Source organism: Mirounga angustirostris, unplaced genomic scaffold (genome assembly GCF_029215605.1).
Source record: "Mirounga angustirostris isolate CCGP_5_RB_7025 unplaced genomic scaffold, mMirAng1.0.hap1 SCAF_8, whole genome shotgun sequence".
NCBI lineage: Eukaryota > Metazoa > Chordata > Mammalia > Carnivora > Phocidae > Mirounga > Mirounga angustirostris.
Window position 1 is genome coordinate 2224749 of NW_026991716.1, and position 65252 is coordinate 2290000.

General features: G+C 44.9%; 11 non-coding genes across 11 annotated transcripts; 7 read left to right on the top strand and 4 right to left on the bottom strand.

The window, feature by feature from the left end:
* The first annotated feature begins 727 nt into the window (after positions 1-727).
* Positions 728-834, top strand: TRNAL-CAA (transfer RNA leucine (anticodon CAA)). The gene is made up of 2 exons: positions 728-765; positions 789-834. It is a non-coding gene; the product is annotated as a tRNA-Leu (tRNA).
* An 8762-nt stretch (positions 835-9596) lies between these two features.
* On the bottom strand, positions 9597-9685 carry TRNAR-UCU (transfer RNA arginine (anticodon UCU)). Its single transcript is given in 2 exon segments — positions 9597-9632; positions 9649-9685. It is a non-coding gene; the product is annotated as a tRNA-Arg (tRNA).
* An 8929-nt stretch (positions 9686-18614) lies between these two features.
* Positions 18615-18696, top strand: TRNAS-AGA (transfer RNA serine (anticodon AGA)). Its single transcript has one exon. It is a non-coding gene; the product is annotated as a tRNA-Ser (tRNA).
* Positions 18697-25514: 6818 nt separating this feature from the next.
* Positions 25515-25586, top strand: TRNAQ-CUG (transfer RNA glutamine (anticodon CUG)). Its single transcript has one exon. It is a non-coding gene; the product is annotated as a tRNA-Gln (tRNA).
* A 6750-nt stretch (positions 25587-32336) lies between these two features.
* TRNAS-UGA (transfer RNA serine (anticodon UGA)) lies at positions 32337-32418 on the bottom strand. Its single transcript has one exon. It is a non-coding gene; the product is annotated as a tRNA-Ser (tRNA).
* Positions 32419-35218: 2800 nt separating this feature from the next.
* TRNAS-AGA (transfer RNA serine (anticodon AGA)) lies at positions 35219-35300 on the top strand. The gene has a single exon. It is a non-coding gene; the product is annotated as a tRNA-Ser (tRNA).
* A 4440-nt stretch (positions 35301-39740) lies between these two features.
* Positions 39741-39822, top strand: TRNAS-AGA (transfer RNA serine (anticodon AGA)). Its single transcript has one exon. It is a non-coding gene; the product is annotated as a tRNA-Ser (tRNA).
* Positions 39823-45121: 5299 nt separating this feature from the next.
* Positions 45122-45193, top strand: TRNAM-CAU (transfer RNA methionine (anticodon CAU)). The gene has a single exon. It is a non-coding gene; the product is annotated as a tRNA-Met (tRNA).
* Positions 45194-46856: 1663 nt separating this feature from the next.
* On the bottom strand, positions 46857-46938 carry TRNAS-AGA (transfer RNA serine (anticodon AGA)). The gene has a single exon. It is a non-coding gene; the product is annotated as a tRNA-Ser (tRNA).
* A 7728-nt stretch (positions 46939-54666) lies between these two features.
* Positions 54667-54738, bottom strand: TRNAQ-CUG (transfer RNA glutamine (anticodon CUG)). The gene has a single exon. It is a non-coding gene; the product is annotated as a tRNA-Gln (tRNA).
* A 7785-nt stretch (positions 54739-62523) lies between these two features.
* TRNAS-UGA (transfer RNA serine (anticodon UGA)) lies at positions 62524-62605 on the top strand. The gene has a single exon. It is a non-coding gene; the product is annotated as a tRNA-Ser (tRNA).
* Positions 62606-65252: the final 2647 nt, after the last annotated feature.

Sequence of the window (65252 nt, forward strand, 5' to 3'; positions counted from 1 at the left end):
GAGCCCCAACTCGTTCCAAGACACGAACGGCCGGCAGTTGGGGAAATAGTGCTCGTGGTTCATGAAACATTTTTTGAGCACCTGCAGAGAGAGAGCATGGGGACAAAATGCCACCCCAAAGGCGGCCGCAGCGCCTACTTCCTGGGGGAGCTGTACGCGCCCTGCCCTGTCTGACCCAGGACTACCTACTCGTGAGCCAGGCATTATTTCATCATTTAAGACGTTCTTCACTGGGTTTTCTATTCGTGAAGACAAATGCAGCTCTGGCCAAGTGCGAAGAAAATAATGCATAAACTTCATGCGGTACCCACGATGCCAACTGCCACGAAATAATGTACAAGTGTTATTACGTAAATCACAGAATTTCAGGAATTACAAACGCTGTGACAAACGTACACCCGGGGGAGAAAACATTTAGTCGTCTTGACTTCACCTGAAAGATAAGCCAGCCCGCCAGCTTCCTCTTGCAAGGGCAGTTCCAGTACTTTCGACCGGTTGGTAAGGGGCGCGTGTAAGCCGCTCTCCCCGCCCCCTCCTGGCCTGCGTGCGCTCCGAACCTCACAGCCCGGCTCGCGCTCGGCGCGCCTCCCCCTGCGCCACGGCGTCAGCCTCGGGCTCCGCGCAGGCCCGCTCCGAGCGCGCAGTTGGCCGCAGGTGCTCCCGGCCGAGCCGAGCTCCCGCCGGCGGCGCATCACAGCCCCGGGGTGCAGTGCACCCCCGCGGGTGCGTCAGGATGGCCGAGTGGTCTAAGGCGCCAGACTCAAGCGCCCGCTTTCCGCGCTCGGGGCTTCTGGTCTCCGCATGGAGGCGTGGGTTCGAATCCCACTTCTGACACGCTGGCATTTTCATCCTTGCCGTGTTCAAATTCTGCAACTTTTTAAAATTAAGTCACAACTTCCTTTTTAGGCAGCAACACCGAAGCTTATCCTTCCTCCCTATTACTACCCGCACTTCACCCTTCTCAAGCCGGTGCTGGTTAGAAGTCTTTCTCCTTTGCCTGCCCTCCCTCCCTCCCTCCTTTCTCTCTTCCTTCGGTATTTGTGATGTTCATAAATATCTATATGGAATAGTAGCAATGTGTCAGTATTAAAATGTAGGTCTTACAATATAGATGAATACTGTTTCCAGTATTTTACCTGTTCTGTGAGAGTAAGTGACAGGTGTTTCGAGCATTCCTCCGCCCTTCTCCTGCGTGTCCCTCCCTCTCCATTGTCCTCGCCTGGTCCTCTTTTTTTTTTTTTTTTTCCTACCGACCTCCCTCTTCCCCTTCTTGCACACTTTCTCCCCATCACTTCTCTCTGCCAGCCTGAGGGCGTGGGCTGTGGAGTGAAGAGTTTGGATGTGATCTATTCTGTGTCACGAAATCGTCGAGAGGCAAAAGGGTTAGAACAGTGGTTCTCAACCGGGGGTGACTTTGCACCCCGTCCTACCCTCCACGGACGCTTGGCAATGTCTGGAGATAAATCTGATTCTGTATTTGTGTCTATTTAAATGCGTGCATATAAAGATACAGTAAGATTCATTTAAAAAACAGTGTACAAATGATTTAAAAAGGCTGAGACAGTCATTTTTAATTGATTTATTTACAGGAAAATGACATACAAGTCCTGGTATGAAAATATGTGCAAAAGAGCAAAATTAGAAATGTTTTTCTGCAAAATTACCAAGTTATTTGTGCCAAGTTAACCAAAGTTCTTTTTTAATTGCCAAAACATTCTGTTACCTCTTTGTACTCCTGGTATATTTTTCAACAATTTTGAGAAAATTTACTTATTTTTAAGTTTCTGATAATCACTGTTATTACTGCTGTGGTTTTTACATGTTATCTATTTAACATGCCTTGTTTTTACAAAATTATGACTTGTGTTCATGTTTTGTCCCTCATGACAATTCATCTTGACTTGATTTTCCCAAGTATAGACCCTAAATTCAGAATAGTAAAAACCATGAAGATGTCTTTTACACCAGAATTCTTTAGGTTTCCTAGAATGGCTTCCAAATAACACAAAGATTTGTTCTTCCACTTTATAAAAAGGAAGAATAATAGAAATAATTAGGTTGGCTTTGATATTTTTCAGACTTTAACTCAGAAATGTTGTGAGAATTATTTTATTTGCCAAGTTTAGGATTTAAAAAAAAAGACTGAAACTCAAAAGAGAACAATCTTCCTGGGTTAATTATGTATAAACATATTAGTTTGCTAGGGTTGCTGTAACAAAGCAAACTGGGTGGCTTAAAAACAGAAGTTTATTTCACAGTTCTGGGGGAGGCTTCCAAAATCAAGATGTTGGCAGGGTTGGTTCCTTCTGTGGGCTGTGAGGGAAAGATCTGTTCCAGATTTTCCTCCTTGGCTCGTAGAAACCATGAGAATAACATGGTTATTTCTCTCTATCTCTTCATATTATCTTCCCTCTATGCATATATGTCTCTGTGTCCAAATTTCCCCCTTTAGGATTAGGGGTCATCCTAATGACCTGATCTTAACCTAATTAATTACACCTGCAACGACCCTATTTCCAAATAAGGTCACATTCTGAGGTACTGGGGATTAGGACTTCAACATATGAATGGGGGGGCACAATTCAATTCATAACAATAAAGTAAAATAAATTAATATAAATACATTTCAATGACCTTTCACTCCTCAGCTTATAAGAAAACATATTCATGTTCAGGCATAAAGATAGGTATAAAAATTGTCTATAAAGTGACGGTCAATCAGGGACAATCACAGTATCCTTTATGATGTAAAACAGAGGTCCTGGAGATTTGCCAACATCCTCAGTGTTTATGGTATGTTTCTACTCACAGGATAATCTTTAACTCCACAAATAATTTGTTATACTACAAGAAGGGACCCTTCTAGCTTCCATTCTGCTAGTGCTGATTAACTTAATACATTAGCTGGAGCTATAGTCTTACTACTATTCCAAAGATAAGTTGACTACAATCTTAAATGAGGATTGGTAAGAAATTATTAAAGGTAAAGCCAAGGATGTTTCTGATGCTCATCTGACCTGCCTACACTGTGATCCCCTCAAAACTGTAAAGACATGAGAGTCAAGCCTCAAGACCCCTTCTTTACACATTCTAAAATTAATTTTATACCATTGTACCAAAAACAGATATAAAAATATGTACAAAAACAGTGTATATAAAAATGTGTATTTGTGCATATAAAATGTTTATAAAATGCATATAAAACAATTTTTATAGGGATCAAAGCATTCTCTTGTTGAAAAGCCACAGTTTTAGTCATAGCAAAACTGTTGTTTGACTCATCCTCCCTACCTGGTGAGATCCGCATTACTTATTTAGTGATGTATTCTCTATTACCCAGAATTGTTACTAAAGAGCTTCATGGGATATTAATGCTTACTCAAATTCTCCATTGCCCGTAACATCTTTGTTCTTCAGGTAAGACAGAAAGAATAAATGAAAATATCAAACATAAGCTTGCCAAACTTTCAGAAATTCTTAAATTTTCTTAGCCTAAAGTATTAATTTTGGCCTTAATAACAGTGAGATAAACTCCCCTGGGAGTCCATTGACTTTCTACCTACAAATCAATGACTAAATATCATGAATCTGAGAATGTTGCCTCCAGTCCCAGTCTCCACCTTCTTACAGGGTATCACAGCTAAATATCACAAGAGACGTACATAGAACACGGTCTCATATTCAGCAGGTACCAGAAATATTTCTACAACATCCTCTGAAATACCTCATCATGTTTAAATCCCATCCTGAAATCAAGAAACTGTCAGATTGGAAAAAGGAGAAGATCCAATCATTGGCTGTTTATAAAATGTGCATTTTAAATGAAAGACGCTGAGAAGCTTGGAGGCGGTATCAATGACGGGTGCCAGGCAATGCGGCACGTGATCGGTTTCACCAAGTCCCATCTACAATAACGTTTTTTATTTTTTTTTTTTAAATTTTATTTATTTATTTGAGAGAGAGAGCACATGAGAGGGGGCAGGGTCAGAGGGAGAAGCAGACTCCCTGCTGAGCAGGGAGCCCGATGCGGGGCTCGATGCGGGGCTCGATCCCGGGACTCGATCCCGGGACTCCAGGATCATGGCCTGAGCCGAAGGCAGTCGCTCAACCAACTGAGCCACCCAGGCGCCCTACTTGATTGTTTTTTAACTTCTGATCTTGTAAGTTTATCAGTGGTTATTTATTTATTTATTTATTTATTTATTTATTTATTTATTTAGAGAGGATCTGCCTTGACTATTTGCATTCCCTCACACACAATCAGACCCCTACCTATCAGAGCCAAGCCAGGATCGGACTGCTTCTTGTCAGTGGGACCTCTGTTTAGTTATCTAACTATAATTTTATATGAAATGTACTATCATGCCTCCAAACACAAAAATGATATAATTGAAAGTCAAGATCGTAAGCAGTTACTCTATTTCTTTCACTATAGTGAATTTCAGTTACTATACATTTAAAATGTAAATTAGAGGCTAGCGTATAGTAGATGCTCCTCAAAAGTTTTAGGGGCGCCTGGCTGGCTCAGTTGGTTAAGCGTCTGTCTTCAGACGCTTCAGCTCAGGTCATGATCTCAGGGTCCTGGGATTGAGCCCGGCACTGGGGGGAGGAGGGGGCGGTTTCCTGCTCAGCGGGGAACCTGCCTCTCTCTCTCTACCTCTGCCCCTCCTCCCTGCCCCTCTCCCCTGCTCTTGCTGTCTCTCTCAAAATGAATAAAAAAAAAATCTTTTTAAAAAAGGTTTTAAAGATTTGATACATTTACGTAGTATAATATGATTGCTATTGTAGTGACAAATTAGTACTTTTATCAGTTACATAATTTTCATTTCTTTTTAGTAGTTGGAAAAATTAAATTCTGGTCTCTTAGCAAGTTTGATGATTATACTATAATATTGTTTTTTATGTTTATTTGTTTTTTATGTTTGTTTTTTATGTTTATTTGTTTTTAAAAAGTGGGTTATTTCACTTTATATTGGAAACTGAAGGATTTATTTTGTGGAGTGTTTTGCCCACTTAGTCTATGGATGATGGGTCAGCAAATAGAGCCCAAAATAACCACTTTATGGTTACCTTTGTGGATTTTTTTTTTTTAGTCAGTAACAGTCCACTATTGCAGATAGAATTGGGCAAAGCCATTTCAAAACTTTTTTCTTAAATCCTTTTTTAGGTAAAACCATTTTCTCCAGCTTTATTTCTTATTCTCACAGACTTTCTCTATCCTTCCAGAGAAGCTCCTTTCTTGCCAAGAGAGAGTGGTCACTAAAACTTGTTCAGACATTTGTGGTGTCTTCTTCAAATCTGTGTAGATCTAATATTCTGCTGGTCCTCTTTATTATTATTGATCTTTTAGTTATCAGAGTCCAAACTTAGGAGACTTTCTTCATCAAAGTCTTTGTTTACATCCAAGACCAGAGTCAGTTTTGATGTCCTTCCCTTGTGCCAAGTGCCAAACCAGCCATATTCACCTCTTCGCTTCCAAATGCACAATTTTAGCTTATTTCATTTTAAATGAATTTGCACTGCTCTGAAGTAGAACTTCTGAGAGACAGGATGCCCTAAGGATGAGAGTAGGTGAGGTTTTAAGTGGGATTCTGAAAATACAAGGTATTAACACCTCACGTGTGTTAAGGAGAAAAAACAACAACAACGATTTCTCCCCAAGTGCTGAGGTGTTATAGGGACACTAGACCAAGGACCAGGGCACCTGTGCCCTGTCCAAACTGAGGGGATGCTGACTGAACTTCTTGGGAAGCCATCCTTTACCCCTTTGTGGTTTCCCGCTAAATTCTGCAGGGTCCTGCTCCTCTCCAAGAGAATCCTATTCTTTTTCCTATTTTCTGCCGTGGAAGTGTGGACTATGTGTTGCTATCCTCGCGCGTAAGCTGGGGCCATCTCTTCCACAGTGGACTCAAATCCAGTTACCTCACCCTTTCCTGCAGGAAAGTATCACCAGAACTTTCTCGCATCCATCACTTTTCCTCATAATTTTAGTTCCCAAAGGAGTGCATGAGAGTGGTGTAAGATAAAGTTATGGCCCAGAACCGTGGCATTAATAGGACCAACTCCCAAAAACCAAGCCAAGCAATTTTTTCCTCAGTGTGACCGGCCAGATTTCTTGTGGATGTCCTCTCTGTGACTGCTTATCTTTAGACCCCAGGACGTGCAGGCACATTTTCATGGCTGCCTCGTGACCGCATTTTTATTAGCACCACTCTGTGTCTAGCCATTGATCCATCTGTAGCTGCTTCGAGCTCTGAGTCAGAAGTCCTGGGTCCAGTAGCAGCTCTGCATACATGCTGTAGGGCTGAGAGTGACACTGCCAACTTGGAGACTGACAGGGTCACCTTCTCCCCCCACAGGTTCCCAAAGACAATTCAAGCCCCAATTCTCCCTGATATCTGGCTTTCTGATTCTCTTTCTTCTCCTGCTGTCATCTAAAGAGTCGAGGCCCGTGTCCTACAGAGAAACCCCATGTCTTCATTTGTGAATCGAACTGCTTGGCAAAACCAAAAAAGTGGCCATATTTGCTCCGTAGTGGTTTGTGAATGGAGTTCATCTACACATATTAACCTAAGCTGGTCAAAAGAGGATTCCATTCTAGTGAGGTCAGGGAAATTGGACTGAAAAGGCAATTTTCCCCACCCCCTGCATTATTTCCCCCACTCTTTCACACGTGTGCCCTAGAAGGACTCTCCCCATTTGGCAAGTGGAGAGCTTACCCATCAGAGGCCACCATGGGGGAACAGAGCACCCAGCAACTGCACGCCGCTGAGCTGGGGACCTTCCGGATGGACCTTCGGTAGTAATTTATAAGTATAAAGGGCCAATGTTCTTGCATATAAAAGGAAATAAAGGTGGTGAGGATACACACAGAGAGACATGAAGACAGAAAGGCGAGTTTCCAGCTGGGCGTCTAGGCAGTGGCTTTGGGTCTAGTTTCTGTCACATGTCCTGTACCTGTGCTGATCTTTGAAGATGTCAAATCTTGATGTTAATAGTTTAACATTAGCAAAGCAGCCTCTGGTATTCCTATCAGGTCTGAAAATAAAAAATGATATTATGAAATCACAAGACAATTATCTGAGACTGATAAGGTATCAATACATGAGACTGGCCTGTAAACCTTCAATTAAAAGCAGCAAATGCAGTTAGGGAGCAGGCAATCAAGGCTAACAGTTTGCAGGAAAGAATTAACAACCTTGAAACCAGGAAGTGCTCAGAGCCATCGATTATATGAGAGATTCGAACTCAATGTGGCATCACTTTACAACTCTTAGATTGCTAAGCTTATTAATGCCACAGATAGGTTTTTGTGGCTACTTAGTTTTGTTGAAAATGTTGCATCTGTCCTGGATGGCAATCTGGCACCAATCAACCCAATCAAGATATATGTATAACATGTTCTCTAACTTCTGTGTCACTTGGGCTATGTCCAAGTCCCTGAAGGGAAGTGTATGTGGATGTTTGGGCGGAGTTAAGTGTAGTGTCAGGAATTAAGAGGACACCTTCTTGGAAGCATTAAAAAAAGGTAAATTATGGTAGATGCACCCTATGAGGTATTGCTCAGCATTTAAATGACATATAAATAAGATAATGATGGTTATGGAAGAAAGTCAGAAGTAGAATGCTATGTATACAAAGTATAATTTTTGTAATATAAAAAGGATATGCACAAAATATTAGGTATTCTGTAAGAAAACATGTCATGTTTTTTGTTTTTAAGATTTTTTTTATTCATTTGAGACACAGAGAGAGAGAGCATGAGCAGGGGGTGAGACAGAGGGAAAGGGAGAAGCAGGCTCCCCGCTGAGCCAGGAGCCCAATGTGGGGCTTGATCCCAGGACCCCAGGATCAGGACCTGAGCCAAAGGCAGACGCTTAACCATCTGAGCCACTCAGGCGCCCCAGAAAACATGTCATGTTTTAATGTAATAAAAATGTAAACACTTAATACATTAGACTGATTCCCTATGAAGAAAAATGATATAGGGAATAGAATATGTAGATAAAAAGAAATCAATCATTTGATTAAGAAGGTCCTTAAACAGACCCATATATAGATCAGATAATCTAAAAATCTAAAAAAAGTACTATGAAATGTTGAAAATAATTGGTGTTCCGGGCGCCTGGGTGGCTCAGTTGGTTAAGCGACTGCCTTCGGCACAGATCATGATCCTGGAGTCCCGGGATCGAGTCCCGCATCGGGCTCCCTGCTCAGCGGGGAGTCTGCTTCTCCCTCTGACCCTCCTCCCTCTCATGCTCTCTGTCTCTCATTCTCTCTCTCTCTCAAATAAATAAATAAAATCTTTAAAAAATAATAATAGTTGGTGTTCTCTGTGGTATATTATTTTTTTAATGAAAATTCTACTTCCACCCATGATGGATTAACAGCTAGGGGAGTTGTCCTCTTGCTATACAAAAATTAGAAAACCAGAAAAAAATATATGAAATAACCATTAGATAAACAAAACATGCGCTGGCATAGAGAAAACAGAAATCATCCAGAAGTGTGTAAATTTAATATTAGACAAAAGTGGTGTTGCAGCCATAGTAAGACATTCTAATTTACTGAGAAATCTATGCAGGAATAAATAGGGGTCAGAGGCTGTGAAACCACCCCTCATTCCGTTGCCTGACTTGCTAGACATGTGATGTAGGTGGTATGAGGAGTGTGTAGTGGGTGATATTTTAAAGAAGGTTGGTCATTACACTAGCTGGTCACAGGGAAAGAGTGCATTATTGCCAAATTGTTGTACAAGTTGAGGAGGAGAAAACCCACCATACCACATGATACGCTTCAAGAAAAAGGCTTTATTGGAAGATTTATGAGCCCATGCTCAACATGCAAAGGTAGGGGTCAACCAATTCTCCCTTTATAGCACATAGAACGATGCCAGAGGCAGGCACTGCTCGAAATACCGTGGGTCTGTAGTCCTCCTGTTTCTTTCCCTTGTGGCAAATGCATAAAAAGACAGAATTTCTGAAAGGATACTTGGAACTAGGCACCAGTGGGCCGAATTAAGGAAGTAGTGTTCTAGGATGTAAAGAAGACTTATTTTTTTGGCTCTATCTCCACTTCTACAATTAAAGGCGGGAGGGAAATAATTTTTACAGATCTCACCCACCTTCCATTTACAAGCAAATTAAATTTTAGTTAAGTTTCCGGAGCTGAAACCTCTGCACTACGCAGGAGCGCTTTGGGGGCGGAGCCGGGAGGGGACGCGCGGACTTGGGCTGAGCATCGCCGGCTGGAAGACCCAGGGGGTTCCCAGGGGCCGCTGCAGGATTCTTGCAGACACGGTGTGGAAGGCCTGCCTGCGAGCCTCCACCCAAGGTCGGGGCAACAGCAAGTTGGAAATTAATTTTCATGACGAAGAAATAATTACTAGTATTTATTTCAACACTTAACCTTCGCTACGCGCGCGTCCACTCCCTTCCCCTCGGTTTGGTCTTTGAACCCCTGTAGACACTGGTGGAATTGTTTATGAAGAAGTTGAAATAAACCGAAGTGAGGAAGCGGACTGTGGCCAAAACGTCCACATCTTAGAGGAACAGAGAAGTTAGTGGAAGGGGATCCACTCCTTGACAAAACACTCACGACTCTGGCGGGACTCGAACCCGCAACCTTTGAATCTCTTTCCGCCGGCACTAGAAGTCCAATGCGCTCTCCATTGCGCCACAGAGCCCGTGGGGCGCCCGGCCTGGCTGGAGCCTTAAGGTCGTTGATTATTTATTTGGTTATCACTACAGTACATTTCTGGAAACTTACTCTGCTCCGGTCACTGCGAAAGTTCAAGAAACACAGAAACAAGACAACGCAGGGAACACACAATACCCGACGCGGGGAGTTTCTGATCCTCCCGGCGACCACTGCCCTTTGTCTCTGCGAGATAAGGACGAGTTTGATCAAGGGTCAAAAGCCACATCTCATTCATTCATCCGGCCAATGCACCGACCCGCTCGCGACCGTGGGCTTCGCGAAAATGGAATTTGGGGACCTCCCGGCAAGCGGCGTCGGAAGCCTTCCCGAACACGTGGCGAGGTCCCCCTCCTTCCCCTCCGGCTCCGGTCCGGGGCTCTCCCTCGCGGAAGGGAGGCCCTTCTCGTTCGCTTGGAACGTGCTGTTGTTGGAAGAGGTGGCTTCCGTGGGTTGTCTGCGCAGCAGACGACGGCCCTGCGACCCTCTGAGTCTGGGGTGCGCCCGGGCACCTTTGGCGATAGCCAGGCTTCCTAGCCCGGGCGTCTTCCTTGCCGCCTCTCCTCTGCGCGGCCGTGCGCCCCAGCCGCCCCGGCTCCCTCCGCGGCCGTCGGTCAGGTGGGCCCGGGTCCTGGACGGAGAGGGCCGGACGGCGGGGGCGGTCACGGCGGGGAGACCCGGGCGCGCCGGAGTCCAGGGTCTGCGGGCCCGGGACCCGCGAGCTGCGGCGGGCTGCGCCTCCGGAGGGACTTGTTCCAGGGAGAGAAGCGATCGCAGGCCGTTCCTGAGACGACTGAGGGCCATGCGACCGGACGCGCGGGGCTCGGGCCCGGTGCTGCGCGCGGAGTCCGGAAACTCCGGGGTCAGGAGCCTTAGGCGCCGGTCGGCACGAGCGCGGGCGAGCGGCCTCCCCTGCCCGGCCTCCCCGCGGCCGCGGGGCAAGAAAGCGTTGACTCTCAAACTTGCCGCACAAACCCGAGCTCGAACCGACCGTCGGCAAAAGCGCCGCGCAGAAAGGACGCGGGTTCACCGGCGCTGACGGCTGGGCTGCGCGTAAAGTTCCTGCGCCGCCGGAGCCCCGGAGCCAGACGCGGAGAGCGGTGTCGCCCCGCTTCCGAGAGTTCCGCCGACGCCTGCGGACCCGCTTCCCAGCCGGAATTCTTTCTCTTCTTTCTTTCCTTTCCTACCTTCCTTCCTTTCTCTTCCTTCCTTCCTTTCTCTTCCTTCCTTCCTTTCTCTTCCTTCCTTCCTTCCTTCCTCTTTCTTTCTTTCTTCCTCTCTCTTCCTTCCTTCCTTCATTCCTTCCTCTTCCTTCCTTCCTTCCTTCCTTCCTTCCTTCCTTCCTTCCTTCCTTCCTCTTCCTTCCTTCCTCTTTCTTTCTTTCTTCTTTCTTTCTTTCTTTCTTTCTTTCTTTCTTTCTTTCTTTCTTTCTTTCCTTTCCTACCTTCCTTCCTTCCTCTTTCGTTTTTCTTTCTTCTTTCTTTCTTTCTTTCTTTCTTCTTTCTTTCTTTCTTTCTTTCTTTCTTTCTTTCTTTCTTTCTTTCTTCTCTTCTTTCTTTCCTTTCCTACCTTCCTTCCTTTCTCTTCCTTCCTTCCTCTTTCTTTTTCTTTCTTTCTTTCTTCTTTTTCTTTCTTTCTTTCTTTCTTCTTTCTTTCTTTCTTTCTCTTCTTTCTTTCCTTTCCTACCTTCCTTCCTTCCTTCCTCTTTCTTTTTCTTTCTTTCTTTCTTCTTTTTCTTTCTTTTCTTTCTTTCTTTCTTTCTTTCTTTCTTTCTTTCTTTCTCTTCTTTCTTTTTTAGATGAAGTATCTGAGATCTTCACAAAGCACACGTCAGTGGGGAAGATCAAATCTGGCAATCCAGAGATATAACTAAGGATACTGTAGACTACTTAATTGAGATAATTAAGCCCGCATACTGTAGTTTTCGGAGGATTCCAAAGCTTTCAAGTGAAAGGAAGTCGTTTGGGGTGGACAGCGGTAAAAATGTATTTGTCATTAATTTATGTCTGCAATAAAAAAAAAAAGTTCACTTGAAAGGGCTCCTTAGGGGCGCCTGGGTGGCTCAGTTGGTTAAGCGACTGCCTTCGGCTCAGGTCATGATCCTGGAGTCCCTGGATCAAGTCCCGCATCGGGGTCCCTGCTCGGCGGGGAGTCTGCTTCTCCCTCTGACCCTCCCCCCTCTCATGTGCTCTCTCTCTCCTCTCATCCTCTCTCTCAAATAAATAAATAAAATCTTAAAAAAAAATAAAAAATGAAAGGGCTCCTTAACAAAAAATAAGATGCCTTAGGCTAGGGAGTAGTCAATTATTTCAAGCAGCTTGTTATGGCAGTTATCTGTAACAAACCCCCAAACGAGTGTCAGTAGAATGAAATATTCCTCAGTACCTTGTTCCCTCTATCTCAGTAATATTAAAAACTCTTCTGAGAACATGTTTTCAAATAATTAATTTGATGCAGAGATGATACCTAAACATTATTTTTATTATTAAGTCCTCTGGGCCATTTCTCCATCATGGGCTACTCTAATAATGCACGCACATTCTCAAAATACTGTGTAGACTTTTCCAATATGTATCATGTGGAATCCAGTCTGGTGTAGCATAAAAGACCCTGTGTTATCTAGCATTTATTTATTCACACGGCTATGATGCTCTGCCCCCACCACCCCCCATCTTCTAAACTGTGCTGTCCAATTAACTGGATTGACTACTTTGGTTTCCTAAAAACCCAGATCTCTCAGACCATAGATTTTGTGTGAAAGCATTTTGCTTTTTTCCAATAATCCCCTCTCTTCCAATTCCTGAGCCTATAAATTGTGCTTGTTGGTCCACCTCTGCCTCACTGATAATACCTTTCACACTGAGGAAGGTCCTGGATCTGGACCAGCACTATACCCCTAGTCATCCTTGTTCACGGGAATTGATATTCCTTTTTGGTGGCTCAGAAAATTGGTTTGCTGCTTCCAGACTGCTCTGATAATTGACTGAATTACAATGGACATCTTTAAGAGTGAAGTTTGGTTTTCCCCACAGTCTTGGTATACACAGACTTTATAGCCCCCTCTGCTCATGTAACATTATCAGTGATCAGTGATCCATCCTCTCCAATCTGAGCATATTGAAGGGCTGATGCTATCAGTCATATGGGATACTATTTTTACACCTTTATTCACAGACCTTCCTGACAGCAGATCCATGTACTAACTTTCCTGAATAATTGATTTTTCTCTCTAAATAAACATCTTTGATGAAACTACATCTCTTACTGGCTTACCCTTTAACAACCAGTCAGCGGGGTTGGAACCTCTGCAGGCAAACCCCAAGGATTTCAAATCTTTTAACCACCCTACAGGCTCCTTCCACAGAATGTTAGCTCTTTGGGGGGGGGGCTGGGGTTGGAGAGGGAGATGGAGAGAGAATCTTAAGCAGACTTAATGCCCAGTGAGCCCCGGGCAGGGCTCAATCCCACAATCCTGAGATCATGACCTCAAAACCCAGAGATCATAAGCCAAAATCAAGAGTTGGAGGCTTAAGCGACTGAGACACCCAGGCGCCCCCAGAATGTTAACTCTTAGTGAAAGTGCGGGGTAGGCAAGCCGATGGCCACGTGGGCTAAGGTGAGATGTGACAGGTGCCTGGTGTGTGGAGCGTCTGCACACATTTAGTTTTGTAAGAAAGAATTTCATGGCTTATCCAAGGGTTCTTGGATTAAAGAATGCACCCCTAGTAAATCAAGAACCAGTCGAGGATGGTGAGATTCGAGTTTCCTTGACCTTAGTCCATTCTCCAGGCACTGATCCTCCAGGATGTGTGGGTTCACGTCTAAGTCTGGGGAACCGCAGAAAGGCAGGCTGGAACTGAATGGCGCCTTGGGCAGCCTCTGACTGGCCAAAGCAGGTGGGAGAGGAGCAGGTTCCAAGGGCACTCACCTGCGTTACTTTCACAGCTGAATACGGAGCTGGGACTCATTAGATGGCATTCAACTGGGTTCCTAGGCCCCTGACCCCCAGCCCCCAGCCCCCGGCCCCAAGGACACCATCCCAGAGAACGAACTTTCCGAAGAGCCGGACCCAGCGACTTTCTGTCACGCACAAAGCTGAAAGGACAGGTAGAAACACGTAAGTACCAGGCAAAGTTGAGCCATATTCTAAATAAGGTTGATTCTGGGCTTAGAAATCATGCGGTTCCTAGGGGAGGGCATTGAGCCAACTTCCTCTTAATGGCTGTAAACTTAGATTCGGGGTCCGCAATGCTGGGAACAGAAGTGCCGTTGTGGGGACACAAACAAGGAGATCCGTCAAATGTTCAGATTACAAGGGAAATGTTTCCTCAAGCCCTTGTCTGTAAAACTCTCATTTGCAGTTAAATGTCACTGGCTTCTGGCTTCCTCTGGGGTGACAGGCATAATATTTCCTTCTTCATATTCTCACAAGACGTTCTTTCTTCTTGCAACCGTAGCACTAACAAACAGGTGTCTCAGCTCATCTGGAGCTTGAAAACACTCTACCCGTAATTCATTTTGCAAAACATTGTCCTACGGAATCAATCCTAACTACAGAAAAACGTTCTGTGCACAAAACCAATTACGGTATTTAAAAAATGGATAACAGTAACATAGCAGAAATAACATAGATGTCCAACAAGGGGAAATATTCCCTTGATTCCGACTTCATCTAAATGATGGAACATTAGAAAGCCACTAAAATGACATTTGAGAAGTGCCTGAAAAAAAGGGCTGATGATATAATATTCAATTAAATTAGTAAAATACAAAATTGACACAGATAAAAGCAGCCCCCACCACGTGGGATCTGACCTGGTATTCTCAGCTAGGCCTTGATGTTCTTTTGTTGAACATAAACAATTTCACAGAACACAGATGTCAGACCAGGCCTTTCAATGACCATTGATGGATCAAAATGAAAGTAAGATCACACTGCTTTCCCGTCTGAACACAAACACAAACGTGAAACACACACAAAACAGAACCAGACACACAAATAGTGTTAAGCCACAAAAGTGACCCAGCGTCTCCTCATCTTGTCCAGTAAGAATGATGACAGCTTCTTTTTTTTTTTTTTAAGATTTTATTTATTTATTTGACACAGAGAGAAGAACAGCAAAAGAGGGAACACACGCAGGGGGAGTGGGAGAGGGAGAAGCAGACTTCCCGCAGAGCAGGGAGCCGATGTGGGACTCGATCCCAGGATCCTGGGATCATGACCTGAGCCGAAGGCAGACGCTTAACGACTGAGCCACCCAGGCGCCCATGATGACAGCTTCTTGACCAACCCTAGTCTTAGCATTGCTTTGGTCTTCCTTCCTTCAGGGTAGGATTTATTAAGCTATCCAATCCTAGAATCACTCCCTCCTTCCAGACAGCATCCTATCCGGAGAAGCCCTGCTTCTTTAAATCCCCCAAATCACCTAACACAAGACTAAAACCCTCTTACTGAGATGCACCCAGGGGTCCCAACCCGTTCAACTACTTATGTATTCCTGGTGGTTTTTGTCTGGAAGATATTGGCACAATTTATGTTTTGTATGACTTCAACTATTCCCTTTTTTTTTTTTGCACTCAAAATACTGGGGCAGGGGGCCCAGCTCTCTCTCTCTTAAGCTCACCCATTCTCATATCTCAAGAGCATACTTTAAAAAAAAATTATATTTACTTATTTGACAGAGAGAGCATGCACAAGCAGAGGGAGAATCAGGCTTCCCACTGAGCAAGGAGCCCTACGAGGGACTCAGTCCCAGGACCCTGGGACCGTGACCTGAGACAAGGCAGCCGCCCAACCGACTGAGCCACCCAGGCGCCCATCAAGAGCATACCTTTTGCTTTAAAAAACTTTCCCACTTCAGGGGCACCTGGGTGGCTCAGTCATTAAGTGTCTGCCTTCAGCCCAGGGTCTTGGGATCGAGCCCCGCATGGAGCCCCGCATGGAGCCCCGCATGGAGCCCCGCATGGAGCCCGCGGGAAGCCTGCTTCTCCCTCTCCCACTCCCCCTGCTTGTGTTCCCTCTCTCACTGTCTCTCTCTGTCAAATAAATAAAATCTTAAAAAAAAAAAAAAAAACTTTCCTGAAGACATCCAAATGGCCAACAGACACATGAAAAAGTGCTCAACATCGCTCGGCATCAGGGAAATCCAAATCAAAACCTCAATGAGATACCACCTCACACCAGTCAGAATGGCTAGAATTACCAAGTCAGGAAACGACAGATGTTGGCGGGGATGCGGAGAAAGGGGAACCCTCCTACACTGTTGGTGGGAATGCAAGCTGGTGCAACCACTCTGGAAAACAGTATGGAGGTTCCTCAAAAAGTTGAAAATAGAGCTACCCTACGACCCAACAATTGAACTACTGAGTATTTACCCCAAAGATACAAAAGTAGGGATCCGAAAGGGTACGTGCACCCCGATGTTTATAGCAGCAGTGTCCACAATAGCCAAACTGTGGAAAGAGCCAAGATGTCCATCGACAGACGAATGGATAAAGAAGAGGTGGTATATATATACAATGGAATATTATGCAGCCATCAAAAGGAATGAGATCTTGCCATTTGCAACGACGTGGATGGAACTGGAGGGTATTATGTTGAGCGAAATAAGTCAAACAGGGAAAGACATGTATCATATGATCTCACTGATATGAGGAATTCTTAATTGCAGGAAACAAACTGAGGGTTGCTGGAGTGGGGGGTGGGGTGGGAGGGATGGGTTGACTGGGTGATAGACACTGGGGAGGGTATGTGCTCTGGTAAGCGCTGTGAATTGTGCAAGACTGTTGAATCTCAGATCTGTACCTCTGAAACAAATAATGCAATATATGTTAAGAAAAAAAAAGAAGAAGAAGAAGGTAGCAGGAGGGGAGGGATGAAGTGGGGAAATCGGAGGGGTAGACGAACCATGAGAGACGATGGACTCTGAAAAACAAACTGAGGGGTCTAGAGGGGAGGGGGGTGGGAGGATGGGTTAGCCTGGTGGTGGGTATTGAGGAGGGCACATTCTGCATGGAGCACTGGGTGTTATGCACAAACAATGAATCATGGAACACTACATCTAAAACTAATGATGTAATGTATGGGGATTAACATAAGAATTAAAAAAAAAGAAAAAAAAACTTTCCCACTTTTGTTATTAAAGAAAAAAAATACTGGGGGAGGGGATGAGGGGAAAAGAAGATACAGCCAAGTGTTGCTATTGTGAGTTTCTGGGAGGTAGGAGTGTGGGCTATTTGTTTTTTCCACCCCCCTCCATCCCAGGGTGAGACAGTCCTCATTACCCAAGATTCTTCTAATCAAGAAGGAGAAACATCTATTTTACTTGGCACAAGAAAGATGAATTCTCTACCTGTAGACTCAAGGACTTTGATGTTGAATGTTCCTCAATAGTCCTTGCTTTGATCGACTGTCTTTTTCAATGCCCTTCACAATTACATGGGCCTTGAGTCTGTTTCCTGACGAACTGATACCAGGTAGAGGTTTGCAGAATTCATGGAGGCTTCTTTACGTCTCTAATCTGCTGACATTTAATTAGACCTTAAGAATTATTTTGCATGTGTTCTTTGATGAACTCTTTTGGGGTTATTATGTTAATAACAAAAAGTTGAAACTTAAAAAATGTTTTAGGAAAGCTCAAGACAAAGGTCTGCCCTCAAAATATTCCAATGGGGAGAGGCAGAAAATTAAGATTTAAAATGTCATACAATCTTTTAAAGCAAATAGTGGGGAATTTTCCAGATTGCCAGTGAAGGTCCTTACTTTCCATGAGCACATTCATTCTGTTTAGAAGTGCGGGTACAGTTTATCTTCTCTGATATAAATAAAAGGAAAATATTTGGTCTTTAATTGGATCTAGCCCTCCCCCTCCCCCATTCCCAGTGATATGTGAATTGAAGAGAGCTCTATTTAAAGAACACTTTGTTACTTCTGGCTAAATATAATCTATTAAATCCAAGCATTTATCTCTGCTTTCTCAAGAGGCATATCCATCAGCTCTCACCTCTTGCCCTTGACACTTTGCTGGTCATGAAATGGGGACCCATCTCTCTGGCATCCACACTCAACCATTTTGTTCTGAATCCTTCCTGTAGAGCCTCTGGAAATTCTGCTGAAGGAAGCTGAGTTACAAACCTAAAAAGGAGAGCAGGAAACGTGTTGTGTTGGTTACAATTGAACGAAAACGGGCCCTTGCATTGGGAAAAACAAGACCAACCCAAACCAGGTAACCCATTTTTTAGGAAGCAGCTAGGAACTCACAGGAAATGAAGCTCCTGGACCGTCTATACCTATAGATTTCTCTAACCCGCACGGAACGGGAAAGCGCACTGGTATTTGCCAAGCACTTCCCTGCAAGCAATGAGATGAATACGTGCGGTGTGGCCTCGGAGCTTGGGGACACCGAGGGAGGGCGCCCAGGGAGGGCGCTTTTCGGCCTCGCGCCTCCCTCCCTGCACCGTGCACGCGAATCAGCGACAGATCTCCTTCCCCGCAGCGCATCCAGGGCAGCGTCGTGCAGCGGACGGGGGCCTGCGAGCTCTGCAAGAGGACTTGCTCCCGCCCAGGCCTAAACCCCTGCTTACCCTAACCCCCATCGCCGCCCCGGGGCCCGAGTAGATTTGCCCCCAGTTCCAGAGACCCCAGCACTGGCACGCTCCCAGGTCACCCGCAAGGGAGGCAGGTGGTAGTGGACGAATCGACGCGACCTCGTTGGAAAAGAAGATGCTTGTAGGGAGCACCCTCGTCCTCCTGCTCCGAAACGTCGGGGGCCGCGGGGGGCGTTCGCCCCCTCCCCAAGCCTTCGTGCAACCTGCGGATTTTTGCCCGACGCACTAAACACACTTTTGTCTGCACGGGAGTCTTAGGGCTAAATCTGCCACATTGCCTTCTGTACTTGGAGGAAGCGCAGCGGACGCCTGTAGTCGTGGCCGAGTGGTGAAGGCGATGGACTAGAAATCCATTGGGGTCTCCCCGCGCAGGTTCGAATCCTGCCGACTACGTCTGAGCTTTTACCAAGCTTGTCTCAGGAGGGCCCCCCCTTTAGCTCTCGCCGCAACCTGACCCTAGCACCGCGGTGGGGGGGGCGTGACTTGTTCTTGGACCCGGCAAAGCCCCACCGCCGTTGGGCTCCCCTGTGCTGCCCAGAAAAAAATGCAGTGAGTACAAGCCTTTCCTCAAAAAGGAAATTGCACCAATAGACCTGTTTCAAAACGAGACCATTTGGTGAAAGTGTCCCTCAGATAAATTGCAGAAGGTATTCCTGCCGCAAAATGAGAGCCATTTTTATTTTAATTTAGAAATTTATGGTAGAGTAAAATTGACTTTTTGAAAGAATTTGCGTATTTTCGTGTAACCAACTGCCATACTCAGGATACAGAACAGTTTTGTCAGTCCATAAACTTTCCTTGTGTTACCCTTTATAGACACCTCCCAACCCCCCACGCAATAGCTGATGACCACCTATGTTTTCTGTCCCTATGGTTTGGCCTTTTTTGAGAATGTTCTTGAAATCGAATACAACTGTTACATGGGTGGGAATGGAAAATGGCACAGCCGCTCTGGGGAATAGTTCGGCAGTTTCTTACAAAATAAAACATGAAAATACTATATGATTCACCAGCTGCACTCTACATTTCCAGAGAAATGCAAACTTAGGCTTACACAAAAACCTATATATGAACGTTCATAGCAACCTTATTTTTAATAGCCAAAAACTGAACACAACCCTAATGTCCTTCAACAGGTGCGTAAGGACACAAACAGCGGGCATCCTTGGGGACTCTACTCAGCAAGAAAGAGGAGGATGCTGATGATGAATCAACAGTCTGGAAGTTCATCAAGGACACTAATGCTGAGTGAAAGAAGTCAATCTCGGTAGGTCACATACTGTATGATTCTAATTACACAACCTTATCAAAATGACACAATTATAGAGATTAGAACAAATGAGCAGTTGCCAGAGGCTTAGGGATGATGGGCAGAGGGTGTGGGCATGACTATAATGGGAGCAGGTGGGAGACTGTGGCAGTGATGTTCTGTGTATTGGTTACATGAATCTGCATAGTATGTAACCTTTTGAGATTAGCTTCTTTCACTTGAGATAGAACCATACACAAACATTGAGCCAATATTAATTTCCTGCTTTTGATATTGTACTTTGGTTTTGTAAGAAGTAATCCACCAGAGAAATGGGTGAAGGGTACATGGAACCTCTCTGTACTATTTTTGCAACTTACTATGAATTTGTAACTATTAAAAACAAAAGTGTTTTTTAATTTTATTTTTTTATTTAAATTCAATTTAGTTAACATGCAGCATATTATTAGTTTCAGGGGTAGAGTTCAGTGATTCATCAGTTGCATGTAACACCCAGTGCTCATCACAACATGTGCCCTACTTAATGCTCATCACCAAATTACCCCATCCCCCCCCACCCCTCCAGCAACCCTCAGTTTGTTTCCTAGAGTTAAGAGTCTCTTATGGTTTGCCTCCCTCTCTGTTTTCATCTTATTTTATTTTTCCTTCCCTTCCCCTATGTTCATCTGTTTTGTTTCTTAAATTCCACATATGAGTGAAATCATTTGGTATTTGTCTTTCCCTAACTGACTTATTTCACTTAGCATAATACCCTCTAGTTCCATCCATGTCGTTGCAAATGGCAAGATTTCATTCTTTTTGATGGCTGAGTACTATTCCATTATATATAATCTTTATCCATGCAGCTGTGGATGGACCACTGGGCTCTTTCCATAGTTTGGCTATTGTGGACATTGCTACTTTAAACATTGGTGTGCATATGGCCCTTTGAATCACTATTTTTGTATCCTTTGGATAAATACCTTGAAAATAAAAGTCTTTTTACATTAAAAATATGAATAGAGGGCGCCTGGGTGGCTCAGTTGGTTAAGCGACTGCCTTCGGCTCAGGTCATGATCCTGGAGTCCTGGGATCGAGTCCCGCATCGGGCTCCCTGCTCAGCAGGGAGTCTGCTTCTCCCTCTGACCCTCCTCCCTTCTCATGCTCTCTCTCATTCTCTCTCTCGCAAATAAATAAAATCTTAAAAAAATATATATGAATAGAAACTGTATTTTAAAAAAAGATTTTATTTATTTATTTGAGAGAGAGAGATAGAGCACGAGCAGGGAGGAGAGGGAGAAGCAGGCTCCTGAGCAGGGAGCCCAATGCGGGACTTGATCCCAGGACGACCTGAGCCAAAGGTAGACACTTAACCGCCGGGGCCACCCAGGCACCCTTAAAAACTGTATTTTACCAAATAATTTCTACGTGTATATTTTGATTATCATATAATTATTCTTTTACTTATTAATATTATAAATTAAAAAGATGTATTTTATGGATTGAGTTTTGAATGTTAAATCACATTGCATTTCTGAAATAAACCGCACACAAAATTGAAATTATATGAGGTGATGGATGGTAACTAAACTGATCATGGTAATCATTTTGCAATATATACATATATCAAATTATTACATTGTATACCTTAAACTTACACAATGTTAGATGTTAATTATACCTCAGTAAGGCTGGAAAAAAATAAAAATAGAATTGCCATATGACCGAACAATTCCACTTCTGTGTATTTACCCCAAAGAATTAAAAGCATAGTCCCAAACAGATATTTGTACACTCATGTTGATAACAGCATTATTCACAAGAGCCAAAAGGTAGAAACAACTCAAGTGTCCATCAGTGGAGGGATGGCTAAACAAAATGTGCGTAATTCCTAATTGCATGTAATGAATGCTTAGGTCATTACTCTTGGGCATTTATTTTATTTGTATATATGTACATAAGAGTGTCCCTCTAAGAACACTTCTAGCCGCACAGTATGTGTGTAGTACTGATATGTACTATTTTTATCATTTATTTCAAAATAGTTTTTTTTTTTAAAGATTTTATTTATTTATTTGAGACAGAGAGAATGAGAGAGACAGAGAGCACATGAGAGGGGGGAGGGTCAGAGGGAGGAGCAGACTCCCTGCAGAGCAGGGAGCCCGATGCGGGACTCGATCCAGGGACTCGATCCAGGGACTCGATCCAGGGACTCGATCCAGGGACTCGATCCAGGGACTCGATCCCAGGACTCCAGGATCATGACCTGAGCCGAAGGCAGTCGCTTAACCAACTGAGCCACCCAGGCACCCCTCAAAATAGTTCTTAATTTCAATTGTGACCTCTCCTATGAACCATAAATTATTTAGAAGCATATTTATTAATTTTGTAAACAAAGATAAATTTGCATTTTCGTGTTTGATTTCTGGCATGATTTTATTGCTGTATCCAACCCTGTTATACTTTTGGAGCCTTGGTTTGTGGGCTGGTAAAATGTCAAATTGGAGATAATTTCATCTGTGTTTGGAAAAGGTTTGCATCCTGAAGTCAGTATGTGCACTGTTCTTTCTATATGTATATGGATTGCATTATTTGGTTTTATGGTTATTTTTCCATTTATGTTTTCTTTTTATTTTATTTTATTTATTTGACAGAGAGAGACACAGCGAGAGAGGGAACACAAGCAGAGGGAGTAGGAGAGGGAGAAGCAGGCTTCCCACCAAGCAGGGAGTCTGATGCGGGGCTCGATCCCAGGACCCTGGGATCATGACCTGAGCCGAAGGCAGACGCTTAACGACTGAGCCATCCAGGCACCCCTTCATTTATGTTTTCTATCAGTTTTTCAGAGAGGTATATTGTGTGAAAATGTCCCACTATGATTGCGGTTTTATCTGTGTCTCTTTTTACTTCCATCACTACCTGGAATTTTTTTCTCCATTTCTTAATCTTCCAGAAGCAAGACATTCTGGATAAAGCACGGTTTATGTAACAGCTATGAATTGGAGCTACAAGGTGTTACCTCCAATTGAACAATTGCAACAAGAAAGCCTAGACAAAAAATGTGTTTAACTTATACAAGCTTTAGCATATCTGTTGAGACTTTAGAGAAGTCTTGTTACTTAGAAAAACTTCTACATGTTTCCTTCCTCAAAAGAAATGAGGAAAATGTAATTCAAGTATAATTGTTCTCATGGGAAACTCAAGATTAAGGTTGAAGAGAAGTTGCAGTAGAAATTCAGATTTTCCTTCCTCTGCTTAAAATGAGCCTGGTTCTACCCCCAGGGCCTGACCCAGATTTGTCTCACTCTGGGTAGGAGACAATCAGAACTGGTTTGACCAGAATCTCAGCTTCAGACATGGGTGTGTCTTTCCCTCAGAACACACAGTGTTGAGGTTAAGGAGTCATGCAACCTGAACTTAAGGAGGCTGTTTCCTTAGCAGCTTTATCTTTGATCTTACTTGAGTGATTTCATTTAATGGTTACAAGTAGGCTACATGGTATAAAGGAAAAACCTAAATGCAGGGAATTCTTAGTCTAGGGTGCAGTCTTCAATAATTTTGTGAATTCCCTGGAATGGTTTCCCTCTCACTGGCCATGAGGTCCAACAAATTCTTTTTGACTAGTACAAGCAGCTTCTCTAGAAGGACTCAACACCTCTTTCCCCCCGGATAACCAGTGCTCACCAGTATATTAAGGATGGAAGCCCATTTGGAAGCTCTTGTGCTCAGTGGCTATGCCCTTGTTCGTCTATTATGTTCACAGCCCATATGGCTGCATCCAGTACAACTAAACTGATCGTGGTGAGCATAGAGCCTTGTTGAAACCCTAATTCTAAGTCCATTATGGAACTTAACTCTTCATCTTCCTGTTTACATCTTACCACCTTGTTGCCGCCCAAGATAAACCACTCCACCTTTTTTTTTTCCTTAAGATTTTATTCATTTATTTCAGAGAGAGCGTAAGCCATAAGCGGGGTGGGGGAGGAGAGGCAGAGGGAGAAGCAGAATCCCCGCCAAGGACCCTGGGATCCTGACCTGAACCAAAGGCAGACACTTAACTGACTGAGCCACCCAGGTATCCCACCACTCCACCTTTTATAATCAGGATCATATGCTGAACTCATATTGAGCATTTTCTACATGGAAGATCATGGACAAGCACTCTGTGCAGAGTAGCATTATCAATTCTTGTGTAAACCCACATTTCCCAGTTTTATTTGTATTTTAGCTTTCCATCTTATCCGTGCCATTAGAGTGCCAGTTACAAGCACTTCATCCAACCTATCCCTGGTGAACTTTCTTCGTGTCTGCGTTTAGGGAGCTTCCTTCCTGGTAGATGCTGATCTCCATGAGGACAGGAATCGTGCCCTTGTCTTGCTTACCTTTCCAGACTCTAGCACCTTGCACAGCACCTGACCTTCCCCAGGAATTCAATAAAACTAGTTAAATGGTTGTGTAGAAGGCACTAATCTAATGACTTTTTTCTACAATAAGAAGTTTAAAAAATATATTTCGCTGTTTAAATCTTTTTGTTTGGTTGGTTGGTTCAGTTCTAATTTCTTCTTTATCCAATTCCTTATTCCTGCTTTTCAGATGTATACATATATAGTCCTAGACCAAGAAGTGACTTTTCAGGGGACACTGGCTATCCCCAAGCCTGAGATGATAATGGCTTACTCACTAAAGGAGGAGAGGTTTCAGCTCAGTATTTTGCAAGCTCTAGTTCCACATTCCCTTTAAAATTATTTTTCTGTGGCAATGTTTTTGCACTTGTTCTTGTGAGTTACAGGGTAACACCGTCTTCCCGTGCTGGAGATCGCTCGCATTTGTGTAGGTGAGCAGAATCCAGGTTTTGGGACAAGGTCCTGGCCTGATAAAGGTTTTGCTTGGGATTGGTGTTTTGCATGGCGTGGATGTTTTGCAAGTTCCTTGTGTTTGTTTTTTTAATCACTGAGACCACTGGAAAGAGAGGTGGACTGCCTTTGGGATCTTGTTCAGCCCAGTTCTTAGGGGACTTGCGTGCGGCCACCTTCCTCGGGATGGCGGGCGCAGCGCGGTGCGCGACACGCAGACCAGGTTTCTGTCGTAGGACACCTACTGCTATCCTTGTATGAGAAGTCGTTCTGCGGTCGTGGGATGCGCTGGGAAGGCAGCCTGCACCCCCGGAGTCTCACCAACACAGTTCCGTGCCCAGAACCCTGTTCTTGGGCAAAGAGTGAGGAGGGGTGGGAGGTGGGGGGGGGGGGCAGAGGGAGAAAAAGTCTCTGCGGCGCAGCAGTGAAGAACGTTTCAGGGTACAATTTGGCAGCCTTCCCTGGGCACCTTCCTCACGAGGAAGGCGAGTGTGACCACAGGTCTAGATGGTGACCTGCAGCGTGTCCCACACGCCCCTTACCCATCGCGACACGTTCTGTCTTTCTCTGCAAGCACAACCTGCCCCAGGTCCTCTTGCAAGTTGCCTTCCGTGACTGCCAGAAAGGGACACGTTAAAGTTTGTTTTCCTCGAAGCAATATACCTGATAATTAAATAAAGTGTGTGGGCGAAAATACCACCTGGCTGAAAGTGAGCAGAACTGCAGAGAGCAGATACGAAATTTCCAAGCCTGTTCCCTGTTTACATAAGGACTCACCATATCTTCACCCAGTGTCTGAGCCTTAAATCATACAGTGGATACGAGACGTTCAGTCCAGTACTTCTCTGTATAACAAGGGCTCACTCTTTTCCTTAATGAAGAAAGCAAGGACTGGGACCACTAAGTGCCTGAGTTGGGGGTGGGGGACTTTATGGGTTCATGTGGGTGGCAAAAGATAAGGTAAAAATAAAATCTCCTAGGGTTTTTATCAAAAGACTGTCGTGCGTGGACATGAACTAAGAATTCTGACTCATAAACTCAACTAAATGCTTTCAGTAGAGTTTCGGAAACTCATCATAGACAATTGTGCGGGTTGTCCCCTCATGTGGGGTTCCATGGTGTAATGGTTAGCACTCTGGACTCTGAATCCAGCGATCCGAGTTCAAGTCTCGGTGGAACCTGCTATGTGTTTTGATCTCATTTTGGGTTTTTCCTGGGAAAGGGCTGTTCATCTAAATGACCAAAGTCAATTTTGCCCCTGGTGTCTCCTATGAGTTTCTGCAAGTCCTGACGCGTCTGAATTTGGGTGAGGAAGAAGGAATAGAATTTCATTCTGGCTTTACAGAGCTTATTTTGTAAGGAAGAAAAGAAGTAACAAAAGTAAATGCAGTAGGGAAACAGCAAAAGCCCTGCACTCTGCAGCGACTGGAAAACCAACTCAAGAGCAACAATCCACTTATATGACATTCATTTTCTGTGCACATTAGAATGAATGTTTTAGATATTTCAAACATGGGAAATAAATAATTCTATTGGTATTGGAGAATATACATACAGCTAATAGCAAATTTCTCTTCTACCCTGGCGTCTAGCTGCAGTTTCTGCCCCTTCCTCGCCCCCTATGGCCACTGAACCCAGTTTATATATATAAAATACAGACACTACACACACACAAACCAAATGTGCTTAAATTGGGTGACTCTAAGTACATGGGCATATAAGACTCATTTTTTTGCATTTCAAAAATATCTACATATTTAACCTATATTGAAGTAAAAATTAAGGGGAAATCCACAATATTTTCACTGCAATGTTCATCTGGTCATTGTGCCACTGATAGAATACCAAACAACCCTCTTTCTCATCAAAAATTAGTAATTACTGCTGTTTCTTTGCTAATTACATTATTTGTAGAAGTTTCCTTTTTTCATTTGCTCTTCTACTATTTTGCATAGGCCTTTAATTTTTTTTTAAATTTTAGTATAGTATTTGTTTTAGATGAAGTGAGTCTGTTTTTCTCCTGGCTTTGAAATTTGCAGACATTTCACTAAGGGCTGGGAAGATTCCATCCCAACAAATGGTCTCATTATGATTCCAGATGTGTATGAGATTGTTATTAGGCAATTTTGTTTTCCCTCACAACCAACACATATCACTCACTCCAAGTGTGATCACACTGCAAATTCTCCCCCCATTTGCTGGTCTTAGTCACTGTTGGCTTCTTCTCATATTGCCCCTTTGTGTAAACTGTTTAATCAAACATTTATTTCCAGATTCTCCTTCATAATAAACGAGTTGCATGAAGTTTCTGCAACTACATGTGGACACACTCCATTGTTTAAAACCAGAGATCTGTGGCTTTCTCCCTCACAGTGAGCCACTAACTGAAGAATACTGTGCACTTCTGGAGTTTTTGCAAGTACTATCCTGGGAAAATACTAATTAGGGTTTCGTTGTTACAGGATTTTTGTTTCCTTAGTGCCCGCGGTTCTTGGTCACGCCCCTTCAAAGAATAAAGAGCTAGACCAGATGAAGAGTGGTGGGCAGCTCAGCAAAGTTTATTGAGCGATAGTACAAAGCTCTTAGAGATGGAGGGACTGGAGAGGGTTGCCATTTGGGGGTTTAAATCTAAGGGTCTTTATAAGCTCTTTTGCAGAGCTCTCTTGAGCATCCTGAGTGTGGGCCCCTTGTGGATTGACTGCTAAGGTGTGCCAATCAGGGCTTTGGTCGTGCACCTGTTTACCTATCAGATTATTGTTCACATGTGGATGGTCTTTTGGGCTGACGTTTGGAGACTAACTGCCTCAGCGTGTGAGTTTGTGACCAATGTTTTAAGGTTCATTGTTTTGTTTCAGGATGTTTTGCAAAAGTCACTCCTGCAGAGGCTGTTAGACAGGATGCTATTGTGGTCTTGTCTTAAGTTGTAAAGCAGGATGGTAGTGCAGTTTTGTGTTAGCTGTCCTGGATTTTTTTGCTTTCTTGTTGGGGACCCTGGCCCTGACTACCTAAGTGTCCAATTAACTCCTAACACTATCACACCCCTTTGACCTTCAGGGTATGTGCAATCTACTCTTCATACTCATCATTCATGTATATAGATTGCTCTTCATTTGGTCAAAATTGAAGTTTGCATTATTCTCTTTTATATTCCTAGATACATGTTTTATTTTTCAGACAAAAATGCAAAAAACAGTAAAACCCTAAGTCTTTATTGCACACATTTTGTTATCAGAAAATTGAACACATGACTCAAAACCAGAAAATTTATTTTAATTTTTTTTAAAGATTTTATTAATTTATTTATCAGAGAGAGGACACAAGCAGGGGGAGGAGCAGGCTCCCTCTCTGAGCAAGGAGCTGAATGCAGGACTCGATCCCAGGACCCTGGGATCATGACCTGAGCCGAAGGCAGATGCTTAACTGATTGAGCCAACCAGGTATCCCCCAAACCAGAACATTTAAAGAAGATATGGTCAGTAGATATTTTCTCTACATCAAAAACTGGTCACCATGGTTGATTAAAACCCATAGCCATATGGATTAATCTGATTATTATGAAGAGGGGAGGAAGGATTGTGAAGATTCTTTTCCTTTTTGTTTTTTTCTGATTAAGCATGAGAAGACCCAGCCATATTTAAGAAGGAAGGCTTGAATGAAGTAGATGAGTGTATATCCAAAGCAAGTAGAAATGCAGTTTGCCCACAGTTATCAATCACTCATTGTATATTGCTGATGAAGCTTTCAAGTGTGATCAGGGTCCTTTTTGTAATGCTCTCCCATCAAGAGTGTTGCCATCTACAATGACGCCCTTGTAATGTCTGTTTCCCAGGACATTCTATGAGTAGATCATTTTATTGTCTGCAAACTAAAGAAGCCCTCCTGCGGGTCAGGGTACAGGGCTGATATAGGGATTTCTGGTATACAGGTTGTCCTAAAATGGAATTAATCATGCCAGTGATCTTTTATCCTCTCAAAGTTCGTCCATCTCACACCATGCAAGTGGCCCTATTTGAGGTTGTTTTAATGTCCCTCGTTACCCACATATTTGATGCTAATCTGTTGTGAAATGGAACTCAAAGACTTTGGTCAAAATCAATATTCCTCATTCTTATCCCAAAAGAACTTTGATATGTTGAATTTCAATTATGAAATTAAGAAGTAAACAAGAATTTCATCACAAGAGAAGTGTTGCTACAGAGGAAGAAAGAACGGGGAAGAAAGCAACTTACAGCATCCGGAAGCTGGCCTGGCATTCAAGCCACGCCATGTGATTCTCCTACTGAGCATAATCTCACAGAATACCAACATCAGACGTGGTTCCTCTGAGACCATGGGAAAGTGAGACCAACAAGTGGCATCACAACTTTGTGGAAGCTAAGCAAAGCCCAGGTCACTGCGGCCACCCACAAAACACCAAACCTCCCTCTCACTGAAACAAGTGACTGCCACTCCTCACCAAGTATAGCTGTACCTTCACTCTAGTTTACCTCCTTATAAATAAGATCAATTGAGATACCTAGTGATAGAATAGCTCTGCTTTCTGACAGTCCTAATCCAGATCAGAACCCTGCTACTTTGGACCGTCACTCAAAGCACCCAACCAAAGCCCAAATCCTAGAATAGGTTCTTTCTAACATCCTCCTCCATAAACACCTCATGATTCCTCCAGTGTGTGTTCTCCTCACCACAGTGGATAATAAGCCCACCCTGCTCAACCACAGAGATGTTCCTGATAGTCTGGCTGGAGGCATTGATGTGGTCCACATAATGTCAGAGAGTTGCAATCTGTTTTTGGAATCCAGAGCAGGCATTTGAATTAATTATGTCCCACAATTCAAAGCACGTTACCATTATTGGTCCATATACAGCTCTTTTTTTTTTTTCTTGATCGATTGATATTTCCCTTTCACAATATAACATTCTATGTCTTCGAACTCCAGTAGCAACTATTCTACTATTTACTATGTAACTTTCCCCCTCACCTCCTTCCCCCCCAGATTCTGTAACTTTTCGTTTGAATGTTTTCTTGTGAAATATGTAGCTCTGTTTGCATGTCTTTTGTTATTTTATATGAGCAGTACAGTGTTGCACACATAGTTTTTACATTTAATTTGTAACTTCTTCTCCCTGTGTCATCCTTCAGCGTGTGCATCCACCCAGTTTAATCAATCACCAAGTCCTAGAAAAACAGATTGATTAAAAATCCCACCAGTGTAGACATGACTACACTGAACGTATTCATAGATATCTTCCTATAGACTTGTGGGATATTTAGCACGAGACAGAACAATTGGATCCTGTGATATGTTTATCCTTTATTTAATTAAATGGTACCAGATTTGCTTCCAAAGTAACTCCAGAGTTTCCAATCATCACATCGCAAGCATTGACATCCCTACAACTCTATCGATACTTTGAAATTTCTGTCATTCTAACTTTTATCCATTTAAAAGAGGTCAAATGATATATATAGATTCTTTAATTATGTCTCAAAGATTACAGTGATTTTAAACACCTGTCACGGGCGCCTGGGTGGCTCAGTTGGTTAAGCGACTGCCTTCGGCTCAGGTCATGATCCTGGAGTCCTGGGATCGAGCCCCGCATAAGACTCCCTGGGGAGTCTGCCTCTCTCTCTGACCCTCCCCCCTTTTATGCTCTCTATCTCATTCTCTCTCTCAAATAAATAAATAAAATCTTTAAAAAAAAATAAACACCTGTCAGATTTTTAGACTATCCCACATATAAATTAATATCTGTAAAGACCATATCTCAATTGATTGAATTTTTTACCTCTATGATGGTCTCCCTCTAATCTCTCCCACAAAGTTAACTTTAAAAGTATCTAACATAGGGCGCCTGGGTGGCTCAGTTAGTTAAGCTCAGGTCATGATCCCAGGGTCCTTGGATCCAGCCCCATGTCAGACTCCCCATCTGCTTCTCCCTCTGCCCCCCCCACTCATGTTCTCTCTTTCTCTCTCAAATATATAAGATCTTTTTTCAAAAAGTATCTAATGTTTACATTTTTGCTAGAATTTGTTTCTGCAAAGTAGATGTCAGTATTTTTGTGTATTTAATTTTATTTTCCATATGGTATTTTGCTATATATCTCATTCTGCTCCTGAAATTTTCACTATTTTTTTTAGATTCATCTACATGGTTATGTGTGGATCTACTCCTTTTAAATGTTGCCTAATACTTTTTGCGGTAAATACACTTTCTTTGACACAAAATACATATGAGCTGGATGTAAAATCTTTGACTTACATTATGTTTTCCTAAGTATCTTGTAGGTGTTTTTCCCACTTCCTCATACCATTGAATATTATTCTAGAGGATGCTGTTTCCAGTATGATTCTTCCCCTTCGCAGTAAAGTGATTTCTTTAGTGACTCCCTAAATAATTATTTCTTTATCTGCAAAGTCACATAATTTTACAAGGAAATATCCAGTGTTTTCCCCTCTGTTTGTGGTCACCTTTTTTTCCCCACTGCCCCATCCTTGCCATCTCTTCTTCCTCACTTATAAGTTTGCATCCATATTTCTCTCTTCTTGACAAGCACTCGTAACCTTCTTAACCTACTATTTGTTTCTTCCAATCATTTGTGAAGCCCACAGAAACACTTTCATCCCCTGAAAGTGTATAGGAAGTAGGAAGTGGGGACAAAAGAATCTGCTCTGGGGTTTCTATGCAGAAGAATTAAGCATTAATTCTTTCTAAGAAATATGTGGGTTGATGCTTTGTAGCATTTTTAAAATCTCACTCCCTTCCAATATATATATGTGGCTTAATTCCAATTTCTCTCCATATCTGGGGCCAAAATAGCTCTTCCCTTTCTCTCAAATCAGTCTTAGACTCTACATCCAAATCCTGTTGACTGAAAAAGTCTTTTCCAGTATCAGGCTCTGGTGTTCAGGAGCTGAAAAGGTCTACTGTGTGGGAAACTCTTTATAAACTGTTAAGAAACTCCTGCTCAAAAATAGGCAAACGCCATGTACTGATGAGTGATACTCCCCGTGTCAAAGGTAACAAAAGCACGAAGCACTCAGGGGCAGCAGTATTCTATGCCAGGCTGAATCCAGAATCTTACACGGCACTACTCTCCTGGCCTTATCACCAGAGAATGAATCCAGAACAGTGAACCGACCCAGTGATGGAGGCAGATGGTGGCAGGAATCCCCAGCACAGGCAGAAGCCCACCGACAACTGTTGGGAGGGGGGCTGCGGAGCCCAAACCAAGCGACCTTTAAGCTCCATCCTCCTGCTTCCTAGTTCTGAGACTTCAATCATTTATGGTTGGATCTCTATGGACCTTGTGGTCTGTAAAATACAAATGTTGTAAAGATCTACAAATACTAAGACGTGTAAAGTCTTTGGAATGTGGTGTGTAGTAAAGGCTTGGAAAATAGGACCTGTTATCTGTTATTTTGGGATACTAACACATCTAACCCTGAGTCTGCTAACAATTTGACAATTTTAGGAGTGTCTCCTAAGGAACTTATGAAAACCTCAGTTCATAAGCCTGTCTGGAAGTCCTCGGTCAATACCGTCTCATTGTGCAGCATTGGAAATCAACTATCATGGGGTTCCTGCTTAACTCCTATCTTCTTGGCACAAAGTGTTCAATAAAATTACCTGTTAGTGTCACTACTTTTTATGAATCCTAACCTCCCTATGAGTGGAGAGTGGTTACGGGGAGTACCAGCGTGCTATTAAAGCCCAGGGGCTGGAGTCTGTGATCTGAGGCATCTAATGAAGTCAGGTGAACTGCCCTGCGTAGCTTCCCAATTTTGAAGGGTGACTCCCGCACTTGAGAAAGTAGCGTCTTCGGACAGGGGAAGGCGTGCGCTATCCGTATCTGCAGGTGCAGGTGGAGGATACGCGTTGGGGGAACAATCTGGGTTGTGGGAACTTGGGTTGGTTCCCGGCAAAACCGTAGTCGGCAGGATTCGAACCTGCGCGGGGAGACCCCAATGGATTTCAAGTCCATCGCCTTAACCACTCGGCCACGACTACCTGCTCGCCACCGCCCCAGAGCTGGGGTGAACCACTGGGGGACGCGCGGAATGCCGCCCGTGGTAGGTCCGGGCTCTCCGTGGAGAACGAAGGAGCGCATCTCGAGCAAATCCAGAACAGGTGGGACAGAAGACTCGAAGGGCAAGTGCCCTGGGCGCTGGGGCTCGTCCCCTGCCTGCGGCCATCCGCGGACCCCACGGTCACGCCTCGTGCTAGGGAACCTGTGGAAGGCGAGCCCGGCTGAAAGTGCGCCCTGAACGACGTCGAGGTGGCAAACGCCAGCGGGAGAGGCACGGAAATGAAGGGGTCGTGGGTAATTACCTACGGAGCTAAAATCTAAATCAGGACCCTCTTCGGTGGCGTTCAACTTGTCCTTCCAAAAGGACCGTTAAAACCGCCCTGGGGCGGAGAGGGAGGCGGGGGCCTCGTTTCCGCCCCGACTGCAACAGCCGGGGCGGGGAGGTCGGGGACCCCTCAGGGACAGGAGGGGACGCGAGGTGGCTCCCCGCCGGGGAAAGGCGCGCTCCGAGCACACGCGGTCTCCAAGGCCCCGCGCTCGGCCCCGCGCAGCACAGAGAGGAGCAAAAAGGAGGTGAAAACGCGCAAATGTTGGAATAAATCTAGCCAAATTAATAGGGCCCATTCTGGGGTCAGAGACTCTCTGGTTTACCAGACTGGGATAAGGAGGGGAGCATTCGGACCAGATCCCGTTTTATGGAAGTGTCAGAAACCCTAAAACCATGGACTTCTCTCTGCACTCTAGGAACGGAAGTGCATTCCCAGGGCATACACTAGTAGATTTAGACAGAATCTCACATACAAAAGGAATGTGACCTCCAGGGTCGAGCCCGAATATGCTCCTCTGAGAGTTAAAACTCTCTCACATCTGTTTTCCTTTAGGATAAGGTGACAGTAATGTTCCCCTCACTGTATTCTAGTCATTTTTATTTGGTCTTACTACCATGGCACTTGCTATAGACCCTCATTTAGGCTCATAAAGGGTTTGTAACACTTAACGCGGTAAATTTATTTTGAACTTTATTGTCCTTGAGCAGTTTTATCCAAATATTGTCCCCGACCAGCAGCGTGTGCACCATCGGAGGTCCCTTGAGAAATGCAAGTTCTCCGGCCGAGTTCAGATCGACAGAATCGGAACCGGGAGCATGGGAACGGGGAGATCCAGCAATTTGTTTTAGCAGGAAGCCCACCAGGGGGTTCTGATGCTCACTGAAGTTTGAGAAGTCCTCTCCTAGGGAAATATTCTTAACAAAGAAAACCATGTATTGCACAAAAATTTTTGCATTTCTCATTGTGATGGTTTAAGTAATATATTAAAAATGGATGAATGTTTAAGTATTTTTGCTTCATCTGCCACTAAAATGAGATTTGGGAGGATTCTGTAATCGTTCTGGGAAAATGTTTATGATACAATATTCACCGACATAGTAGTATGAACATGACTTCGAAGAGGCAAACTTTTTGCATGTGAAATACTGAGAGGAAGGAAGGAATACTTCAAATGTTTCTAGTGTTGGTTTCTGGGTTGTGGAGTTATGACTTAATGTTTTTGTTTACTACAGTGTGAAGTAATCAAGTCTTATAAGTGAATAGCAGAACAATGCATTTTATTGATTTATTTAATGATGTTACCCAAGAGTTGACATTTGCTTCAAATGGTTCTTGGGTTAATGTCTGTCTTGTTCAGTGCACTCCACAGTGAAAGCACTCACCTTGAACTTGTTTCTCAAATAATCAATGTCAGTCAGCAATTGGCAAAATTAATGACAAAATTTCCACCCCTTCTTGCTTTCTGACGTTTAACTGGGTTTAAAAAAAATAATTTGAGGAAAGAACACTGAGATAGAGAAGTTTCATAAGTCTAACATTTGTAATATAAATCTTCATATTTTTAAGGTTTGGGGAACTGTTTTATTTGAGGTCTGTTCCATAGTTATTCCTGCATATGGATGCAGAAAAAATAAGTTTTTTTTTTTTAAGATTTTATTTATTTATTTGACAGAGAGAGACACAGCGAGAGAGGGAACACGAGCAGGGGGAGGGGGAGAGGGAGAAGCAGGCTTCCTGCCGAGCAGGGAGCCCGATGCGGGACTCGTTCCCAGGACCCCGGGATCATGACCTGAGCCGAAGGCAGACGCTTAACCGGCTGAGCCACCCAGGCGCCCCAGAAAAAAGAAGTTTTGAAATAGGTGGGACAATCTTTCAAATCAAATGGTTGTGAGTTTTCTAAAAGACTATACGGCAAGATCTTCCACTATGTGAATTAGTCAAAACTTATTTTTTTTCTTTGTTTAATTTAAAATTTTTTATTTAAATTCAGTTGAGTTAACATATAGTGTCTTAATTAGTTTCAGAGGTAGAGTTTAGTGATTCATCAGTTGCCTAGAACACCCAGCGCTCATCACATCATGTGCCCTCTCTCCTTAATGCCCATCCTGCACTCACCCCGTGCCCCCACCCAACCGAAAGCTAACTTTGAAAATCGATGCTCACCTGGAGCAGGTGTTCAAATCGGCGCTCGCCTCGCGGTTCTGCCGCGAACGCCAGAGCCTGCGTCCGCCAGCCGGGGGTCTCCTGCGTCCCCGTCGGAAGCGGCCCAGCACGAAGCGGGGCTCCCGGGAGGCCTCCTGCTCCGGCCCCTCCCGCAGGCCGTCGGAGGAAGGCGTCCCTCCGCGCGGGGGAGGCAGTGCCACCTGGCCCGAGTGAGGTCCGAGGGCGCCTGGTGGGAGAGCCCGGGGCCTTCGCCGGAGGCTCCTTGGCCACCGAGCGCGCCGGCTCGCACGTAGTCGTGGCCGAGTGGTGAAGGCGATGGACTAGAAATCCATTGGGGTCTCCCCGCGCAGGTTCGAATCCTGCCGACTACGCGGCTCCGCTCTTGGGGACACCACCTCCGCTCTCCCCGCCGCCTGCCCGGGCCTCCCCCTCCCCCGCCCGGCTCTTCAGAGCGCGTCCACCCCGCTTTTCCAATAGGCTTTTCACAAGCCCCTCCACCACCGTCCCCAAAGGGTTTCCTTTTACGCGACGAAGCGCCCACGCTTTGTGTGGCTTTCCTCTTTGCTGCCATCAGAGCCTGCTTGCCAGGCGGCCCTTCCAAACGAATGTTGGCAGAAGGGTTTGCATCTGGAATTGCACCCGTATCTGGGCTCTTCTCCGGCGCTGGACGTCCTCGCCACGCAGAAAAGGAAATTGCAGGAAATTCTGGATCAAGGGCAGGTGAAAGCCACAACTCACAGCGATGGTCGCCAAGTCTCAAATCCGCACGGGTATTGATAGCAAAGCACCACACACAACTAAAGAAATTAGGTAAGGCCATTTTCTTCGTGAAACAGGGTTGACGACGCCTCGCTGGGTTGGCTTGTCCTGGGGTCCGGGACAGTGGTGATGAGAGGGGCTAAAACCTTATATACTTTAAGAAACTTGTATATTTCCTTTGCTACATCTGTTAGTCCTTCAGAAGCAACAGAGCATCCTAAATAAAATGCTACTTATGAGGTATCTGTGACCCCCAAGTGGAAAGTGCCACCTCTAAGTGGCAATTGCAATAAACAGGGAAAACAAAGAACTCAGAAAATTCATTAAGTTTTAAGAGAAAACGAATGTTGCCTAGCATCTGTTTCCCTTTACCGTGCTTCCTTTTTTTTTTTTTTTTTTTTTTTTTAAGGTTTTATTTATGTATTTGACGGAGTGAGAGCACAAACAGTAGAGGGAGAAGCAGGATCCCCACCAAGCAGGGAGCCCGATGAGGGGCTCGATCTCAGGAGCCCAGGATCATGACCTGAGCCGAAGGCAGACACTCAACCATCTGAGCACCCCAGGCTCCCCTCCTGTGCTTCCTTCTTCAACAAGAAAGGGAGAATATTACAAATGAAGGGCTTCTTCTCGGTGGAGAGCCTAGGGGGAGGGTTGAGAAGGGGTGGAAGTAGAGGCTCCAGTAGTCTCTGGTTAAAGGAGGCCCGAGTTCCAGTCCACTCTGTTGGACCTACCTGCGCCTTCCTTTCGGGTCCCAGACGCGCGCTCTGAGGAGCTCACGCCCACGAGCCCTCTGAAAAAGGTAAGACAATTCCAAGAACTGGTTTGACTAGAATCTCAGCTTCAGGCGTGGGTGCGCTTTGGCCTGGTAATTCATAACATTGAGGTTAATGACTCACATAGACACATTTGACAGGTGATTTTTCTTTAGCAACTCTGTGTTTCATTACAGTTTAGTAGTGGTGACGCTTATTCGTTAAAATTAGGTTATGTGACATAGAGGAGATGCCGAAACGCAGACGGTTCTCAGCCTGGCGTCTGTGGTCTCCCAACAGTGTTTGTGAGTCCCCTGACGTGCTCTCTACAGTTGTCAGTTTTGTGTCGGGGCATCTCTCCATGAGAGGGTGAATAAGTGTTATTTTACACACCATGAGATTTTGAACCAAAAATAATAATTTCTTTCTTAATAACTTCATGACCACTGAATGAAAAGAAGAGTTTGCTCACTTTATTTTGTTGTTTAGGAAAACACAGAAAATGACTATGAGGAGATATGTAGGCTCCAAACAAATTCTGTCTAACTAATAATAGGTTTGCCTGACACGAGCCCAACACGTGTCTTCCCAGTGACAAAGTCACACTCACCACTACGCCAGGGAAGAAAGCTTTATTGGAAATCACGATGCTCACTGCCATGTATACTTATGATGTTCACAGACCAAAACAGGCACAAATCCACCTAAAACAAACAACTTTCCAGGACTTGCCCAGTCCATATTGCTAAAGGTATTGACAAACATATTCTTTTTTTCCCCCCTGTTATTTTACACTATCATGTTGAGAAGAAACAGGCTCTACTTTGAGGATCTAGTTCCACAAGCTGCCTCTTGTATATAAAAACACATGGACCAGCAATTTCTTCCAACCAGCATCTTCAAATCCCATTCACCTAAAAATGACAGGTTTAAATTTTATTTATGCCTTCCACTTCATCTCTGCCATTATACTTTCAGGGTTTTTTTTTTTTTTAATATTAACATTGTATTTTTTAAGAAATCTCTGCACACAACGTGGGGCTCAAACTCACAACCCTGAGATCAAGAGTCACACACTCTACTGACTGAGCCAGCCAGGCAAGCACCCACACACTTTCAGTCTTTAGCAGTTTATTCTAACTCTTCCTGGGTGGGTTTTATTAATTGCATGTGTATAGAGTATCCCTCATAGTGGGCACAGATCACAAGAGCAGGGACATGTTCTTTGTCTTAACTTCGTGTTACTATACCCCAGTCAATAAGATTAAATTCATTCAGAAATGGAGTTTTATGACATGATGAATCATATGAAAGAGCCTCTTTAACCAAAATTGTTCCATGGTGTAATGGTTAGCGCTCTGGCCTCTGAACCCAGCCATTTGAGTTCAAAGACTCATGGTTTATTTCAGTTTGTTTTTCTGTTGTTGGGTTTGTTTGTTTGTTTGTTTGTTTTTTGTCTACATGGGCTGTACTAGGCAATTTCATCCCTGACATCTCTCAGCACTTAATATGTATGTCTGGGAGGCTTCAGACAGCCTCATCATGTTTCATAGGGAAGGAAAAAAGGGTCAAAAGTAAATACTTCCACTTAGAACAACATCAAAAAGAATAAAATACTCGGGAATAAGTTTAACAAAAGAAGTGCAAAACTTATATTCTGAAAACTACAGAACACTGTTGAAATAGATGAAGATAGATAATGATATCTCATATTTGTGGACTGCATCTTAACATTGTTATGATGCCTATTCTCCCCTAAATTGATCTTCCCTATCAGAACGCTAGCTGACTTATTTGTAGAAACTGATGAGGTGATTCTAAAATTCACATGGAATTTCAAGGGACCCAGAATATCCAGAACAATCTTGAAAAAAGAAGAAAAAGGAAGACTCACTTCCCAACCTCAAAACTAATTACGAGGCAGTGATAATCAAGACAGTGAGATCAATGGGATAGAACCGAGAGTCCAGAAGTAAAGCCATATGTCTACGGCGAACTGGTTTTTTTATTAGAAGTGCCAAGACTATTCAGTGGGGAAAGAAGAGTCTCTTCAACAAGTGGTGCCGGGAAAACTAGATAACCACATGCAAAAGAATGAAATTGGACCCTTACCTCACACAATTTACACAAATTAACTAAAATGGGACAAAGATATAAGGTCTAATATTATAAAACTTTTAGAAGGAACACTGGGGAAATCATGACCTCAGATTTGGCAGTGGATTCTTAGATACGACACCAAAGGCACAAGAAACAAAAAAGACTTCATCAAAATTAGACTTCATCAAGATTAAAAGCTTTTGTGCCTCAAAAGACACTATCAAGAAAATAAAAGACAACCAAAAGAATAGGAGAAAATATTTGCAAATCACATATCTGATAAGGGGCTTGCATCTAGAATTTATAAAGAACTTTTACAACTCAAGGGAGAGACAAATAACCCATTAAAAATGAGCAAAAGACAGGAATAGACAGTTCTCTAAGAAAGATGTAAAAATTGCCAATAAGCACAGGAGAAAACGCTTGCCATCATTAGTCATTTGGGAAATGCAAATCAAACCACAATGAGATACCACCTCACACCCATTAGGATAGCTTTAATGAAAATGCCATATAATAACAAGTGTTGGGGAGGATATGGAGAAACCAGAACCATCATACATTGCTGGGGGGAATGAAAATGGTGCATTCATGTTGGAAAACAGTCTGGCAGTTCTTCAAAAGATTAAACACAGACTTACTGTATGATCCAGCAATTCCAGGTGTATAAAAAGGATAAAGAAAAACACATAAATAAATAATAATGATAGTAAAACTCAAGTTATTTTGAAGTATATACAGTGAAAATTAAACCTCTCTGCAATCCACGAGCTCAGCTCTTCAATTTCTATCAACACCAGCAACTTGAAGTCAGGTCTGGTAGAACCTTCCAGAGTTAAAATGTAAGCATGTACATTACCTTTTCACTCTAGTTTTAAAAAATCATACCTATTACATGTAATCCTGCTGTGACTGTTAAAGCTTGTTCCAGCTGTGGGTTGTATCTCATGAATCCATCAGAGGATGGTGGAGCAGAAAGCTGATCTCATTCCAACGACCCATCAGAATAAGGAGTCCTTCCAGTTCTGAGGATAGAGTGTTAATTGCCAATATGGTGCAGCAACAACATGGTTGTCATCCAAATGACATTAAAGAAGAGGAAAGATAGACCACAAATACACTTTCTGGTACGCAATTTGATCCTATAGAGAGCTAAGGTACAGTAAGGCTATTTACTTTATCAAGGGCAGGCTCCCCTGTGTAGTCGTGGCCGAGTGGTTAAGGCGATGGACTAGAAATCCATTGGGGTCTCCCCGCGCAGGTTCGAATCCTGCCGACTACGGGTACTTTTGACATCTTGTAGGTTACTTTGAAATCCTGCATAGCTGCACAGTCCAAAGAAACCTGAGTTGTACCTGACCTGTAAGCAATGCATCCTCATTTACTGAGCTTCCCTGTTTTGGTCTTGGGATTAATTGGCCAGTGACGGAGTCTCTGTCTGGCCAGAAAAAAGAAACCATAATTACCGTATTATCTAGTAGGTTTGAACAGAGTCCCAATGTTTTCTTTTCTCCCAAGAAGAGTCCAAATTTCAGAGATACCGTGGTGTTTCCTGCAATCAAAATCCTGCTTGAAGGCAACTCTTTCAAAAAGAATAAAAGTTAGTGGGAATGCTTGCTTCTCCACCAGACTGTTACCTTTTCAGCAATTTCCTTTCTCTCATCCCAACTGTATCCTTAATATCTCCCAATCCGCTCATATTTTCATCTATCTGTGTGAGGCCTATCTGGAATTTCATGCTTGCTTAACACAACCCCAGCCTGTTTCTGGGCTAAGGAAGTGAAGAAGTGCCAGAAATAAATGCTATCCGAACACAGTAAAATCATTTGCTTGCATGTAACTGGAAAACAAGGTCTAAAATAAAGCTGTAATCAACTGACGTAAAGTGTATATTCATTGCCTATTAAGAATTTTAATATTTAAACTATTTTAAAATAATAATCATGAGATGAAGCTCAAATGATGTTGGGATACATGCAGTGAAAAAAAAAAGTCTTTTCTACCTGTGTGCGCCAGCTGTTCAGTTTCCCTCCACAGGGGAATGAGTTTTTGTATAACTTTCCCGAGTTATGTGTGTGTATAATATTCAGTCCACTCTATATTTTTATTTTTTTAAAGATTTTATTTATTTATTTGAGAGAGAGCATGAGCAGGGGAGAGAGGCAGAGGGAGAGGGAGAAGCCGACTCCCTGCTGAGCAGGAAGCCTGAGTTCCCCTCGTGATGGAGGACCCTGGGATGAGGACCTGAGCAGAAGGCAGATGCTTAACCACTAAGCCACCCTTTTAAATGAATGGTACAAACGCATACAGTGTTCATCTTGGTTATTTCCTTCCCTAAAAGATATATACTGAGAGCTCCTGGACGGACCCCTGGATAGATTCTAACTGCCACACAACCCGCTGCCCCATTTTGGCAAGAAGCAGCCAGAGCAGTCATCGATCATCGTCCATTCCCTGGCGGCAGTTAGGGTTACTATTCCAGGGGGAGGAATGAGTAAGGGACTGGCCAGGCTAGGTAGGGAGAGATGGGGGGCTATGTGATCAGGCTCACAGAAATCCCCAAAATGTGGAGGTTTGGGGAGACCAGAGGTAAGGGGACAAATCGGACCCTCCTACCCTGGGCGTGTGGGGTGGGTCGTTTGGGGTGGGTGTCTTTATGATAATCACCTGTGACCAACAAGGAATAACCAGACCCTAAAAAGGAAGTAAACTACCGAAGGTGTTATCCCTAGTCCTTGCTCAGTGGTGTGATCAGTAGAAATGTTAAAAGGATTTAAGTTCCCTGGTTAGCTTTCTATAAAAGACCAACACTAAAGGCCCTCGTTGGCAGCCCTGTCGGGACCACTCTTGAGAGCTTTTCTGTATCTTCACTTAATAAACTTCTATCGCTTTACTCACACACACACTAATAGACCCATAGAAATATGCCCAACTGATTTTTTACACTAGTGCAGAAAAAAATTCAATGGAAGAGCAACAGTATTTTCAACAAATGGTGCCGGAGCAATTGGACATCCATGGGCATAAATAAATAAATAACAAAAAACCAACAACAAAACAAAATCCACGTTGACCTAAACCTCATTCTGTACACAAAAATTAAAATGAATCACAGACTGAACTGTAAAATTATAAAACTTTTAAAAAATAATAGCGGATCTTCAGGATCTAGGGTCAGGCAGATTCCTTTGACTTGATACCAAAAGCCCAATCCTTAAAAGGAAAAGAGATAAATCAGATCCCTGCAAAATTAAAAACCTTTCCTCCGCAAAAGACACTATGAAGCGGTTGAAAAAAAAAAAAAAACAAGCTACAAATTTGGAAAAAATATTTGTAAATCACATACATGGCAAAGGTCAGTATCTGGAACATGTAGACAGAATTCTCAAAACTGAACAGATTAAAAGAGAAAGCCAACACTTCAGTCAGAAAATGGATAAAAGCCATGAAGAGACATCGCAGCATTTCACCCATGATGATACACAGATGGCAAATAAACACATGAAAAAATGTTCAACGTCATTAGCCATTAGGGAAATAGAAATTAAAACCACAATAAGATATCACCCTACACCTATCAGAATGGCTAAAACAAAAGTAAGGACAACACCCAATTCCCGTGAAGATGTGGGAAAGCTCTCATACACTGATGGTGGAAATGTAAAATGGTCCAGTGAGTCAGGAAAATGGTTTGGCAGTTTCTTACAAAACTAAACAGGAAATGATCAGATAATCCAGTAATAAACACCACTCTTGGGTATTTATTCCAAAGACATAGAAACTTACGCTCCCACAAAGACCTATATGTATTTTTTCCAGCATCTTTACCCAGAATAGGCCTAAACTGGAAACAATCCGTATCACTAGGTGAATGGCTCAGCAACTATGATACATCCATACTATGGAATACTCCTCAGCAAGACAAAGGAATGGACTATAGGTACATGCGGCAACTTGGATGACTTCCTGGGGAATTATGCTGAAAAGAAGCCAATCTCAAAATGTCATATTTTCCGTAATTCCACTTCTACAACATTCTGGAAATGACTAAATTAGAGAATTGAAGAATCAGTTTCTGCTTTCCTGGTATGAGGGAGGGAGTGCTGGGAGAAGGTGGGTGTGGTCATTAAAAGGTGACAGGAGGGATTCTTGCTGTGATGAAGCCACACTTTTGTGGTGGTGGGTACGGGAATCTGCACATGGGATAAAACCACCCAGAACTAAATGCCTACCACCGCACTCAAAAATGAGTACAGCGGGGGGAAATCAGAATAAGACTGGAGGACTGTATCAATGTCAGTACCCGCTTGTGTTACTGTAATGAGCCAAGATGTTACCACTGGGGGAAACTAGGGTAAAGTGTTCTCTCTTTATCATTTCTTACAACTGCATGTGAGTCTGCAGTTACATCAAGTACACGTATATTTATATATATTATATACGCATTTCACATCAGTACGTAGAAACATGCCTCATTCATATTATCTGCTGCAGAATATTCCATTATGTTCCACAGTTTATTTAAAAAAACAAGAACTATTGGTCATTTAGAGTTTTGAAATCTTTTTACACATAATCTCACAGCATGAATACATGTCTGTATTCTCCATCATTTCTCACAGTTGTGGAGTATTTATTTTTTGATTCAGCCCATCTCCCCAATTCTATCAGAGTTTGTCCCAGTTTGGAGTGTAGCTCACTGATGACCATCAGGGCCTCACAAGGTAGGAAGCTGGAAATTAGATCAAGTTAAGGAGTCTTGCCAATTCTGGGACAAAGTACAACATGCCAATTTGTCATAACAGCATGATGGGCATCTATTTGACCAAATATGTCAAAGAGTAAGAAATTTTGGTTTCAAATATACATTTTAATGTGTTATTTCACCTCATTGTGAGAGAGCCAAAGTTCAAGACAATTGTTTCATTCCACTGAGTCATCTTGCTGAATCTAACTCTATAGTTTTTTTTTTAATCTAACTCTACTTCTTATTTAATTACAGGAATTTCCATCTCCTGTGTTATATATAAAATAAGCAGTCCCCTAAAGCCTGATTTTCTCTGGATCAAGAGATGACTCTAAGTTTTTGTACCTGGAAAGAGGAAGACCAAGACAGAGGATCACTAAGTCTAAGACAAACTCACCTCACTGCCAAAAGTGATAGCAGGCAGGGTAGGGGGGGAAATAAAATCTAAAGATGAAGTAGGCTGGAGTGAGGCAGGAGAGCGAAGTTCGCCATCAGGGAGATTTGAAGGGCCTTAACTAGTCAACCCCGAGGGAGAAAAGCTGGGCTCTCTAGCTCTAAAATTGTAGGTGGCAGCTCTTCTCGTGCATTCCAGCACGAGAGTGTAGTACGACCCGCAAGGGGAAAAGCAAGCTTGTAAATTAGAACTCTTAACCGAAAGCCAAAAAATGGGCCGTCAGTCAAGCTAAGAACGGGTGTCGGGCCTAGCTTTATAGACTTGCCTAGCAATGGCCAAGTCCCTGGTTGAATTTCTGCAAATCCCTTTTTAAGGTCTTGGCTTGAGACGTTCAGCCCCCTGGGCGAGCATTCAGGAGTCAGGGTGACTGATGCATTGGTGCCTTGGCCAAGTGCTCCTCTTCTGGAAGGAGGCCGCTGTGCTCTGCTACCGCTTGCCAGAGACTGTCCGAGGTGAATCCCGCGGCACAAGTGAGGACCCCCCCCCCCCCCCCCCCCCGCCGTCCCCGCAGCATTCTGTCTCGGGCTGCCTACCCTGGATCTGCGGCTTCGGTGGCAGACAATAGGGAAACGAACAGAAACGACGACGATCTAGCGGAGAAGGTGAGAATCCTGCAGAATTCGGAAGGGAATGGAAACGGGGCGAAGGAGGAAACCAGTCAGCACCCTCAGAGGTTTGAAGGTGCAGCAAACTCGGTGTCCGAGTGATGAGACCAGGCAGGTACGAACCAACCTGCCCGTCCGAGCGGAGGTCTGGAAGTGGGCAGCCGAGCGCGGGCGCTGCCAGGCTGGGTGCAGGGAACGGCAGGTGGCTCTGGACCCCGCCAGGAGGACTTGGAAGTAGGGGGGTTACGTTGGGATCGCCAATAATCGAGAGTGGCAGAGCGAGCGGCAGCCGCGCGGATAGGTGGGGAGGGGTCCCTAAAGGTCAGACAGACGTGGGCCGCTTTTGCTGATAAATCGGAGTGCTGCTCAGGAGGAGGGAAACGAGGAAAGGCCGGCGGCCCGGGGACCAAGAAGGAATCCCAGGGAAAGGGCTTTGGTTGAGAAAGAAGGCGACTGGTGAGTGGTTTTAGAGGGCTTTGCCCGATTCTTGGTCTGGCAAGTTGACATCCTGGCCATCATTATTCCCAACCCAAAGGGGACGCTTGGCAACCTCGCAAAGAAAGGACTGGAGATGTGTGGAGCCTGCGACCTAGAGCTTGTGTGACGGGAACGTGGACCGTAACGCTGGGACGAGCGAGAAACGCCCAGAGGAGATGGATGGAAGGAAAGGAGAGTAGAGAGAAGACGGGAAAAGCAACCGTGCTGCGCGTAGTAAGACGTGGGGCAAGAGGCTGAGAATCAAACCGGAAAAGTAGGTGGCCTGTCCCACCCCGCGAGCAGAGTGGCGCAGCGGGAGCGTGCTGGGCCCATAACCCAGAGGTCGATGGATCGAAACCATCCTCTGCTAGGCTTTCTTATTGTCACCCAGCGAGCTCGGGCTCTCCGCCTGCCTCACAACCGCGCGGACATCCCAGAGCGGGGACCCCCTCAGGGGAAAGGACATCACAGCCTGTCAAGTCTTCTCCTCCTCCTGCACAGGAGGGCCTCGTTTTCGCTGCGCTGTGTTCAAACCCCCCAGAATCATGGAAAACACTCCCCGCTCCTTTATTGATCCTGCATCTCGCCTGCCACCTCCCTCGCTGCCCGCCTGACTCGGCGGCTCCACCATCACGACGAATCCAGGAAGCCTCAGGCGACCAGGACGGCGCCCAGGACTTGCTCGCCGCCAGGTGCTTGCAGTCCTGGAGCGGGATGACGTCACCATCACCTGCGGGGGGAGCATTGGGGACCGACGCGGAGAAGCGGGAGTCTCTGCGCGGGGGGCGCACGGAAGGGAGACGGAGGAGCGGGGGTTGAGGGGGGCGACGCGGGGCCAGCGCGGGGAAGGAGGAGGGATCCGAGAGGACAGGGGGCCGAACGACAGGCGGCGGGCCGCACCTGCGAGCGCGCGGACCGCGGGGACACGGAGACAGAGTGGGGGCGCGGGGCGCAAGCCGAAGGTGCAGGACTTGGATCTGAGGGAGGTGGTCCTCGCCGACTACAACAGCCCACAGAAGGAGCTTCGACCTCTGTTCCTCCGGTTTCAGATAAGGACCAAGAGGGAACTGGTGGTGACGGGGCCCGGGACTTCCTGACCCGCAACCCCAGGCCGAAAAGGCGTCAGGCGGACTCTTGATCCTCGGGTCCTCCCATCCGCGGGCCACCGCTCCTTCCTCAAAGGACAGCGGGTTCCCTCCGCAGCCGTCTGCCTGCTTGCGGCCCGTGCTTTTCTCCTGACTCGGCGGGGGTCAAACGCCCCCCTCCCTGCGATCACGAATTCCAGGAACAAACTCCCCGACTCAGTCTCACCCTCCACACCCCAGCCCGACTTGGATCCCCTTTGTCCCCGCACTCTCGCTTACCTATAGTCAGTGATGCTGATAGGATCGAGGATCTGCTCAGCAAGGAAAGCTCAGCTCCCCAAGGCCTGACATGGAATTCGGAAATAGCACCACTCGGGGAAGACCCCTATATTCCTTCACCCCATGGACTACCCTGTCCATAGAGGGGCAGACTTTGAAGATCTAGGGTTCAAATTCCTGTTTCCCTCCTTTTGATTTCTGGCTCACCAGAGAGGGCCCACCCCCTGGAGGATGGCTGCTCGTTGGAGAATTTCTGGGGACCCCGAAAGTAAGGAGTCAGAAAAAGTACAACGTGCATATCTATCTATGGTTACATCCTTCATTGCTTCGGGGCTTAAGTGATTTTCATTTCATATTCCCTGGAGGAAATGTCAACAGATTAACCCACCTTCCATGGCTTGTGAAGAGCATCAGTGCAAACCCTTCTGCCAACATTCGTTTGGAAGGGCCGCCTGGCAAGCAGGCTCTGATGGCAGCAAAGAGGAAAGCCACACAAAGCGTGGGCGCTTCGTCGCGTAAAAGGAAACCCTTTGGGGACGGTGGTGGAGGGGCTTGTGAAAAGCCTATTGGAAAAGCGGGGTGGACGCGCTCTGAAGAGCCGGGCGGGGGAGGGGGAGGCCCGGGCAGGCGGCGGGGAGAGCGGAGGTGGTGTCCCCAAGAGCGGAGCCGCGTAGTCGGCAGGATTCGAACCTGCGCGGGGAGACCCCAATGGATTTCTAGTCCATCGCCTTCACCACTCGGCCACGACTACGTGCGAGCCGGCGCGCTCGGTGGCCAAGGAGCCTCCGGCGAAGGCCCCGGGCTCTCCCACCAGGCGCCCTCGGACCTCACTCGGGCCAGGTGGCACTGCCTCCCCCGCGCGGAGGGACGCCTTCCTCCGACGGCCTGCGGGAGGGGCCGGAGCAGGAGGCCTCCCGGGAGCCCCGCTTCGTGCTGGGCCGCTTCCGACGGGGACGCAGGAGACCCCCGGCTGGCGGACGCAGGCTCTGGCGTTCGCGGCAGAACCGCGAGGCGAGCGCCGATTTGAACACCTGCTCCAGGTGAGCATCGATTTTCAAAGTTAGTTTGGGAACATCCCCATCGTGGAAGATCATGCAGCTGATGAAGGAAGAAGGCACCCTTCTAGTTATGGATAGGACTTGGCTGATGTGTCCGTTGCGGCCTACTGCGTTAAGATGGGAGACTAAAAATCCATTCATGAGCATCATTAGTACGGAGTCAAACTTACTTTAAAACAAAACAAACCAAAAAACCTTGCTTTTTGGAATTTTGACTTGAAGGAAAGGAAGTCAGCCGCAGTAGCCTCTTCCAAGAGCCAGGCAGGACTGCTTTCCCCAAGTTCCTTACCATCTTCAGCCCTGGACTTATTTTATGAAAGAATCGCCTTCAAAGCTCCTATTTTCCTCGTGTAGAGATGGAAAATTTCAAACCCAGGTTCTGCTGCCAGACCCCCTGGGTTCACTGGCAGGCTCAGTCCCTTACTACCTGTGTCATTTTGAGTGGGTTCTTCAGATCCTGTATGAGTTTCTCATGCTGTGAAGTGAGAATGTCATAATTTAATATGTTGCCAGGTGCTGAGAAAAAATCCCTAACATAGAACAACAACCTCTATGTTAAATACTGGCTTTTATTCCTTTTGGTAACCAGATATCTCCATCAAGGCAAACTGAGTTTTTGGTTTTACTGAAGTAAAACAGACACAGAAATAATGCACGACTCTTAAGCACAAAGATTTATGACTTTTCACCAGTGTGAGCCAGATGGAAGTGGGTCACAGCCAACACCCCAGTAGCACCCCCCCCCCCACGAGCCCAGGCATTTCCTACCAAGATAACCAACACGGTTCAGCAAGGCCATCAGAAGCATGCTGGTGAGAAGGGCACTAGAATTACTGAGTTCAGGGCTAGCTCTATGTGCAAGCCAGGGCTCCCCGAAGGAGAGGCGGTCACAGAATTTGGCTTGTTAATGGCAATGGGAATGCTAGGACTCCAAAGCACCAGATGTCTGGTGGAAATACTGAAACTCAAGAAGCCAGAGGTGTGCAATTACCATAACAACCAGCTGGGGTGAGCCCCAGCCAGAGGGGCTTCTCCCACAGAGCTGTGAAGATAGTTAATAGACCACAATGTCCCTAAGGGTCAAACAGACCCACCGTATGTGTGAGGCGTAATCTATCTAATCAAAAGAAGCAAGGATGAATGGGAGACTGAGAGCACTCCCCCTGTAGGAAGTCATGATATTTTGACAAGTTCCTGGACCTAAGCTTGCCTCTTTTTTCTAAAAGCTGTATATTTAAAAAATTGTGGGGCGCCTGGGTGGCTCAGTCGTTAAGCGTCTGCCTTCAGCTCAGGTCATGATCCCAGGGTCCTGGGATCGAGCCCCACATTGGGCTCCCTGCTCTGCCGGAAGCCTGCTTCTCCCTCTCCCACTCCCCCTGCTCGTGCTCTCTCTCTCGCTGTGTCTCTGTCAAATAAATAAATAAATAAATAATCTTAAAAAAAATTTGTATGTTTAGCCTAAGGATTTATGATTTTTGAGTTCACTTTGTGTATTCAGTGAGGTTAAGCATTCCATTTTAGAAATTTTCACTTGCAGGAAGATGGAAATAAAAAACTGTAGTCTCACCCCCACCCACAAGCAACAAAGATAGAGTGGGGAGCCTAGAATCCCACCCTTGCCAGCCTGCGGCAAGGTGCTCCCCTCCACCCCAGCTTCCTGCCCCTCAACACAAGGTATCAGAGAAAGCAGAGGAAGAGGCTGAGACTTTCATTGCTCCAGGCTTTAAAAAGGCGTTTCCCATACCCGGTCAGTAGAGACCCTATAAGGAAGTCTGCACCACCCCCCCCCACTTGGCAGTAATGAAGTGTCTATTACCCTCCCCACTGGGGTGGCATCAGAAGAGGCCCAGGGAGAGAAAAGATTTGCATCAGTGCTAAGCTGGAAGGGCCATACGCACTCCCTGTTCATGGAGCTCACATGGCAATGATGACGCTCTCCTACTCCTCCAACCAGGGAAGAACAGGTGGAAGCCTAGTGGGGAGCCAAGACCCCCTCTACTGCACAACGAGAGGGAGCCTACACCTTAGGTATCGAGAGAGACTGAATGAGGAATCTGGAATTCCATTCCTACCCGATAGTAACCAGGAGGTGTGCCCCGTCCTCTGTCAGAGCAGTGTTAGATGTTTGAGGGAACCAACTAAAACAGGTTTAAATAACATCCAAAGTCTCAGAGCATAATACCCAAAATGTCCGGGAATCAATTGAAAATCGCTTGTCATGCCAAGAACCAGGAAGATCTTAAACTGAATGAAAAAAGACACTCAATAGATGTTATGATGGGCAGAATAATGATATCCCCAAATGTCCATGTGCTAATCCCTAGTACTTGAGAACATGTTGCCTTACATGGCAAAAGGGATTTTGCAAATGTGATTAAGGGTAAAAATCTTGAGATGAGGAGATTACCTGAATTATCTGGGAAGGCCCAATCTAATCACAAAAGTGCTCAAAAGGGAGGCAAACCAGTAGGCCAGAGAGATGAGACATGAGAAAGGATTCAACCCATCACTGCCGACTTTCAAGATGGAGGAAGGGGGTCTACAAACCAAGGAATTTGGTGGCCTCTAAATGCTGGAAACCATTCTGAGCTTCCAGCCAGCAAGTAAACCTTGGTCTTACAACCACAAGGAACTGAGTTCTGAACCAGTTAGGTAAGGTAACAGATTCTCCCCTGGAGTCTCCAGAAAGGAATGCAGATCTGCTGACAACTTGCTTTTAGCTCAGTGCGTCGTCGTAGGGCACTGGCAAGAGAGGGAAAAAGACAACCTGCAGAACTGGAGAATTTAAATATTCATAAATTATATATCTGATAAGGGTTTAATGCCTAGACTATATAAAATAATTCCCATAACTCCACAACTGAAAGAAAACCCAATTTCAAAAATGGGCAAAGTACTTGAATAAACATTTCTCCAAAAAAGATATCTAAATGGCTGATAAGCCCATGAAAAGATGCTCGACATCACTGGTCATTAAAAGATAATGCAAATAAAAATCTTAGTTTGAAACAATTACAGTGACTGAGAAAAAGTTCACCTCAAAGGGCTATGTACTGTGTGATTCCAGAGAATGAACGAGTGGGGGAAGGGCAGAGGGAGACACAGGTTCCCCGCTGAGCAGGGAGCCATGGGCAGGGCTCGATTCCAGGACCCCAGGACCGCAGGACCCCAGGACCCCAGGATCCCAGGATCATGACCTGAGCCAAAGGCAGACACTTAACCAACTGAGCCACCCAGGGGCCCCTATATAGTATTCTTTAGATGAGAACACATGGAGATGAGAACCAATCAGTGGCAGAGTTGGACGGAGTGGGGGATGGGAGGAGAGCAGGTGTGGCTGTGTGAAAGAACATCGGGGATCCTGGTGGCGATGGAAATGTTTCATCCTCACTGTATTTGTGTCAATATTCTGGCTGTTACATTATAGGATAATCTGCAAGGTGTCTTCACTGGGGGGAACTGGGTAAAGGGTACAGGAGATCTCTCTGCATTATTTCTTAGAAGTGCATTTGAATTTACAATCATCTCAAAATAAAAAATTTAAGTTAAATATGCCATTTCTATTATTATTATAGTTTCCCGTAAGGTCTTAATATGCGTACTTAACAAATCTAAATGTAATCAACATCGGATGTAATGAAACTTGATTTCAGGCTTGAATTCATCACTTTGCTGATTGGTTTTGCTTTATCCTTTGCCTTTATTAAGCCAAATAGCCAGGTGCCTATTTCCACATCATTTTTGGCACACTTAAACCTAAGTTTAATAAACAATCCTGAGATTGTATTGTTTACCATCATATCTAATCAGCATAAGACTACTAGTGATATGAACAGGGCACATCATCCAGGTTTACTGTGACTATCTGAAAAGTTATTTTAAAACAAGAATAATAATTCTAGCTAGTAAGAATAAATGAAAATCTCCTTATGTGCTTTATATATTAAAGTACTATCATTTATGGAAATACGAATGGATTTTCACTATTTCTGGGATAAAAAGCTTCAATAAATAGTTTATGAAAATGGCTAATTTTATTTTATGTAATATTAGGAATTAATAAAAATTAAATATAAAAAGATAATATGAATATCGAGCATTCTTCAGCTAGATAACTAGCAGTAAGAATATCTCACACTTTTATTCCCAAGAGATGTTTATAAATATTTGCCCAGCATGGAGCACAGTGCAGGGCTTGAACTTAAGACTCTGAGATCAAGAGATAGTGACTTAACCAACTAAGCCACGTGGGTACCCCCAGCTTTGAGTTTTTAAAGAAAAGGTCCTGTTTGAGAATTCCTCCCATCTGGTCAAGACAATTTAAAAGTGGGATGTTTACTTTGCTGTATTAAACTTTCACAAGGAAGAAAAACTCTAAAGTTATGTACTATATCATGATAGATCTTCATTGATTTAAATATAATAAAGTCTATGAAGAAAAGGAAAAATGGTGAGAAACAAATGGGGCCCATCTAAGTTAAGAGAGGAGAGAGGGCATTTTGGGGGGCCCAACTATGCAGTACAGTGACTGAAGAAAAATTCAGCAAGTGACAGTGAAGCACAATAATATCAATATTTTAACTTCGGACTGCTAAAATTTTAATTACAGTATAATTATAATATGCCAATATAGTCATGTTACATAATACATTAAAATATAATGCTAGTAATAATTGATTTTTGAAAAGATTTTATTCATTTATTTGACAGAGAGAGACACAGCGAGAGAGGGAACACAAGCAGGGGGAGTGGGAGAGGGAGAAGGTGGCTCCCCACTGAGCAGGGAGCCCAGGGAGCCCGATGTGAGACTCGATCCCAGGACCTTGAGATCATGACCGGAGCCGAAGGCAGACACTTAACGACTGAGCCACCCAGGCGCCCCTAACTTGTGTATTTTCAAGTATAAATATATTTCAATAAAAAATTTTTCGTGAATTTTTTTTTTAAGACTTTATTTATTTATTTAACAGAGAGACAGCGAGAGAGGGAACACAAGCAGGGGGAGTGGGAGAGGGAGAAGCAGGCTTCCTGCGGAGCAGGGAGCCCAATGTGGGGCTCGATCCCAGGATCCTGGGACCATGACTGGAGCTGAAGGCAGATGTTTAACAATTGAGACGCCCAGGTGCCCCTAATAATTGATTTTTTCAATAATATTTCTTGGTTATTTTTATATCCTGGAATTTTATATCCCTCTTTGCCAGTGGTTATTGTGTGGCTTTGGCCATGAACTCAGACAAGCAGTGATTTTACAGTCATTCATCATTTGCATGAATTATGACTTCATTGAATGTTTTAAATCTATTCTTAGAATAAATAACTCTCGCATAATTTGACCCTGATCACAATATCCCATTTCTTATATTAATGTTGTCTATTATTTTAGTTCTGTTTTGTTTCTACATCTGAAAAGTTAATAATTACTAGTGATATTGTTTTCTGCATTCACAGTGTATTTAGATGTTCTGGTGTGTTTCTGAACGTTCCTTTCTTTATAATTTTTGTATACCACTTGGTCATTAGTTCCAATTTCTTGTTCATGAATCTATTCATCATTTCTGCTGTATCTGCTATTCAAACTCCATAGTTGAGCTTTTAATGCCAATGAATAGATTTCCCCTCTATGATTTTATTTCTTTTTATGGCTATTATTTATTAAAAGTGATTCTATTCATAATTTTCTTCTTAATGATAGAATTATTTTGTTTGCTGTGTTTAATAACTTTCTGTGGATGAATCATAATGCATGAGAAAATAGTGGAAACAAAAGTTTGGGAAGTTATGAAAATGGACTGGTAGATGATTATCACATTGATGAACATAGTGGGCTAATATGGCTAAAACTTCATATATTAGGAAGAAGCTGCCTAGCTATGAATTGCACATGCTCAGGGCATAACTCAATTCCCTAGCCTTCTGTGCAGCTAGAATGCAGGCATGTGCCCTAAACCTTGCCAATCAGATGTACAAAAGCAAGATTTCTTCTTTCAGAGGAAAGAAATAGGTGGATAGGTCTTTTGCAGAGTTGCTTACTGGTTAGGGTAAGTTCAGGTAAGCTACGTAAGTTTTTAGAGGCAGTGATGTCATAGGGCCTAGCAATGGCATACGTGTTGGGGGACATAGAGAGCTGGCAGTTACCCCTAGGAATTGAAGGATCAGGAGTAATTCGGAGAATTGGGTAGTATAACATAAAAGGGTGAGCGGTTATTACTGTGCCCAAGCATTTGGAGGGAGAACAAGGCAGCTCAAAGTTACAAATTCTCAGCTGAAATGTGCGGTCACTGAATCCCAGATTTCCTCTGCCCTAAAACAATTTCAATTTCCCACGACCCCAGCACTGACATAATTCAAAACCAAATTCACATGACCTATAATTACGTGAGTTTCCCATTGACAAAAAGGTGGATGAATGAACTGCAGTATATTGACACAGTAGAGTATTATTCATGAATGAAGGAGTGAATGAATGGCAGCTACTTGCAACAAAAGAAACAATTAATTTTAGCAATATATTGTTAAGTGAAAAAGTAAGACCCAGAAGTTAATGTATAGCCTGATAGTCTGAATCTTGAAATAAAAATATACAATTTTTAGAAATACAATAGATGAAATAAAACTAAGGAAAGCCCTTTGGAATTACTTCTTGAGGATCTCAGCAACTTGTCCTGCCTTAAGTTGTGACACATGCAGACATTTACCAGAAAATGAAGTAACTTGCAACTGGAACATTCAGTTTTATGAAAATAAAATGATCACAGAGATAACTTAGGATACAATTTGAAAGCTCTGATTTCTGTGGAACATATTCGTCATAGACAACAATTTTGTGTGGTGGATCAGTGTCATAGAAATGACCAAAGGAACAACTGGAAACATTTAGAAAATGTATCTGGATCTTTATTTGCTCTGTCCACAAGTGCTTTGAGTTTACATGTGGGCATCCAGTACTGTTCAAATATCTGAGATGGTTCAATAAATTCTTTATTTAAAGTACGAATAGATTTTCACAAATCTTTGCTTCTCAGTGAAAAGGAAACACCCATAAATTCAGGTCATTGTACCTAATAGACATTAGGAAGTCTCATTCTCTCTGGGCAGAAAAGTATTGTATTCATGAGAATCTTTCTTCTCTCTCAATTCCTTTGCATCCTTTTGCACGAATTGAGCTCACTACATTTCATAAAGCAATAAATCAGGAGAAGTTCAACTCAACTCAAAATTGTGAGCGTCACAGAATATGTTAGGTGGGAGAGGAAAACGGGGAGAAAGAGGGAGGATGGTCCTCCAGGCAGTCAGTGGGGTCCACACAGGGTCCGTGTCATCTCCCCCTTGAGGATTACACTCTGGTTTCATGTGACCTGGGGGTCCCCTGCCAACCATCCCTAAAAGGGAAACTTTAAAAAAATAAGAAAAGAAAGGCGCTCAGGTTCCACCGAGATTTGAACTCGGATCGCTGGATTCAGAGTCCAGAGTGCTAACCATTACACCATGGAACCCCACGGTCCCCGTCGGTGACAGCACTCCTCCCTGACAGGATGTATCTCCATTTCTGAAATCAAGGAGCCCCTAGAAAAGCCGAAATTCGCGTCCTAGTTTTTGGTGTCTGTCTCCGAGACACACGGGCCTTTGCTCGCGTGCACAGGGCTCTTCGTGCAAAATCCCAAAGCAAATCGGTTTCTAGGGACAGGTCCGTGCTCGTCGGCGCCCTCTGGCCTTTCTGCAGCAGGCTGGCCTCGGTGCGCCCGGCCGCCCCCGCCCGGCGGCCCAGACGCAGGTGCAGCGGCTCCGCCTGCGGGGGGGGGGGGCGGCCGGGGCTCGTCTGCGGGCCGGGCCGGGGGGGGGGGCGGCCGGGGCTCCGCCTGCGGGCCGGGGGGGGGGGGCGGCCGCGGCTCGTCTGCGGGCCGGGGCGGGGGCGGCCGGGGCTCGTTTGCGGGCCGGGGGGTGGGGGCGGCGGCCGGGGCTCCGCCTGCGGGCCGGGGGGGGGGGCGGCCGGGGCTCCGCCTGCGGGCCGGGGGGGGGGGCGGCCGGGGCTCCGCCTGCGGGCCGGGGGGGGGGGCGGCCGGGGCTCCGCCTGCGGGCCGGGGGGGGGGGCGGCCGGGGCTCGTCTGCGGGCCGGGGGGGGGGGCGGCCGGGGCTCGTCTGCGGGCCGGGGGGGGGGCGGCCGGGGCTCCGCCTGCCGGGGGGGCGGCCGGGGCTCCCGGGCGGGGAGCGGCCGAGGCTCGTCTGCGGGCCGGGGCGGGGGCGGCGGCCGGGGCTCGTCTGCGGGCCGGGGGGAGGCGGCCGGGGCTCCGGGGGAGCGGCCGGGGCTGCCGGGGGCGGCGCTGCTGGACCAGCCGGCTCGCGGCCGCTCCGCCCCGCAGGTTCATTCCGACAGGTAAACCGCGGGTGACGGCGTCCCGGCCTGTGCGGCTCGGCCCGGGCGACAGAGTCGCCTTCTGCTCCCGGGACGCGCTCGGCCCTGCGGACGCGGACGGCTGAAAGCTCGATGCGAAGCCCCTGCCGTCTCCGGGGCTTTGACTTGGCTCCTCCCGGCAGCAGCTGTGAGCCTGTCCCGAACCCCCGGCGGTGTCGGCTCCCTGGTTCGCGAAGGGGACAGGACGCGGGCAGGACCGGAGCGATCCCAGACGGTCAGGCCGAAGGCTGGGGACAGAAGCCAACCATCTTTACCGGGAGTGGACACTCGCGGGCGTCAGGGTTTGAGCCACAACGAGGCCCCGGGGAGGTATCGGCGTTCCCCCGAGATCATTTCCGTGGCAGAAAGACATCTGGTTGGGAAGGAGATGCTTCCGGAAGAGGCGCAGGTGACAACCGACGGCGGGAGACAGCGGCTCTGAGTCACAGGGCTCGTGTCCCGGTGTCTCAGCCGCTCCTCCCCTCTCGCCGGAGGCCCCTGGCCCTCCCCTCAGCGGCAGAAAGACAGTGAAACTCTCCTGCCAAGTGGGGTAAATAAGGTGCTTTCCAGAAGCCTCAGGAACAGGAGACACGGGACTCGTGAGGGCTTTCAACACAGTTGAACTTCAGGTCCTTGCAACAAATTCACAACGAGTATTGGCAGGGGCTAGGGCTCCTACCGAGTTCTGAACTCTGAGCAACAACAACAACAAAGCAGATATAAATAATTGAATAAATAAACGGGGGAGAAGAGACATCTGGGAAGTAAATGAAATGCCTAATGAGTGAACAGGAAGACTCCATACCAATTCCTGCAGCCTGGTTCCAGCATCTTTCTCGATGTGCAACCAACCTCAGTCTGCAGGGGAATCTCCAGTGCAGAAGAATTCCAAATCACCTAACTCCACACTCCTTAATTGTGGGCTCTGTCTGCACAGTGGTTGCTTTCCAAAGAGTACAGCATGGGAAGGGAGAAAAAGGGCAAGCGATGGAAGGAAACTGACAAACACAATTTCAGCCAGGGACCAAAGTCAACTTCGGCCACTGCTGAAGCCATTTTTGATAGTATATACCCTTGACCCTGTATAAATGATGAACATGAAAATGGCACTTTACTTCTGTGAGCTCCCTCGCCCAAGCCCATAACTACTGCTTGATTATGAGAAAAACTTCGGACACATCAGGGGCATTCTACAAAACACCTGAGCAGGACCCCAAACTGTCAAGATCGTCGAAAACAAGGAAAGTCTGAGAAAGTACCGCAGCCAAGAGGAGCCTAAGGAGACAGAATGAGTAAATATAATGTGGTATATTCTCAATAGGATCCTGGAACCAAAGAGGACATTAGGTAAACCAGGGAAATCTGAATAATTTTTGGACTTTAGTTACTAATAATGTATAAATATTTGTTCATTGATTGTAATAAATGTGCCACACTCATGTAAGATTTTAATCACGGGAGACACTGAGTGTGGGGTATATAGACACTCTCTCTTCTATCTTCCCAAATAAGTAGAAACTATTGCTTTGGGGAATAAGAACAAGAAAGTGGCCAAATGAAATTATTTCTTCAAAGTGAATTCAAAACTCTGGTTTGCATGCACACCAGCACAGTTCCCTCCCCTTTTAACTAATGAGCCACATTATCAGACCCAGTGCTCTGGCCTGAAGAGCCCACCGCGGTCCTCAGGGCAGAGAGACTGGGAGGAATTCGTGTGCCATGCCCACTTCTGTGTTCAGTGCTGTGCGCACAGCATTAGGCAGGACACCAAGCCCTGGCTCTGCCTCGGAGATTTGGAGCTAATAATGATGGGATAAACTAAAATTATGAATACATGAGTTAAGGGGACCTGCAGGTGGCTGGAGGTTAATCGCATATTCTTCAAATAAGGATAAAACCCGGATGTTTACATTTGAGCAGAGATTGACTGTTTTGAAGGGTGTCTTGGCTCACACTTTTTCATAGAGAAGATGCAAGATGCAACACAGTCTATGGACTGGTTGTCTGGGCCGCAATCTATAATGAAAGTAAAAGAGGAGATTTGATGGTTTGATGGTTTGATGGTGGACCGAGACCTCGGTTCGGGACACAGCTGCAAGGTTGCTTTAGGCCTCGAGGGCCGAGACTTTGAACCGGGCATGTCAGGGAGCATCATGGATGACTTCAGGGAGCACTGGAGACTCCACATGGGCTTTCAGCCTCGGGGGCATGGTAAGTTCCCTGCAAGACCGAGGTCAGTCCCACATCAGAAAAGTTGCGGGTACTAGTCTCTGGGAATTGCTTTGAAGTATGCATGCTCATTCATAGGCATCTTATTTATTTCCCCCCAAACAAAATACAACTGAAAGACTCTTCTCCTCTTTCCCAAGATAAAGAAGTCATTAGAGCAAAGATTCATAGTATATGTTTTTGGCCCTAGATTCTAGATCATATTGAATAAAATATGTGAAACCCCTTTCCCACAAAGGTGCTCCTAGATGCATACATATATCTTTTTGCAAACTATTTCAGAGTGTTTGTGGAACACTTAAAGTCTATAGGCCCCAGGCTATGAATATTCTGCATTTGGAAATTTTCTATGTCACCTAACCTAATTTTTAACTAACTAAAAACAAATTCTCTAAGTAGAAATTAAGCATCATACTGCTAAAGTAAAATCACTTTTTAATCGTGGCTAAATTTTTCATTAGTCTTCATCTTGTAGATTAGGTCCAAGTTGCATCCATGACCGAATGCAAAATACTAGTCGGACTAGTTCTCAGAGGGCTGTTGGGGTGCAGATTCCTGATAATGCAGCTTGGGGAGACTTGACTCAGACATAAGTAGGTCACAGGCTCATTTTTATCACAGGGTAGCTGGATCTTACTACAGCTTCTCCTTGGCCCCACTGAGAGGAACCCCTTGAATTCTGGTCTTCTTCATGTACCGTCCAAGACGTAGGCATGTGAATGGAAGGCAGATGCCACACAGCCTTTTTCTCTCATAACTCCCAGTGAATTTTCTAAATCCTGCGTCATTTAAACCTAGTTTCCTTGGGCTTTTTCCCTGTCCACTCACAGAGGCCCTGTTACCCCCAAGTCATAAGTATCTCATAAATTATATTCCAGCCAGAAGGCCTTGCTGTTCCTGAAAATCAAGAGATAAAGTAGAAAAGACCCCAGAGGAAGACGTAGAAAATCTGAATAACAATGGAACATTATAATCAAACCTAAGTAAATATTGACTGCATAAAACAATATGAATGCCTTCTAGAGGAGAAAATAAATGTAGAATTCAAATGTATGCAAACGATGAATTTAGACATCCCTCAAGAGAGGGATGAATAGAATTACATTTGTCTAATGTTAAGTCTCTTGCATTGTCTGGGGAAATGGTAAAATATCAATATAAGAATTGTTTGGTCAGGACTATATGTGATGATCTCCAGGCTCACCATCAAAAGAAAATCAAAGGCAGATGCAACTTTCATGTGACTGCCCAGGAAATAATAGAATAATGTAGACCTAGTCAATCAATATACAAGCAGACAAGATATAAAAGGGGAGCGTAAAAGGACAGGATGATAAACAAAGTGGGATATACCAGAAGGGACAGAAAACTACACATAGTAGGGTAATCATTTTAACCTAAAACATGCTCAGCAATCTGTTGATGGGGGTGGGGCAGGAGGGAGCTTCTGGGGTGCGGTTCTGACCTGAGTGGGATCACACGGATGTTCCCCGTGTGACGAAGCATTGAAGCGTGCGTTTAACTTCCATCCACCTCTCTGCATGCATGTTCCCAAGAAAGACACACAGAGAGAGTTAAAAAACCACACAAAAGCCCATCTAGTCCCCAGTTGGCAGTGTTTTCCAAGTGGCTTCACTGTGAGAATATGTGTAGATGAGTAAAAATGGTGGCATCGTGGTGTCTGACTGGTCTCAGGTGGTTTCCAAGCGGTTCACTCAGGGCTGGCTTCCTGCCAGCACCCTTGGGCAGGAGATAGGTTTTCCTGATCCTTTTTACCACTCCAAGCTCAAGTTTGGTTCCCATCATGACTGTTTGGATGATTCTCTCACTCCAGGCCTTCAGGGATCACTCTATCTTCTGAGTGACGCCCACGGGGCGAGGAGGTGGAGAGCCCAGGGCAGAGCCTCCGCCAAGTCTTCTTCTCAGGGTGACATCCCTTTTGGACAGGTGCCACTCTCCTGCTGTACTTGATTAAAAATTGGTCTATTTTAATTTATAAGAAAAACCTTTCCCTAACTAAACAAGGCAAAGAGCAGAAGACCTTACTCTGAAAACACTATAACTGAGATGATCTGTTACAGAGCATTTTAAGGGTTTTTGTTTGGTGCTGATCGTCTTGTGCATCTGAGAAAGTACACCCCTCAAAAAACTGCAACCTATACATTCGTTTGTTGAGGACTATTTCTCAAAATCTGAACATCGGAAAGGCAGTCTCTTCCAGCCACAGCCTCACCATCGTAGCTGGCTTTGGACTTCAATCTCCCAAATTATTTATCAGATTATTATTATTATATCATCATCATCATTATAAATGATACAACATTTAGTTTTAAAAGCAAAATGGATTGACAAAACCTATTAAAAAATAAATCAACAGGGGCACCTGGGTGGCTCAGTTGTTAAGCGACTGCCTTCGGCTCAGGTCATGGTCCTGGAGTCCCGGGATTGAGTCCCGCATGAGTCCCGCATCGGGCTCCCTGTTCGGCGGGGAGCCTGCTTCTCCCTCTGACCCTTCCCCCTCTCGTGTGCTCTCTGTCTCTCTCATTCTCTCTGTCTCAAATAAATAAGTAAAATCTTAAAAAAAAAAAAAAAAAAAAGATTAAAAAAAATAAAATAAAAAGTAGTCCCTTTGGACAATGACCCCTTGAGCCCATGTTTGGCTACTGAGTAATACTGACGTCTTGTATCTAGAGAATACATCTTTCTCGGCCCAGCAATAAAATCACTATTTCTGCTTCTTCATTTTAAAAACTTCAGTAATGATGTATGCTTCAAATCACAGAAAAACAAAGGAGAAAAATAACCCACAACGCTCAAACCCAATATTTGGCATATTTCCCCCCAATTCCAAATATTTATAAAGCAAAACTGTACATAATCAAGGTCATATATTACATATAGTTTTAATCTAGTTCCTTTCACTTAACATTTTGTCGTGGGCTTCTTCCCTGAGCTATCACAGCCTCTTCCAAAATATTGTTTTCAGTAGCTTTGCAACGGTCCTCCAGCTATATATAACGTAAGCTATATAATCATCCCCCCCCATTGTTGGAGATGTTTTAATCATGTTATTATTATAACTAAAAGTATCGTATAAGTCTTTGCGCATAAATGATTTCCTTTAGTTTGGATTATTTCCCTAGAAGAGTTTTCTCCAAAATAAGTTTGCCCTGTGGAAGCACTGGGAGCAGTGGTTCAGAAGTGCTACCCCGAACAAGGCCCTTGTTCCAGGCGCCTGGGGAAGGGAGCTCTGTTAGCATGCTAGGGCTGCCCTAACAAATTACCATAAAGTGCGTGGCTTAAAACAACAGAAATCTACCTTCTCACAGCTCCAGAAACCAGAAACCCAAATTCAGGGTGTCTGCAAGGTTGTTTCTAGAGGGTCTGACCGTAAATCTCTGTCATGGCTTCCTCCCTGGCCTGCCTGTGTTTGCAGCTTCATTGCTCCAATCCCTGCCACCTTCTGACCTGGCCGTTGTCCCCGTCTGTCTGCTTCTGTGTGTCTCCAAATCTCCCTCTCCTTGTAAGGATACTATCATTGGATTTAGGGCCCGACCTAACCCAGAATGACCTCACTTGACCTTGACTGCAGTAGCAAAGACTGTTTTCAAATGAAGTCGCATTCCCAGGTGGGAGGGGAAAGGATTGCAGCGCATCTTCTTGGGCGACACACTTGAGCCCAGCCCAGCAACAGTCCTCTCTTTGCCTGCCCCAAGCAAAAACAGATATGGGAGCGTTAACTCCTAGACTTGGAAGACCTCGGACCTGAAAGGTTTCTCCTGATTGTATCTGAAAGTCTGTCTGAGTCGACTGTGATGGTGTTTTGATCAATTCCCAGGGCTCAATCCTATGGTCCCTAAATTTTCCATTCAAAGAAGAACCCAGTTCTACAGTGTGTCACTGAATCAGGTCTACTGGTAGGAACAATTCTATTAATACAGCTAGATTTCGTGGGCATTCACACCCTCCCGTGTGTGTGTGGAGGGGGGGGGAGCGCAGAGAATGTCCTGAGTCTGCAAAACCTGTTGTCCGAGCCGCTTCTCCCGCATCGGCCAGGCTCCCGCGCTTGCGGGCTTCCTTCTCTGGGGAGGCGAGGGGCAGGGACCTCCCCAGCGTCTCCTTCTGCTCCTGGGCCCTCCCTGCCCCCTCCCAGCCGGCACCCCCGCCCAGGTCGGGCTTCAGCCAGTTCTTCTGAAGCGGGGAAAGGGCAAAGCAGTTGAAGGCCATCGAAGACATTTAGGTTTTAGTGTTTAACGCGGAAAGGAAACGCGAATGACTCCCGGTCCTTCCAGCCCGCTTCCAGGCACCACGGGCGTGTGCAGGTCTGAGGTCGCTGGGGCCACCACCTGCTCCAAAGTCCCTCCGGGCGGGCGGGCGGCGGGGGGGGGGGGGGGGGGAGTGGACAGTCCCCTCTCGGCTCCCAGCGCTTCTCTGAATTCCCCCCGCCCCGCTGAGGTTGGATCTGCTTATGGGCGACGCGTTTCATCCAAGACTGAGAAGCCCCGAACGGACGCAGGCGATTCCGTGTTCGCAGACCTCACGCCAAACCATCTGTCCCTACATCATATTGCAGTGTAATGTCGCCTCACGGCGAAGGACGGGCTGGTGCCTATTAGGTGGCACACCTTCAAAGTCGCCAACAACAGGCACCTGCCAGCAGGTAGTCGTGGCCGAGTGGTTAAGGCGATGGACTTGAAATCCATTGGGGTCTCCCCGCGCAGGTTCGAATCCTGCCGGCTACGGTTTTACCCCGAAGTCCGGTCCGTTTGCAGCCAAACAAAACGGAAGACTGCTGGTCTCACTCTGCGTTGCCAGTTACCGATTTCTCTGGGTCAGATAATCTCTTCCTTCAATCCAAACACCACTGTGTCTGAAACATTGACCCTCAGTCTCAGCTGTGGGGGTGTGAACGTCACTTAATATTATACCCGTTTTGAGGAAGGCTACTCCTTTTCCTCAATTATGCGTCCTAGCCAACTTGGATTCTCAGCATCAAAGTCAGATCCCCATGCTCTCCTGGAGTGGAGGTGTTTTCGTTGCCACCATCTAGAGTTCAAGATGCGTAAAGCAGTATTTACTCTAACAGCTATCATTTTTTTGAATCCTTACTATGTCCCAAGCACTGAATTAGCATCATATGCGTTACTTCATTTGATTTAATCACCAATATAACCCTTTGGCCTTGGTGATATCAGTCCCATTTTACAGAATAAGAAACCGAAGCTTGACTTGCCCAACACTGCCCAGTAAAATGGTACCTAGACCAAGGACTTTCTTAAGTGTGGTTGTGAGGTTGCTTTTCACAGATACTGCAGGGAACACACTTTTTAAAAACCAGTGGTTAGCGACTCAATCCTGCTGTAGTTTATACACAGGAATGACTTTCATATCAGTTCCTACTTATCAAGCATGTGTTACAGACCTATTTCCAAGTGCTTCATGTGTGTTAGCCTGCATGATCACATTCAGACGAAGTGAATACTATTATTACCCTTAGTCTATAAATCTGAAAACTGACACCCATAGGAGTAAAATAATATGGCCAAGGTCACCCAGCTAGTAAGTGGCAGGGCTGAGTTTGAACTCTTAGTTTGTGTCTATACCCAGGGAACCAAAAGTTGGGGCAGGTGTGGGGGCAGATCAGGAGATGCTTCCATTGCTATTGTCTACAGTTGGAAATTAATGTTACTGCCTTACTCTTATTCAGATTTTTGCTTCCATAGATAAGTCTAAGTGGTTGGTCTGGAGTATGGGGTTCTTACCGATTGTGGATGAAGTGTTCTGCTAGCCCAAGTTTGGGGAATATCTTTCGACAGCAATGAGGTGTTATCTGTTCTTGAATGATAATAAGTGATTGCTATTGTAGCTTCATATGAATGATTAGTTTATAAAGAAGAGCACCACACCCATTCTATCTTCTCAGCCCGAACACTCCAGAGTCCAAGAGTGGGAAAGGTTGGTTAAACCACAGGACATGGATTTAAGGCTTTGGCTGCCAAGCCCAGGAATACTTCTACTTTGAGACTAAAAGCAAAATCCATGTGGCGCCCCATACAAAAGCCATCAGGGAAGCCTGTTCATTCTGGTAAACGGGGTATTAAACTTTCTCAGCAAGGGAGAATCTTAGTCTGAAAGAGTTTCAGTGCCTCGAGGAGGGGACTTTCAGGGCCAGGATTAGTCATAGGATAATTTTAGAGCAGAAGTTGCAGAAGGAGATCTGTGGCAACAGTGATCAGAATATGTAAACTAAGTAAATGACTGGGACAGTCAGTGGTCTTATCTTTGGAATGTGAGTCCATGTGGAATTACTCCGTGATACGGCCATAAAATCTATAAATAAAGTGAAATACAAAGAAGGTGAGCTCAGGTAGTTTGTCTCGCACACCGTGGTCTGGTACGCTTTATCTATTGTGTGTGGCATGGAATCACATCTGCAAGTTTTGGTTCCGTTTCATTACTTGTCTGTTTTGGTCCCAACATAACTAGAAATGAGAGTCAAACAACAGGATCTAAAGAAGTGGGATTTAAAAATAAAAAATGAAAATCAGATCAGTTAGAGAAAACCTCCCAAATCAAATAGCACAGTTTCCTGCCAGTACTCACCATGTTCAATGTCTCCGTCTCTTTAGAGACTCCAGGGGAAGGTTTTCTGGTCCGCGCCCTCTCTCTTCATACCTTCTCCTGCACATTCAGGGACCAAGAACATGTATCTGGGCTTTTTGGTTGATTTGGGAAACAAAGCATGAATTCAGAGACTCAGTACTCTGATTTGCATGCAGGTGAAAGTGGAAAGAAAAGGTCCAGGTAGGGACAAAGCTTTTGTTTATAGAAAAACAAAACAAAACAGCCCCCCTCCCCACATACACACATAGGAGGAGGAGGAAGAATGGGATTTGGAAGGAGCAGCCACCAGGGTGTCAAATACTGGAGTGTCACCCCTCTGGCCCACTCTTATTCTGAGCTTCCTGGGTCGTAGAAGTCCCCCAGTGCCTTCACTCTCATTCTGACAGGCATTTTCCCACTATTTCCACTCTTCAAAATAAGCCACAGATGTTAAGGCATTTCTTAAAGTCCACCCCCTCCAGGAGGGCATTTGGATTGCTTCTAATTTGGGCTATGATAAACGGCGCTGTCATGAATATTCTCATCCGTGTCTTTCAAGTGAACAGAAGGAGGGATTTTTGCTGGGGAGATATACTCATGGATGAGACTGTGGGATCACAGTAAATGTGTAGGTTCAAGCTTTAGTCTTCTAATGCCAAAATGTTTTTGCAAGCGATTGACCCCATTGGCGTGCCCACATCTAAGAGTACTCCATGTCCTTGAGACCACTTGGTATCGCCTGCCTTTTGTTATTTTAACCTTTCAAATAGGAAAGTAGTTGTGACA